The sequence below is a fragment of the Lissotriton vulgaris genome, chromosome 12 (assembly GCF_964263255.1).
Source record: "Lissotriton vulgaris chromosome 12, aLisVul1.2, whole genome shotgun sequence".
In the NCBI taxonomy this organism is placed as follows: domain Eukaryota; kingdom Metazoa; phylum Chordata; class Amphibia; order Caudata; family Salamandridae; genus Lissotriton; species Lissotriton vulgaris.
This window is the reverse complement of record NC_141700.1, coordinates 740,626,225-740,691,578: the sequence shown is the minus strand read 5'-3', so window position 1 is coordinate 740,691,578 and position 65,354 is coordinate 740,626,225. Positions and strand designations below refer to the sequence as shown.

At 42.4% G+C, this 65,354-nt stretch overlaps 1 protein-coding gene across 1 annotated transcript; it reads right to left on the bottom strand.

Annotated features, from left to right (window-relative positions):
• Positions 1-22,812: 22,812 nt before the first annotated feature.
• Positions 22,813-64,761, bottom strand: LOC147678510 (extracellular calcium-sensing receptor-like). Its single transcript, XM_086946587.1, has 6 exons — positions 64,481-64,761; positions 63,559-63,850; positions 58,145-58,975; positions 37,659-37,886; positions 23,933-24,056; positions 22,813-23,750 (listed from the first exon to the last, which is right to left on the bottom strand). Exons 1-6 carry the CDS (start codon positions 64,759-64,761, stop codon positions 22,813-22,815), a joined length of 2,694 nt encoding a protein of 897 aa, XP_086802713.1.
• Positions 64,762-65,354: the final 593 nt, after the last annotated feature.

Here is a 65,354-nt window from a genome sequence, read left to right as displayed (position 1 = left end):
AGCTGATGGAATACCAGCTCTGGCTACGAGTCCTCTACTCGCTGTGTACACCAAAAATAGCAACCCTTGCAACTTGACTGAGGCTATTCTATGTGGGAGATGGTGATTTGATCATCCACTGGTAAGATTCACGATTATCGGTCCCTCTAGGCTATAAAGTATCCTGCCGCCCAACAAACCAAGAGCCAATGCATGAACCAAGAGTCTTTTGCCATTACTGTAGGCACTGTGACAAACTTCTGAAAGTTCTCGAGCGATGTTGCTGGGGCTATGTTGCCGCTATCCGAGAGTGGTGGCGAACCAGGTACTTTTCTCCATGACTGCCCAGAAAGTGCATGGTTGATGTTGCGTGGACAACGTTGCCGCAATTTAGCAAAATATTTCACAAAGTGAAGAGAAAAAAAGAACGTAATAGTTTAGTGCAAATTAAGGTTTTTCCAATAATTTTACGAAAGTGTATCCACGGCTACGCTCATGGGAGTCCCACCAAACATGTACACAACACACCCCCGCAGACATCATGATCACTATTAACAAATGTCCTAGAAGTATGCAAACTCTGAGACCTGTTTGCTGTGGTATGGTGGCTGGTGCGCGGTGGAGAGAAAAAGAGGCCGGTCTCTCACCTTGTGATGCCTTATATGCTTTTCGGGCTCCACCCGATGATGTCACTGGTGACCCTCTCCCCTTCCTAACAAACAGACAATAGACTCCTGATTGTTGCTTCATGCAATTGGAGTGACTAAGGGCGCCCCTCTGCTATTTGCAGAGGGCGCCTGGTCAATAGCATCATTCCTCCATTCACCCTGATTTTGGTTGGTATCTCCTGCTACCCGTCCTCTTAGAACGACCATGGAGGCCGAAGATGAGTCAACAAAATTACTACCTGCAGGCCACGTTCGAAAGGACTATAAATCAACAAAATAAAAAGAGGACAACAGGCCTATAAGTAGTACTTGCACCATTCATCATGTTCTCCAGAAATGCAGGAAATCTGTTTTAAGAAAAGCCCCATGTGGACAATAGGGAGCCCCATTACTAGTTGCCCATAAACAGACGCTAGACAAACTTGGAATTTCAGGGTGAAAATCCAGTCAACAGTGAGCAGTAACCAGGGGATTTGAAGAACTCCAGAATCCAGCTCATAAAATGCTGTTTTCTCTGACTGTCAGATACACTACTCCAGTACTGGCATGTCCAGGGGCTGAAATCACCAGGCCCATTACCGAGATGCTCATTAAAGAGGCCATTATAGTGATTGCCTATAACAGAGCTTCCCAAGATTGCTGCCACCCTCTATCCTGAAGCCTGACCAGCCATCGAGCTCCGGATCTTGAAGTAAGTTAGTTCCCATTCCAGGAACTAGAGATCATTTCCAGCTCACCTCAATTGGAATTCTAGTTACAACGCAATTAAAAAAAAAAACCCTCTTTTTCAGACTGTGCGATTGTGCACTTGTAAGGAATCCCTATCTCGACTATCCAAGTGGACTCCCGTACTAATACGGTAATTGCAGCTTTCCCGCTTTTCATCCCACGGATGTGCCACAAGCCTCGTCACACTGGCTTGAGTGATAGTAATTCTGTCCTCTCTTCGCCTCTAGATCCCTATCAGCTGGCTAACAGCCCCATGTGACCCCGAGCTATCGCGCCCGCTTCTGATCCAACTTGCAGGTATCCTCTCACAAGCCTGTCTTGATACCTACTTCACGTTATAATTAGCCTTTCCGACCTTGTGTCAGCTCGATATTATTGCAGGATCCCTTTACTATGCTGTCACACCGACCACTGCGCCATAATTACTAGTGCTCCAATCACTACAGAAGACATCATCAGCTTTCTGTTTTTGACACATGCTTTATCGAATGTGTCTTACAAATCACTGCGCCGTTTTTATCCACTTTTTCATTTCATTACCACCTTCATGCTCACACAATCTAATGCATGAACCCTGTGATTGTGGTCCTGTCATTGTTTAAACACACTGACTGCTGGGCCTTACGCATAAGTGTTCACGTCACGACACTAGATTGCATCCGCATTTAAATTAATGCATGACCAACCCAGATGTGGTCTCTCAGTAGCCGTACAATACCAATCACTGCGCCGTCCTACCTTTCACTTTATCACAGTGTATTCTGTATAGATAGATCGGCAAAGAGTGGTCTCACATCTTTGACCACGCACAAAAGGGGGAAGTCACGCCAAACCTTCCTCCCCCACTTGTTGTTCCACATATCTTGCCGATTTTAAACTCACAACAGTCACATTTTTACATGCCTAACAGTATTCATGTTTACCAATTCATGTTCCTTTTTGTTTCTTTCCCAATTTTTCCCCTGTGTCATGTAATTGTACAGTAATGCGATTTAGGCATAGTGCAATTGTAAATTCATAAAGACAACAATGAAATATTATGTTGTCCTGAGGATGATGCCCAGTATCTAGTGGTACAAAAGGGGGTGGTAATGGACGGAGCACCTGAACCAATCAAACACTCAGACCCAGTCAAAAGATCTGGGTTTAATCCATCACCGTTCTTTAGCCCGCTCTGCCACCCCAGTTCAGACATGGTTATATGCAAATCAGTCTGACCCTGTGCCTCATGGGAACAGTTCAGCCCGAACTGCCAAGCCATGCCTTCCCTGGACCGGAAACAAGCTTCCGAGGACCGGTTTCTGGCATTCCAGCCGTCTTCAGTTCGGCCTGCTTGAATCCAGTGGCAAAGTGAGCAAGGGACTCACGTCTGAGCATACCCTGCCACACTTATAGCAGCCAAAAGCGGTACCAAAGGGGGTGGTAATGGACGGAGCATCTGAACCAATCAAACACTCAGACCCAGTCAAAAGATCTGGGTTTAATCCATCACCGTTCTTTAGCCCACTCTGCAACCCCAGTTCAGACATGGCTATATGCAAATCAGTCTGACCCTGTGCCTCATGGGAACAGTCCAGCCCGAACTCCCAAGCCATGCCTTCCCTGGACCGGAAACAAGCTTCCGAGGACCGGTTTCTGGCATTCCAGCCGTCTTCAGTTCGGCCTGCTTGAATCCAGTGGCAAAGTGAGCAAGGGACTCACGTCTGAGCATACCCTGCCACACTTATAGCAGCCAAAAGCGGTACCAAAGGGGGTGGTAATGGACGGAGCATCTGAACCAATCAAACACTCAGACCCAGTCAAAAGATCTGGGTTTAATCCATCACCGTTCTTTAGCCCACTCTGCCGCCCCAGTTCAGACATGGCTATAAGCAAATCAGTCTGACCCTGTGCCACATTGCATATGGCCATGTCTGAACTGGGGTGGCAGAGTGAGCTAAAGAACGGTGATGGATTAAACCCAGATCTGTTGACTGGGTGGGAGTGTTTGATTGGTTCAGATGCTCCATCCATCACCACCCCCTTTTGTACCGCTTTGTTCGCCATAAGTTGGCAGGGTATGCTCAGACATTAGTCCCTTGCTCACTTTGCCACTGGATTCGAGCAAGCCTGGCTGAAGATGGCTGTAATGCCAGAAACCGGTCCTAGGAAGCTTGTTTCCGGTCCAGGGAAGGCATGGCTTGGCAGCTCAGGCTGGACTGTTCCCATGAGGCGCAGGGTCAGACTGATTTGCATATGGCCATGTCTCAACTGGGGTGGCAAAATGGGCTAAAGAACAGTGATGGATTAAACCCAGATCTGTAGACTGGGTGTGAGTGTTTGATTGGTTCAGATGCTCCGTCCATCACCACCCCCTTTTGTACCGCTTGGTTCGCCATAAGTTGGCAGGGTATGCTCATACGTGAGTCTCTTGCTCACTTTGCCACTGGATTCAAGCAAGCCTGTCTGAAGATGGCTGTAATGCCAGAAACCGGTCCTAGGAAGCTTGAGTCCGATCCAGGGAAGGCATGGCTTGGCAGTTCGGGCTGGACTGTTCCCATGAGGCACAGGGTCAGACTGATTTGCATATAGCCATGTCTGAACTGGGGTGGCAGAGTGGGCTAAAGAACGGTGATGGATAAAACTCAGATCTGTTGACTGGGTGTGAGGGTTCAGATGCTCCGTCCATCACACCCCCTTTTGTACCACCTGGTTAGAAGAATCCCAGTGCACATAGTCAAAAATCCAACAGTATCAATCCAAGAACAAAATGGGGATAATCATGCAAAAAGAGGCATTTTCCTACTCCGAGGGAACAGATTAATGTCATCTAGGAGAAGAGATAATTACTTTTCAAGCATGCTTCTGACTCAAATGCCAGGTGAGAGGTGCAGCAGCCAGCCATTACTCCAGTACCATAAAAGTCTTTGTGTGCAAAGCCTGTGAATTCATGCAATATATGGAATAAAGAAGAAAAACAAAAAAAATAATATAGTCTGCTATTTCCTCAAAAATATACCTGTTGCTGTGCTTATACAGGCAAGATGGTCGGTGGGGAATGCTACATTGAAAGCATGGTAGGGGGAGGGAATTTTGTGCACGGGAGGAACAAGAGGGGGAGAGTCAGAAAACACAACAACACTCATGGAGTGCTGAACAGAAAAGAAAAAAGGAGTTCCCTGAATGTGATTTGAGCAATGAAAGGATACAAGTTAGCAAATCAAAAATATGGTAAAAAAAGGCTATGCTACGGGGGCTGGCCTCACATAAGAACAGGAAGGTAAGCCATCCAATAAGATGCATTTGAATAAGACTAACGATAAAGCCAAGTAATGGTAAGCTGTGGACAACGTCTATGGCCACTGTAACCTTTTGGTATGGCCCAGAAGAGGCTTTTGCGTACCAGACAACTGAAAGATATTTGCTGTGTGAGACCAAGTGTGTACATTTGAACAATCAAAGAATAAAGACTGAGTCTCAAAATGTTGACAGAATACATGAGGTGGTAGGCAATAAGCATATTCCACCACTCTACTTTTCAGTATGAGAAAAGTGCACATTTCAGCATTTTTAAGGAACACTAGAGCCAATAATAGAAAATGTTAAGTTTCAACGCTTGGCAAAATGGATTTTTAAGAAAACAGAGAAATGTACAAGTTTGCTGAAGAGGGAAAGTGGGAAAGAATAAGCATATAGGTGGAGAGCAGTATGCACATTTACATTTTCTCCCAAAAAACACACAGGTACAAGTAGAAATGCTGTGTAGCTATAGACCTAATAGCCAAAAAGCCATTCTGACACTTGTGTATCATAGTTTAAGCAATTGAACTGATTTGCGATGCTCAAATTCTAGTGAATAATTTGTAGTCAGAATTTAAAAGACGTATTGGCCTCCAGGAATGAACATTCATAGGAGACATCCTTTTTAGGGAAACTGAATATAAATGACTCTTTAAAAGATTTAGAGCCACATTTATACCCACTTCGTTTTGTGAGTTCCTAATTGCGACTTTTTGTGACTCACAATTAGGAAGTCACAGAATGCGATGTACAAATGTGTCTCAAATACATTTAGCGATTTATAATGGGGTCGCAATTGACCAACCTCATTAATATTCATGAGTTAGGTTGTAGTTTGCGACTTATTGAGAATCACTGAAAACACAGTGACGGTGGCCTCCTGTGGACAGCAGACCACCATATCTGTGTTTGCTTTTAAATAGAGTAACATTTTTTTTTTACTTGCAGTCCATTTTCATTAAACGAAAACAGGATATGTTTGAGAAAAAAAAATTATAAGTTTCAGTCCCATATTTTAAGCCTAGGCATTGATTCGTGGGATCACTGCCTGCTCTTAAAAAACATTTGCGCAACCATTCACAAAGGGGAATGGGTCCCCTGGGAAACCCTTCCCATTTCCCACTAGGTTACCACCTGCTTGAGGTAGGTAGTAAACTGCAAATGTTTTGTGACCACATTCCGGTCACAAAACACTAATAAATCTTCCTGCAACTCGCGATGAAGGAGAGACAACCTTGTAAATTTCTGACAACATGAAATAGTGTTAGTACATCTCAAACTGCTATATAGCAGTCACTAACAGCCCATTTCTCCATTTATGACCGCTTAAACCTTTTGTACATGTGGCCCTTCGTGATATCCGCTCCCCCTCTAATTTAGTTAAATAGCTCATCTAGAAAGCGGAGAAGCTCCTTTGGAAACTTATTATGTACCTCATTAGGAAAGTCTTGATTCCAGCCAGCTTTTGCATTAGCCATATTTATGAGTGTTATTGGGACTAAAGAAAACAGTTTTTTATCTAAAAAATATCTTTTTGTATCCTTGTCATTTGGGGCAGACTCAGGACCTGATTTATATCTTGGCAGATAGGTTACTCCATCACAGCCGCTGAAAAATAAATCTCATTATATCCTATGGGCTCAATATTTGGTGGATGGGATACCATTGTGACAGAGTAACCCATCTACCAAGATCTAAATCAGACCCCCAGTGTGAGCTAAAATATTATTCTGTCCCGGATGTAGGGACTAAAGCAGCTTTCTACAAAATAAAATAATACACATTTTTTATTCAAGCCATTGATTATCTTTCTAGTAATCAAAAGAAAGCTCCAATATTTATGATGGATGCCAAAAAAGGTTTTTGGTTAAATTTGGATTCCCTGACCAATTTTTTAAAATGTTTATAAACTTCTATCACAATGCTGAAGCCAGAATTACCTTTAACGCTAAGGAAGTAAGATAAGTGAAAATTAATAGAGGCAGTGAAACTGTACAATTAAGAATAATTTGTCCCACCATTGGAAAGGATGTTGAAAAATAAACTTTTTACCAATAATATTGTGCTGTATTTAAAAGCTGACAGAGATAATATCCAAGGATGTATGGGGCTATAAAGTATACCAGGTGAAAAGGTAGCATCTATTATTCAATGCGACACCCAGCTATCTACCTCAAAACGTCCATTACCAGTTTGTACCCCAGCATCTAACCCATTGTTATCATTAATATTTTTTTAGTTTTATGTAATGCAAACTCGACCCAAAGGTATCAGAGAGCTTCACATGAGCACCAGTTGCGTTACAGATGGATTTTGTTAGGCAAGGGAGATTAGGTGATTGGCCCAGAATCACAGGATTTTGAGAGTCCCTGAGGAGACTCGAGCCTGGTTACACAGCTTTGAGGTCACCCGCTTTAGCCATTAGGCCACAAATAACTATTTGCGAGTAGTTCTGTGCAATACAGTGTTATGCTCAGCAAAGTTAAAACCTTACAAGACAGATGAATAATACTTCCTTCGTCATTGATAGATAGGGTGGCTCTAGTTAAAATATCTATTCTGCCATTATTATTAATCCCATTTTCAAACTTCTCTATTAAGTTTAATAATAAATGTGGAGCGATAGATTCACTTATAACAAAATTTGTACAGAATAATAAACATTCTAGGGTAAAGCTTTCGGTCATGCAGTTGGCTGAAACTCAGGGAAAACTTGTGTAGCCTCATTTCCAGACCTATTATCAGGCAGTGCTATTGGATAATGTGTTCCAACTTATTTCAATACTGTAGTTTTATTAATTCAAATGGTGAACGAGTCAGCAGTTGATTTACCAGCATTTTAAAAAACAGCAGAGCTTCCAAAAAAGACCAAGTAATAAGGTCCTCCATGCACTGGTAAATCAAAGATTTTTTAAAGTCATAACAGGTTCCAACGTGCCATGTATTCATATCAATGCAGGACTGCAAATATGTGGGATTTACCTTGTTGAGATCCACTTTGGAATCTTGGAAGAGTTAGAGGTTTTTTAGGCCTGGTGATTTTTTCATAGTCCACAAACAGTTTTACTGGGAGGAAATAATGTTATATTTAGGGACTCAGAGCCACTCGTTAATGTACAGTTTTAATCAGATATCAGGTTTCCTAAAGTCAAATTACCAGGGGATGAGCAGTGAGGCATACTCTCTAATGCAGCTGTTCGTGAAAAGCAAATTGACAGGAGTGGAATACTGGTATAGGCTGTTGCGTATACTCCAGCCAAGGTCTGATTCCTGAATACCTTGATAAAATCGCCAGCAAGACGAATTGCAAGGTAACAATAGGGGAAATGGCAATACATTTCTCAGATGGAATTTACCTGCCTGAGGGGTGCTAGTTTTAAAAAAAATTGCTTTCTGTCAAGGTGATTGGCTTTTTACACACGGATAGTCCGCATAGGATGTTCCAGTCTATTTCGGTGCCATCTAAATGGCAAAGGGGTTTGGTTGCATTGTATCTTTAACCTGTCTGATACGAGTGGGATAGTACACCTATCAGTCATGATTGGGCTGTGCTGATGACGGAATGGTTCTGTCACGACCACACCCGCAATTGGAATGTCCAGCACAGGGCTGGAATTCCTGCCGCACGCAAGCGGTTAAGAACATAGGTTATGGGATATTAAGCTGATCTCAGACAATCTTCAAAGTCATTATATTGTTGATACACTTTGAGTTCGGAAGCCTTTTTGGAGGTCTTCCACTGGTCCTACTACTTGTAGTGGATATCCTGGTTGTAATATCCCTGCTATGCAATGGAGGACCAAAATTCCAAAGAGATGGTAAAAGCACTCTTGGAGCAACGTTGTCATGAATGCTTTCTTTATAACCAACATATTACAGCATTTGTTAGTTCTGTCATCTAGTCGGATGAGGCGTGGTTGTTATGAACCCCAATGCACCCCAATATAGGCCTAGGTAGTTGCACAACCTCATAACTATATTTATCCTACCTTGCTCTACCTACCAGTTCTAGCACTGGCCTTTCACCTAGTTAGGTGCTGAATACATGTTGTGTGGTTTTCTCCGAAAACTAGCCTCATTTATTGTGCATTAGTATTATCATCATCTGCACAATAACTCTGTATAAGTGTCACCGCTATCAACATCTTTGGCAGACAAGCCCACAGTACTATGACACATCTAGGTAGAACCCCTGAGGGTACTTTTTGGGTATATAAGCACCACATCTTCGTTGGGCAAACCAGAGGAGAAAAAACATCCATGCTGACACGCTGATGCTAGACGCTGAAGTGCCTGCACTCAGACACTCCAGCACACAGTGGTCTGACTTCCCTCGCGGGGTGTCCAACTCGAGACCAAGATGGGGTCCTTCACTCTCTCGCATCAGGTAATGGGGTTGGCTCTTTCCTTGGGGGATTCTTGGCTATACACCTACATACATGATTGGTACACTTAGATAAATCTAGTTAGGGTTGGCATCATAGGAGTGCACATTACTACTGCCATGTACTTATATGCCTGCATATATTCACTGTTTTAGCACTATGGTAGAATTATACCATTTATTTACTCCATTGGTGCTTGTAATCTTCTACATCTGTTTCTGTCTCATGTTTGTTTCAGCCCATGTATTTTATTCTAGAATAACGTTGATGCAATAAATACTTATTGAAAACATCCCCACCATTTATTCTGTGTATCTCTCTGAGACAAAGTGAGCACGAGTGACTGAGCAAAAATAATGTACTGTTTCCTTGATCTTTGAGGGGTCAGGGTTGTTGTTATAAATGGGATTTCTGGTTGGCTAAAGCTTACGCCAAAACCAGACAAAACCTCCACTCTAGTCAGTGCAACAGAGTTACATGCTGAAGATACCCCCTGCTCACCCCCTTGGTAGCTTGGCACGAGCAGTCAGGCTTATCCCAGAGGCAGTGTGTAAAGTATTTGCGCATCACTCACACAGCAACAACATACTAGGCACACCACAAAAGTAACTCCACATAAGGATATAAATAAAAAATAACCTTTGTATTATCATAAACACATTATAATAGTAACCACACAATATAGACTGTGCCAACTGGCACTAGGCAATATTTACAGGGGATTATATACACATGACAGGGCCAATTGGGCCACTGTCAGAACCATCACAAAGTGAAAATAGTAAATGTGGAACCAATAATAAACGTAGAACACAACCAGTAACTACTGGCAAACACAGTACTCAGCATTATCCTGCAACATAAATCATAGTATGCAATGAGCATCACGTCAGGCGTAAAATAAATTAGGCGCCAATCCCATAAGCCTAAACATATTAGACCATAACCTCCTAATCATAAATCACATTAGGGGCATACATCACAGTAGAGAATAACCTCAAAAGCATAAACCACAGTATGCAAATAACCTCATACATAAACCATATATTAGCATAAATCACAGTAGAGAATAACCTCTTAAACACAAACACAGTATGCAAAACCTAATAATCATACACCACATTAGAGGCTTAAATAAGCGTGCATAAATCACATTACATGAATCACATTTCCTGCGCACCACGTAAATCAGAGCCCTATCAACCTAACAGTCCCCCTAGCTAACTGGCCTTCTCAGAGGGCTCAAATGCCCTATGTCCATAATGTCAGGTCTGGCTGCCAATGCTGCAACATCAAAAGTACGCAATTGCGCTGGGGCAGAGGAGTGTATCTCACTCCTGTCTCATCCAAAATGCCCTCAAAGAAATGATCGCCTAAACGTTGCATCTGCCGTTAATTGCCATGCAGCTGTGAAGTAAATTAAGCACTGGCACAGACTGTGCCGACTGTGCCCTGAGAGCCTGACTGGGACTCCATAAAACAAATATGGCAAAACGTTGCAGCTGCCCGCGCTGGTGTGGTGAGCTGTGCATGAAGAAAAGGTAGCCATGCCCATCTCGATGCCCTCAAGAGTCACCACTGGGACTCTACAACAAGAATGCAGCCAATGTTGCAGCTGTCTGCTACGGCAGTGCAGCTGTGAATAAACAAAGAGGCCCTGCTCTGGGGCTCTCTGAACAAATCTGCCTCCATTGTTGGAGCAACCCGCTCTCTTGCGGGACCACTCAGGCACTGTGCCTCGATCGGCACAAACGATGGAGAAGCCCCTACTCACTGGGCTCTCTGCGGGACTCTGCGCTCCTGTGAATTCCACTGGGAAGGGCACCGGCAGTGTGCCCTGACCGGCACTGCTCCCAGGTGCCTCGCCTCCTTTGCCTCATCTCCTCGGCCCGGCGGCACTGAAGACTGCAGGCAGGGAGAGTCCTCAGGACTCTGGTTGGGCTCTCCTTTTTGGAACGCCAGTGCAGGGTGGGCTCCCACCGGCTTCTACTACACACAGAGCTCCCACAGCACATGGGAGTCCCACTCACTTCCTGCAGCGCGTGACAGGCCCTGCCCACAACCAGACAGCTTGCCTGGCTTCCAGGCCACGCTTGGCAGTGGCCTGACGGCTATTCCTCGCTGCGGCTTCCTTCTCCTTCGGCCACAATGTGGGGTGGGCACGCGCCTTTCAAAATAGCCACAGATGCGGGTTGGGCACCCGCAAAAATAAAAGCATAAGCGGGGTGCCACCCACAATTTAAATAAACACAATGCGGGGTGGGCACCCAAAATGTAAAGGTAATTGCGGCATAAAAGTGGGGTGGGCTCATGCCTAATTGGCAATGCAGAGGAATCGCTATGCTGGGGATTGCCTCCTCCATGGGTAGCTCAGCGAAACCCATGCATTCCTCTACTTGGGGAAATAAAGAAATAAAACACAGCACTCACAAGGCGCTAGAAGTCCTAAAAAGTCTCCAAAGTCCTGAAAAGTCAAAGGGAAAGTGCTCCTAGGGTGCAAGGGCCCCCCAGGGTCCATGGGGCATAGCTGGGCCCAGGGAGGCCAGCACACATGGCCCTCCATCAGGGAGGTAAGCCCCCATGGCGGTCCCTCATGGGCCCCATCAACAGCAGGACCCAGCAAGTCAGGAACAAGCACAAGCACATAAAATACATGGGGTCACAACCCAGACATTTATACCACACAACCCATTGTCTGCAGTACAGGGTTTGGGGGAACCAGATGCAGCTGGTTCAGGGGGAAATTGGAGCACTTTGTTTACAAGGCTCCTCTTCCCATTTGTCAGGTTGGGGACCAGTGATCAGACACACCAAAGAGAGCGGAGATAGCATTGTACAGGCTGGGCACAGATCTATTCAGGGTAAGGGGATTACTCCTCCCACTACTCCCAATGTAGATGTCCCATTCAGCCTAGTGCTGACTCATCCTGCCCCTCCTGGAGCCACACACACATCTCAGCTCCTGTCACTCAAAAGCCAGACATGCAATTCATATCAGGCAGGCAGACACATAGCACACAGAAATGGCAACTTCTAAAAGTGGCATTTCTAAAATAGTTATATTAAATCTGTGCATACCATTGCACAGAATTTATTATGACAATTTCAAATATACTAAACTTGGCCACGCTGCTCCTCCCATATCAGGAACTACTATTGACACACTAATCAGGGAATCCCCAATGCATTCCTATGGGAGGGCAGGCCAACCTAACCAAATGTAACACAGAGAGGGGACGCACTTTATACTGGACAGCAGTGCTAAAGTGCCCAGAAGTCTGAAACCACCTACACCATGTCAGAGAAAAGGACAGGAGAAAGGCAAAAAGTTTAGAACCCTGCAAAAAGGGCCAAGTTCAACAGTTGTCATATTCCATAGTTGCCAGAAACTATTCGCTTCTTGGGAAGGTTGTGGTGCTCATAGTGGCACTGTGAGCTAGCCGGTCTACAGACTAACATAGCCTCTGTGGGTGTATGGAATCAGTCTCAACACCAATCCCTAAGTTTATGTTACCTAAACATGCAGATCCTATATAAATTTGTACGAACTACACAACACCCTTAGGGTATATTATCAACACTGTGCTGCCACAAAGTAATGCCACGTGATTCAAAGTAGCATGAGTATTGATAAAGCATTTGCTTTCTGGTGCAAAACTCTTTTGCACTGGGGATTGACCTTCAGCTAGAATAAGTAGTGATTTTAGCCACGTTGTGCTACTTTAGGTCAAGGAGCTGCTCCATGGTGGTACTTGGGTGTTCCCAGGTTATCATCCATGGTTCTTCATGCAAAGCCAGATCTCCAAAAAATGCCTACCTGATTTTGCATCAAAAAATAATCCATATTTGATATTTCTACAGAAATGTCAATTTTTTGATGTGTGTTGCACTATACAGCACACACATGCAATATGTGGTGTGTTAACATTTTTTATCTAAGCATAAGATGTTGTACTGGGTGGGTAGCCTTCCAGTTAGACAGCATGCACACACGTCTGCACTATGGTCCAAAGGTGCTGCTAGGCAGCCTGTTGTGCACCATTGCATGGAAAGAGAGCTGCAGTAGATCAACTTTAGTAAAAATATCTCTGTGCTGTTCTATCCCCCTGGGATGGTGCAGTGAGCTAAAAAACGGTGATGGATCAAGCCCTGATCTGTTGACTGGGTACGAGTATTCTGCTTAATTCAGATGCTCTGTCCATCACCACCCCCTTTTTCTGAATCGTTCTATCCCCCTAGGGCAATACAGAGCAACAACTTTCTTTTGGTTGGTGTTATGCTATTATTTTTATAAATCTTCCCCAAACGTCCCGTAATAAACAAATAGAGTGTCCATAAGCCTAAAAACAGATAATTAATGTCTTCAAATATATCCAAATGCAGACACCACTTCCACACAATGCCTGACATGTAAGGCCTCTCTCCATAAGTCCAGTGGTAGGCAAACCAATCTTCTAGATCAGTGAGTACGGCGCAGGGGCTATCTGTGGCTCTCCTGACCTTCACATGTGGCCCCCATGTTAACAGCAGCACCGGACTACTGTTTTCTTAAGCTAGCACTAACAATCAAAAAGATGTTAAACAAATGAGGAAGCTTTTATTTACAAGCTAACAGAAGTAAAGGAAAATATTCAAATAAAGTATCCTGCAACATTTAACCACCCACATAGTCCCACTCCCATCCTGCTAGCATCATTGAGCCCCTCGTGTTCACCTCAGACCATACATTGTGGTGCCTCAGAAAATGTTTATTTGTATCTATGTTCTAGATGATATCCATAGGTACCCATTATCTACTCAACAACAGGTATGGCTAATATCTACATATTCAGCAGAGAGTATTGCCAGCCTTTCCATGTTCAGAAAAGAGTAATGTAACAATTACTTATAGGTGTTGAAAAGTTGGTTATTAGTAGTGGTAAACAGATATCTATAGCTGGCAATAAGGCCTCATACACACTCTAGGGCTCAAAATAGGTCTCAGAATATTATTCCCATGCTCAACCCTTAGTAGCTTGGCTGCAAGCAGGCACGTTTAACCTCAGCCACAGGTCTGTAAAGCAGTTTAAAAACACCAATTCAGAAAATATTTAAAATATAACACCCAAATAAAATCCAACACCAATTTATAACAATGAGGTTTTCCTTTAAAATGACACCAAAACTAAAAGAATCCAATGTAGGGAACCAGAGATATTAATTTTTAAAGATTTTGCACTATATGGCGCCTCTTGGGACATCTGGTTGCGCGAGACCAGGACAAAGTTAAAGTTTCAGGCTGACCGCTTTGGAGCCCTACACGGCTACCCCTCGCAGTGGGCCTCAGTCTAAGTTTTTACCTTCTGCCTTAGAAACTTTCCTGGAGCTTTTCTGCTTGAGTTCCTCGAGGCTCTACACCAGTTTGAGATTGGTGAGGGTTCACTGGCTTGCATTTCGACAAGCTCCTGGTCAAACTATGGTAGTCAGACCTCCAGAGCTTTCCAGCGGGACAAACCAGGGATCCAGGCCAGCGAGCGGTTGAAGGCCGATAGCCTGACTCTCGTGGTTAAGGCAGTCAAGACTTTCGCCTTTGGACTTAAAAACGTTTACTGAGCTTTTTCTGCAGGGGTCCCTTGCTACTCTTCACTAGACCGGGTTCGGTGAGTGTTCGCCAGATTGCCCTTGGTCGAGGTCCTGGTCAAAATCTGGAAGTCGGACCTCCAGAGCATTTCAGCAGGATGGACTTGGAGGGCAGGCCTGCTCGCAGCTGAGAATCACCGTTTTGGCTAGACAGGTCAAGTTGGTCTACTTATGGAGCTTTTTTTCTAAAGTTGCTCCAAACTTCTCCAAACTTCCAAAGTTCATCTGAAGGTCCCAAAGGGTCCAAAACATACTCCAATGGTCTGAAAGATCCAAGATGGTCCTTGGAAGTGTTGGACTTCCGTTCCGAAAATTCATTTGGACAAAACCCTTACAAATCCACTGGAGTCACTCTAGGCTGGGGATTCTTGGTGATGATGGTCCAGGTGAGCTCTGTTAACCTGTAGGTTGCAGGCAATATTTATACCTCTTGAAACAAGTTAGGTCCATAGGTTGTAGTTACAGATTGTACAACAGGTGCAGCCAGTCATAGGGCAGGGCCTTGTTGGTGCAAATCAAAACCCCAGCATGGACCTTTTTCTTCTTCTTCTTTCAAGCAGCAGATCTGAGAGGCTCTGTCACTCTCAGATACGTATTCAGTGTTCTCTGGGGTCACACAGGAGGGTACTCCTATCCAATGAGGTACAAGGCAACACCCCAGTCCAGGACCATTTCCTCTAAATTCTGGCATAATGGTCTCACAAAAAGCACTATTTGTCCACAATGCAATATGGTTGAAGTCTCAGCAAAGAGGCAAGTGCTAGCTAAACCAACCTCCTGGATCGCCATCTCCATGATCTCGATCCCCCTGGCAAAGCAAATTCCTTCCTTAATCCTGACGAATGGCTGGGTTTAGAGGGATGAATTTAGATGGACCTGGCTTCATGTGTCTGTCCCCTTCTTCCTTTGAAGCTCATGGTTTCAGACCCCTCCCCCTTGCTCTGGCATTCCTGTGCAGCTGAATCCTCTCCTCCTAGATGATTCCTCAACCTAGGGGTCACTTAATCAAAGCAGCCAGGCAGACCACCAGAAGCCTACATTTTGGCTTATAGACAAAACAAGTCTTATAACTTATTTTCTGTACATTTTGGGATACATTCAACAACAGCTTATTATTAGATGTATCAATACAATTTTCCTAAGTCCTTGAATGATATTTCCTTAATCCCTAGCGTTAGTTATTGAGTAATAACTAATTGCAATGTTAAACTATGTGGCTTGGGATCTACAATGGCAAATATGAAATGTCACATTTCTCCAGCACCAGGGCGTATAAATATGCTTTTATAAGGACCCTGCTTATAGTTACATGTCCAACCACCCCTGGGATACCTAGGGGAGACTGTAGGGTTTCTGAATATACAAAAATAATGTAGATCCTCACTCCACAGTGCTCCTAGCACAAAAGTCGATTTTGGGAAGCCCTTTACTGTGCACTTTCTATATCCCCAACTCATATAAAACCTGTTTTATAAGGGTACTCCTTATCAGTACCTGACCCCCAACCCTGGGACACCTAGAGGAGACCATGGGGGTACCTAATATTCCAAAATATTTTTGTTTATTAATTTGTATGTGACTCAAACACCAAAGTCAAGTTTGGGCATATGTTACATTTTGTAAGAAGTCCTGCAACACAGGTCTGCTTTTAAACTGACCTCGGGCTCTCAGCTATGCACACATGCAAGCACAGAAAGGGATGCTGGCCTCTAAACTGCAATGCCCTATTATATACTAGGGACTTAAAGGTAGTTTTAACCTCTTAAGTGCTCGTGACGGACCCACGCCGTCATGAGACACGGGCGGTGTGTGCTCATGAAGGCGTGGTTCTGTCATGCTGCGGCCGCTCCGCCCACGCAGCACTGATTCCCCACCTGTGCGGGTAAATTAATGAGCAGGCGTGGTCATGACGGAACCAAGCTGTCATAAGCACCTGCCGCCCATGTCTCATGACGGCGCGGTTCCGTCACAAGCACTCCCCACCCCCCGCGCCACGGCAGAATTCGTGCCGCGGTGAAGGGGTTAATCCTCCTGTCCTATTATGTACTTGGGCCTTATAGGTAAGGTCATGCCAATCATAGGGGTACCCTAACCCATAGAGTACTCTAGTGTATGTACATGTTTTCGCTGTATTCTAAGTGTGTTTTCAGCAAAGCATCAGCCCTGGGCCTGGTTAGGCAGAGCCCAGGGACAGTCAGACTCAGTTACCACCAGTAGCAGTCGGTGAAAAATAGGGGTGCCCAGGGCACAGGATGACTTTGCAACAATCGGTAATGGTCATTACATCAAGTCTAGACTTTCTTGTCCCATTACTACCAATTGAGTTAGAGTTCATACCTGAAAACAAACTGCAGGCTTACTTTATTTGTGTTATTTAAAAAAAAAATACACCAGAACACCCCTTTACATTTTGTCATAAATATTTGTCATATGCTGTAATACCAAACTGTCAGGGAGGCAAACCTGAGGAAGGGAGGTATCTGAAGACTGGTGTGAACCTTCAAATCTCAAATTACTTCCCTGCCTCATAGCTAATAACTGAACACTCACTTAATTAATATGTAAACTATTTTAATAATTTGCTGCATAGAGAAAATGTTATCTAAACACAACTCAATTGTGAACCGATTTCAGAACACCTAGCATAATTCAATTCAATAAAATCCTAATACTGACAAACTGAATAATTCAGAAAAGTGTCTGGAACAGTCCAGCCAAAGTTGTTGCACAACACATGTTAGACAAGGATACCTCATAATTCTCTGCCAGAAAGTAGCTTCTTCGCAGGTAGATCCTCCCAAAATGGGCCTTGGAAGACTGATCTCTAAAAATAAGTATGCTTTTGTAACAGCCTTACATATTCATTTCCTAAGAGTACTTTTAGAAGGGGTTACTCAAAATCTTGATTGACTAAACTTTTCAAAATGGCTTCCACTTTATGGAACCTTGAGATATGACCTAAATAAATTGAGAGACTATTATTGACATCTTAGCCATGAAGTCAAGAAGACAAGAAGAAGCACATGAAACTGGACCCTGAAAAAGAATGGACAGTACTAAAGTTTGTGAAAGATGGAATTCAGTAACTACATTAGGAGTAATTGAACAAGAAATGATTTTCTCAAACAAATTGATGCTTCTAGAATTAACTCTATTTGCTCAATGTGAAATTCTTTTTACAATACAAAACAGAAATGGAATTGAAGTGAAAGATTAGAGAAGATTTTGAGGTCTAGTTAAAGATAGAGCGCCAACCCACCAAATTCTGGGCAAATCATTCAGAACAGGAGTTGCCCACCCTTGAAAACTTTGGATAAACATATTGTCGTGGAGATGGAAGTGGAGAAAAGTTGGAAACAAGTGTCTGAGAAAGTCAGCAGGGCCATTCTCATTCCCAGGGTGTTGAACAGCCAATAGAGACTGGAGATGAGCTTTTACCAAAACGATCTCCTGAGCCACTTGATTTAAAGAAAAGGACTTTGTCCTCCAGGCATGTTCTGTAGGTTCTTAAAGCCTGAATGTCTCCTCTTCACAAGACGAGGATTTTCCATTAGATGCTGAGAACTTGTCCTTTGACTTCGGGTCACTTATTTTTCATGATAACAATGCCCCTTAAACCACTAACTACTGCTTCATCACTAATGCTTTGTATGCCCCTGAATCGGAAGAAACAGGAGAAGCCTCATTCCCTACCTTAGATTACTTTCTATGTTTTTTTGCTTGACAGAGCTTTTACTTGTGTCTTACATTGCACAGTGACTTCAGAATGCTGAGAAGAAAACTGAAACAATACGGAATTAGCAAGATGTGGTTTCCAGCATCCCTGTGACGTACGCTACAAAGACATCATGGCACCAGCTTGGCTAACGCTCCTAAGTTATATTCCAGTAATACAAATGTAAAATGCAGTAGCACTGAGTCATGGTGAACAGAGACACTGTTAAATTATTTTTGTGTTCCCATGCAATGTTAGGGCAAAAAATATATCTATTGTAAAAACAGTCTTCGGTTTAACTAGGAGGCTTACTGCCATGTTACAACCTGTATTACTTTTCCAGCTGTTAGATATGTGCACTTTGACACTGCTCACCAGTGCTAATGTGCTTGTGCTCTAACCCCTAAGCATGGTTATATTGGTCCATCCCAAACTGGCATATTTGTTGTACTTCTAAGTCTCTAGGCAAGTGGTAGGCCCTATATGCAGGGGCTGTAAATCAAATGCTACTAGTGGGTCAGCAGCACTGATTGTGCCACCCACTGAATTAGCCCTTTAACCATGTCTCAGGCCTGCCACTGCAGAGCCTGTATCAGCCATTTTACACTGCCATGTCGACCTAGAAAACAAAAACCTCTTGCAAGGCCCAAACCTTCCCTTTTTATTCGTATAAGTCTCCCCTGAGGTAATCCGTGGACAACCCAGAGGACAAGGTGCATTGCATTTAAAAGGCAAGACATGCACTTTTGCGTTTTACATGTCCTGGTAGTGAAAAACGTCTAACGCCATTTCTCACAATTGCAAGGACTAGCTTTCCCATAGGATAACATTGGCATTACCTTATTATATTTTATAAGTGTCATTTCCAATTGGGAACATATAAGACTCCCCAATTCTGGTGCCTCAGGAATCCTAATTTAAAATCCTAACTATGGTGAAGTTGGATTTTAAATTACAGTTTAGGATATGCCACATTTAGAAAGCTGGCATTTTCTTTCTTTAGCCATTTGGTGCCTGCTGCCCGTCTCTGATACACATCTGGGAAGGGTTACAGCTGGGCTTTGTGTATTCCCACAGAGACTTCCACACACATTGCGTGCTTAAGTGTGACTTGATAAGCCATCCTGGTGGGATGGCAAGGGGGAGATGGACTACGCCTCACTTGCACCTGAATAGGCGCAAGTCCTGTCCCTACACAAAGGGTTGCGTACCACCGTAGTGAGATTGGAGCCAGGGAGGAAGAGAGGACCTTTGTGCACTTGTAGACCTGTCTTTGAAGTCTCCCCTACTTCAAAGGCACATATTACTCGATCTCTGACACCACCACTGAAGTAGACTTCTGGACCTGTGAAGACGTTGTCAGGAAGAAGTACTGTTGAGCTGCTGAAGGACTGCCACTCTGCTGAACTGCTGCTTTTCTGGACTCCTGCCTTGCTGTGCTGCCCTACTGCCTGCTGTTCCTCTGCCTGAGTTAGGAGCACTATAACTGCATCCTTTAAAACCAGAGTGACTCCAAGGGCCAGCTGGTTGGCCTCCTGAAGTCTCAAGGAAATAAAAGACTTCGAACATACCTGATCCTGCATCTGGACTCTGCCTTCATTGAGTTTGCCCTGCCAGTGGCACCATCCCAGTCCTGGGCCCTTGGAAGTGAGGCCAAGGTGCTTGCTTCAGCAAACCCATGCATCCTTCATCAAACAGGCACATCAGTGCCGTTGCGTGGATCAGATCCAGCTCATCACACCTGTTGCGTGGATCATAACCGGCGCATCAGCCCTGTTGTGTGCATCAGAACTAGTGCTTCCTGTTGTGTCACCCGACCTAGGGCATAGTTGGACTCCTTGAAAACCCATACAGTTTCTTGTGGAAGGTAAAAAGTGAGGTGCATGCTCTTATGTGTAGAGGTATGTTGTTCCATGCTTTAGGAGCGATGTGGGACTTGTGCAAGAAGGAGTTGTCTGAAGGTTTGTGAAAGCAGATGTGATTGTTTAGATGTGATGAACCAAGGTTACTAACCAAACAGGAAAACCGGAATTTAGCCAGTTAGCTGACCAAGTCATAAATTGCAAACCCTTCAAGTAAATAACAACACTCCCCCATAAAACAATGTTCTTGACTTCACAATATGCATACCTATGAATAACAGGAATTAACACCACAACAATAAATAACAAGAACTATCCAAGGAGACAAATAAAGCAGTATCTGTAGTGATGACATCAATAATGTCAATGTCCAAAGTGATGGCATTTAATTTCAAATGTTTCTTCATAACATACATTTTGTCATCAGCATCTAAATTGGTTGTTTCTTTAAAAACAAGAAACATATGCAAATATATCAATACAGGTAAGTTACGATGATAGATGCAGATAATTCCTCTTGTACTATGCTAATAAATACAATCTTGGTAAGGATTATGTTAAACAATGTGAATATATTTGTCAGCAGTCTTCCACACATACACTATACCACCTTCATGACATACCAAGAAGGAGTCGGCTTTGTCTGACAATGACCACATAGCTTCAATGACACAAATAAAGCTATAATGTCCCACAAGCTTTGAAATCTATCACTTTTCTTGTCTACTAAAGCCAGTCCACAATTGTCTATGTTTTGCGTCAACCAGGGGGTTGGATTTGAATGAATACTAATGGCACCAAGCTTATTTTCAGTCACTCACCAATTCCACTCATCAGCAAAGAGACATGAAACAGTATTTGCTGTCTCAAACACTAGTATTGTCAAGTTAAAGATGGCTTTAAACTTTTGCCCAAGACCTATTTGTGTATCACATATTATACTGTTGTTTTTTTTTATTAATCATATGTTGTCTGGCACTGCCTCGTGAACATTGATTGTTATGGTTCAGTGACCATTTTTGTAGAGCATTTGCTGATATTTTATCCTTTTGTAAATTGTAATGATTTTAAGTAATCAAACAATAAACTTTGAACTTTGAACTTTGACTGTCTCATGGAGCTAGTCAAATGGATGCACAACAACTGTCTTCACCTCAATGGCAATAAAACAGAGGTCCTGATCATAGGGAAGGCTCTCTCTCTCTCTGGACTTTCGAATGGTGGCCTGACACACTGTGTCAGACTCCAGTGCTCAAACCCTCAGTGAAATTCTTGGGGTTTGGTTAGAATCTAAGTTATCCTTTAACAAACAAATCCCAAACTTTGCTGGGAACTGTTTTGCCCTGAAAACTGCTGGGAACATCTTGAATCTTCTCTTAAAGGCCATGAAGCCTGTAGTCCTGGCTCTTGTCATCTTCCAGCTGGACTACTGTAACACCCTTGAGTTAGGCATTATGAAGGGGAGATTGATAAAGCTGCAGAGAATTCAAAACACTGCTGCCCAGATGGTACTTCATCTTCCCAGGAGGGCTTCTTCCAGAATAGCCCTTGCAAGACGTCATTGGCTCCCTCCTCATAAGAGGATATCTTTAAAAGTTCTGTGCTTCTGTTTTAAAAGCTTGACAGGGACATGGGCCCACAGTACTTGACTTCTCTGGTGTTCCCCTATAGGCTTGATCTTAACCTCAGATCTTCTGGGGCTCATCTGGCAACAGTCCCCAGTATATGCAGAGCCCAAATTGGGGGATGCTCTTTTGGGTTCATCACCGCGAATGTGTGGAATTCCATGCCAGATTATCTAATAATGCGATTCGTTAGTGAGGGGCTCTCTCACTTGGTCATTGAGGTCAGGTTTATTGTTTCTCAGTCTTTCCCTCTCTGCTGAGTGTTAGCTGTTTCTTAGTTCAGCATGGGGACACACCGGTTGGTGTAACCATGGTTCTTTACAAGATGATTTTATGTTATTATTTGAACTGTTTCACACTCGGGCCTGGGAATTATACAGTCGAAAACCCGGATTTTCCAATAGTAAAAGGTCAAACCTAATTTTTATTGTGCACCATCACCATCTGCAAGTGGTTATGAAATCACATGTGGCAGTTAAATGCATGTCTTTAATACATAATGCAATGTAGAAAGACCCCACCAATTTGTAAATATCACATCACAGCATGAGAAAGTTGTGTAAATGCGTGCTAGTAGATGTGTAGGGTTCACGCCTCCATAAATGTGAACAAAATTTGGAAGACTGTTTCTACAAAAATTTTAAGCACTTTTGTAGTCATGTCATGCATAATGTTTATAAATAAGCAATTTCAGACTTGTATTACTATAATTTTAGGAAAAAGTACAACTGCAGGTTTGAAGGGGCTATTTCACTAGAAGGAGTGCGTACATAAACAATCCATTTTCCAGCAGAGAGAGAAATATTACAAGCTATGTTGATTTCAGTAACCTCTTAAAATGAGTGACTGCATCTAAATTACTCTCAAAGATACCTATTAAACATTATAGGAAGATCTTCTGTAACTAAAACTTAAGATTCATGTAAGAAAATATAGTCCCATTTTTGACAATTACAAAGCTGAAACTACAACAGTGCCCTTTTTTTGTCCCACTTCACGTCCCAACAGATATTCCTTTGTGTTCATCTGAGGTCTCAGCAGAATAATGTAAGATTTGTGGAAGAAGATGCAGAAAAGCAAAGCAGAGCTTGAAGCCAAAATGGCGAAAATCTCCATTGCCACCATGTACTTTCCCTTGGTGCTGAGATAGGCTGGAATAAATGAGATCCAAACACTGAGGAAGGAAAGCATGCTGAAGGTGATGAATTTGGCTTCATTGAAACTGTCCGGCAGATTTCTGGCCAAGAAAGCCATAATGAAACTGATGGTGGCCAGAAGCCCAAGATACCCCAGCATGCACCAGAAAGCTAAGGAAGATCCCTCATTACATTCAACTAATATCTGTCCAGGCAGAGCATTAATATTGTATTGTGGGAAAGGAGGGGTGATGAATAACCAGGAGACACACAGCAGAACCTGAAGGAGTGTACAAACAAAGATGACTGTGTATGACAAATGAGGACCTGTCCATCTTCTTAAGCGACTGCCGGGTTTGGTAGCATTGAAAGCAATGACCACCATGATGGTTTTGGCCAAAATGCAAGAGATACAAAGAGCAAAAATGATCCCAAAGGCTGCCTGGCGAAGTAGGCATTTTTCTGGAGTGGGATAACCAATGAAAGCCAAAGAGCAGAGGAAACATGTGGTGAGAGACAAGAGCAGTAGGTAGCTGAGGGAACGGTTGTTTGCTTTTACAATGGGAGTGGTTTTGTAATGGATGAACAGTCTCAAGATAGCAAGTGGAATTAAGGATAAACAGAGGCATATTCCTGCTAGGCCTCCACCCAATGCATCTTCATAGGTGAGATATTCCTTAATCTTCATGATGCATTGGTCCTGTCTCTCAGTTGGCCACTGATCCCATGGACATCTCAAGCAGGTCACTGAGTCTAAAGAAGATGAATATAAAATGATGAATTAATATCCAAATTTAGCTACAATGACTGTTGCCTTGATAACATTCCTATTACTTAATGTATGTATATAATGCATAACACTTGCTAGGTTCTTGTTCTTAGTTTAAAATTTGTTTCAGGTTTTGTGGTGGGGTTCTTTGGTTTTTAACACTTACCAGTTTCATTTGAAATCTCCCCTTGAGGGCATGGAACACACAAGAAACAGCAGGCAGGCTCTCCTTCTTTGACAGCTTTCCAAAAGCCAGGGTGGCAACTTTGAGTGCACATAGAAACAGGAATCTGGAATATAAAATATCATTAGTACATTTGACATTCTTTTGTGATTGCTGTACTGCATATGGCCTTAAGTGTTAATTCGAAAAATGTAATGTTAAGATACACAAGGTGGTTTGCTTTATTCGTTAATGACTATTTTGCTTTACTTATCCAATTTTAATTTCATAGGTGGATCTCAGTGAGGCATAGGATGACCTCATTATAACAAATGGTACAACCAGCACTCAAAAACAGGAAAGTAAACCTGATGGGCTTAAGCAAAATTGACATGATTGGGGTGAAAGGAATGGACAATTTCACATCACTATAGGGTTATGAGTCCCAAATGAAGCATCAAGACAAGAGGGAGAAGCTTGAGTATGAGATGCAGGTAGTCTTGTGATAGATTAGTTGTATTTTGCTGACACAACGCTCAGCAGTTGAGTAGCTTCAAGTTATTAAGATGCAAACCATTCTGTAGGAGTAGTTGAGAATTTTGCAGCTTTGTGAAGATAAAATGCTTACTATGCCATACATTGTATTTTTCTCCAATATTTGTCACACATCCAAAAGAATTTAAGACCCATACAGAAGCAAAGAGTCTACAATCTCTATAATCTTAACTCGTACACTAAGAACCTCAATCCAAGTGCCCCAGAGTTTTACCTAGTAACTCTGCCCCAAATTAGTCTCACCAATACCACGGTATTGATAACTCCAGGCAGGAAGTGATGGAAGGGGGCTTTAGGTAATATGGAATTTCACCAGAATCAGTCATTTAAATCCAAAATGTTTACTTCTCAATCCGATTTCCCTATGTTTTAGGTGACGCTCCTGGTGAAAGACACCAGATCCATGATTTCATAATTATGTCAGGGCTGGTAACTCCTGTCACTGTCTCCATCAAAATTAAGAAGCCACTCACTATGAGGATGTAAGTTAATTTGTCTTATTCAGTTATATTGTCAGCTGTCAGTCACTAACATGCACCCAACCCATTACATCAAACTTAAAAATCAGTTATGTAGGAAATAAGATGGGCCTAGCCCAGAGGGGAGAGAACCATACTCTACATGGGGGGTCTTTAAGAAAGTCAGCAGCTGGTTGTGATAGCAGGATAATCTTATTGGCTTTCGGCCTCCACATCCTCATAAATTTGCACAGGTAGGATGTATTTAATCCCATGTGCAATGAGGAAAAAGGTGACAGAGTACAGTGCTTCGTACACCCAGAAGGTAAATGTAACAATGAAGGTGATGTAGGTAGTAGGGAAGTGACCGTCTGAATAAGAAAGGATCACAATGGCTTCAGGGAGAACAGGTAGGTCCAGGTGGGCTGCATATATGTTGGTGTATCAACAGTTGTGCTGCCATGTAAATGCAGTGCTTTTATATAGCGCACAAATCACCCCCGAAGGGGTCTCAAGGCGCTGTGCACATACCGCCACAGAACCCTTCTTGGCCTTTCCCTGTGAAGTGCCCACTCCTGGGCACCCCCAAGGTGAAGCAAGGCATCCTAGCGCTGTTGGGGCAGTTGTGGAGATTAAGCAAGCTATTGCCCAGAGTTGCAGAGTGGGTCCCATGATTAGAATAGGCACTGAGGCGAGAAATATCAGGTCCGGGGAAATTGAATCCAAGACCCACCGAGGCGGGAATTAAACCCTGGTCTGGGCCAGACCTCTGCATCAGGGTCTGCCGCTCTAACCATTGAGCCACACTTGGGAGCAACATCATTTTAAAAAAGGTGACCTTCAAGACTAAAATTAAAGCAGTCAGGCCTCCCAATTGAAGGGGTTACCACCACTGCCTTGAAGACTGCAGGGTCAATGAAGGAGACCAATGACTAAATAGAATGGAACATGCCAGCCCAACAGGACAAAGGGCCACAGGAGGTGGGTCCAACAGTGAATAAGGAGGTTTGTTTTCAACAACATGGGAGGGTCACAGGCACTGATCCCAGGCAGTCATATAAGAGCAAGGAGAGGGTTTCAATGTAAGCACAACGCAGAGGCCAAAATGACAGACTAGGACTGTGATGTGAGGATAGACTGTGATAATGAGACTTTGCCACTGCATAACTGGCAGGTAAGGAGTCACAGTCTGAGATGAATGCCAAAGCAGGAAAGGCAGACAACATTTGGGTAGGGAAGGCATTTGCCATGAGGTACACACTGAGGAAGGAGAGTGAACCTTGTTTCAATGCATACCTCAGCAATCATCAGGTTTGACATGGAGATTTCTTGCAATTCATCAGTGATTGAGGGGCAATAATGAACACAATGAGGAATGGACTCATTCAGTTAATCTCAGCTACTGGTGATCTCTCTGGATCACATTCCAGTCCATTGTTTTTCGTCCAACGTGTCATTAAACTGAGTCCACTTGTATGCATTAGTGTTGTCCTGCTTTAATAGAAACAGTCCAGCCTGTCTACAGTGGAATGGGAGAAGAGACAGCTTTTGTAAGGAATGGTGATGGGGTGTCAGGGAGGATGAAGGGAGACCAACGCGAACAGGACAAGATGGGAACTTAAGCATTGAATCAATGCCCAGAGCATGCCTATGGAGGTGGGTGATGGGATGTGCAGAGAAACAACAGGACACAGAAAGTGTTAGAACAGAAGGCTGTTAGGGATGTGGTGGGGCTTTCAGTTTAGAAACATTTCAAGAGTTTTGGTGGGACTCCTGAAAGAAATTCTTTGAAAGGAAGAGCTTAAAAGAGACGAGGGGTGTGGAGCAGACATGTGCGGTTAAACAGAGATCTGAACATAAAATGGAAAGGAGGATGTTAGCAACTCAGGAGAGCCCGATAAGGGGAGTGTGAGGGAGGAAGCTACTGTTTGAGAGCAAAAACAGCAGAATAACCTTAAAAAAAGAAAAAGACAAAGGATTAGATGACAGTAGACACCTGAAGATGGTAGCTCCTATGGAGGCAATACTGTACTATGATGCAAAGGTACCTGCATTGGCACTAGGCAGCACTGAGTTTGACAGTGCCAGGAAGCAACATAAATGCTCCATATCCTAATTTTTGTTGCATTTCTGCTGCCTCCCATTAAAGCAACTCAGTGGAGGAACTTTGCTTGGTGTCCTGCATTGCACGAAAAATGTGTAACTCTTCTCCCAAATATATAAAATTTACTAATTAATAAAAACAAGGAAGCTGTGCAGCATTTTCCTTAACTAGCTTGCCCATATTCCTTTGAAAGAACACCCCTGTGCATGACATCAACAGTTTTCACAATGCACCTCATTTATGTCTTTCAGCATTCACCATAATCCCAGTAAGGAAAGTTGTGCAGAGCTTTCATAGTCTACATCTATTTTGAGAAACTGCTTTTACACTGCTTGCATCCATAGAGATCTCTCTGTGCACAAGTGTCACTAATAAACATTGAAAATCATGGGCCCTGTAGTGCATCAACACCTTTCATCAGTGGGATTTTCCCTCCAAAGAAAGGTTTGAACAATGGATTCTACAGCACAGTTTTCAGATAAATTTTTTGAGGAAAGTGGAGTATTATGTATTGATGCTGGTTAGGCCTGGTTAGGCCTCACTATGTAATACTCTCACAATACCCCAAAGGTGGTCCTTGGATTCACAGTGATAAATCTCAGAGTACGAACATGGACTATAAGTAATTGACATGACTTGAAGAAAATCTTATACCAATTTATAAAATAAAGCTGATTTTTATAATAATCTAAACACCTAAACGAATACAGTCAGATGCATAATATAATCAGAGTTATGGATTTTAAAAGAAAGAATAAATCAGTGCAATTCACTATAGTAAAACGTTACCAATGTAGTCAATGGGATAAAGCACTAGTGACAATCGGTCACTTGCAGGTCAAGTTATGTGGATCCGATAGGAGGGTTAAAGTGATGCTGGTCCAGGACCAATCCTCAACAGCTAGTTCAGTTTTACCTGGCCAGTGAGGCATGGGTGCAAACTTGTTCTGGCTGTCCTTGGTGCTGATGCAAGAGCCATTGAAGAGCTCGATTTACCACTTAAATGGTGCTGAAGAGGAAATGGATGCAAAAGATCAACAAATGGGCCACTGCTGTGGTTGGCTGAATGTACTGCATGGTTCCCTCCTGTTGCAGCATTGAGGTAACATGGTGGTAACAAAACTGGTTAACAACAAGCCTTGGTAGCTGTAAGGTCAGCAAGATTATACTTTGAAGGCCGGAGGCCCAGGCAAAATAGTAGCTACCTGAAACTTGCTGAAGATCAAGACTAAGTTTACCCCAATGTACTGGACCTTGTACTTTAGGGAGATCCCTTGGAGGTCCAGGTGGTCAGTGATTATTTGGTTCCAGGAGTCTGTTCTTACCTACAGGATGCAGGGAACTACTGCAACTAGTCCAAGGGATTCCGGAGTTGCCTTTGGTGCTCAAAGGGAGACCTCTGTCTGGGGGAGTCAATCAATCAATCAGGTGTTTTTTAAGCACAACTACTCACCCGTAAGGGTCTCAAGGCGCTGGGAGAGAGGGAGGGTTGCAGGTTCCTCTCCATCAAGGAGGGGGTCTGTTGAAGAGCCAGGTTTTTAGGTTTCTTGCGAAGATGGGGTGCGATGTTGTCTGTCTAAGGTGGAGCGGTAGGTCGTTCCAGGCTCTGGCCATTCGGAAGGAGAAGGAGTGTCCTCCGGATCTGGTCTTTATGGAGTGGGGGACCATGGCATAGGAGAGCTGGACTGATCGTAGGGTCCTTTGGGGTAGGTGGAATTTGAGTCAGCTGTTCAGGTATGCTGGTCCAGTGTCTTGTAAGGCCTTGTGAGCATAGGTTAGCATCTTGAAGGTGACTGCAGCTTCGATATGGAGCCAGTGGAGTGTGTGCAAGTGCTGGGAGATGTGTCAGTTTCTTGGCAGATTGAGGACCAGTCTGCAGGGGGCATTTTGGATGTTCTGTAGCTTACGATTGAGGTTTTTGTTTATCCTGGCATAGAGTGCGTTGCCGTAGTCGAGCCTGCTGGTGACCAGGACGTGAGTGACGATCTTATTGTGTTCGAGAGGAATCCATTTGAAGGTCTTACATAGGAGGCATAGGGTGTGGAAGCAGGAGGACGAGACGGAGCTGACCTGGCGGTCCATTGTGATCTGTGAGTCCAGGATGATTTCCAGGTTGCTTGCGTGGTCCAAGGGGGTCGTATGGGCTTTGGAGGGCGGTGGTCATCAGGTGTCATTCCAGGCATTGGGGTTTGGGCCCATCATGAGTACTTCCGTTTTGTTGGTGTTTAGTTGTAAGCAGTTGTTTTGTATCCATTTGGCGACGGCTTCAATGCCTTCTCGAAAGTTGTGTCTGGCGATGTTGGATTCCTTGAATAGGGAGATGATAAGTTGTGTGTCGTCTGCGTATGACACAATCTTGAGTACATATGTTCTGAGGATGAGGGCGAGTGGAGCCATGTAGACGTTGAAGATTGTAGGGCTGAGGGAGGACCCCTCGGGGACTCCGCAGGTGGTAGGTGTAGGGTCCGAGAGGAACGGGGGGAGTCTGACCCTCTGCGTTCTGCCAGAGAGGAAGGAGTCGGTCTTTGGTCCATGACGAGTCACAGCTGTGCAGTTGTAGGGTGGTTGCCATAGGTGCAGGTTAACACTCCTTTGCTTTGTTCAGGTCCTGTAGTCACAGACCTAGGTCTCTTCTTTGACCTTGGTTGCAAGTCTTAACAGATCTGAGGTTCTGGTGTCTGTGGTGCCCCTCAAATTTTAAATTTAAGGATATTAGGGGTGTGGGAGCAAGTGTCAAATGGGATACTACTTTCAACTGCTAATTTGTCCCTGAAGTGACAACATCCAGAGGTGTGTGTCACCTTTTCTACCCAGAATCCTGTATTCTGCATCTTCTAAAAATTGCAGAAACCTTCCTTGGCTGTACAAACCAGGTAGCACATCCTAGGGATGTGGCTAGCCTTCTGGGGGTGTATGCCTCAAAATGAATTCTCCGACCTGCCTGTGTGCAAATGTACCTGGGGCAGGTGGAGGGCAGCTTCCTCCTTTGGCAGTCAGCGTGTATGCATATTAGAGGCGGTGCATGCTTTGAAGCTCGCCGCCTTGATGTGGCATTTCACTAGTCATCCTGTCAGTGAGGGATGTATTACCTCCTTCCCAGGTAGTGCTTTGTTTCTGATTCCCAAGAGTGTTCACACTGCCTCGCAGGAGGTTATACACATGTGTTGGTGGTAGCGGCTACAGGCTGATTACCAGGGCACAGGAAATGTTGTGGCAACCAGATGGGCAACCTCTAAGTTAGCCACATGGGTGCATGCCAAATCGAACTCGATATTGGAATCATATCAGGGGTGATGAGGCACGTTGTTTGATGCACAACATGACCATATACTGGCCCTGGCAATCTTGGGGTGCTCGGGTACCAGCGCAAGTCAGGGGTCTCCAACCTTTTCTGTACTGAGAGATACTTATGTTCAATGAAACACATTGAGAGCTACTAACATTATTCGTGTTGCATAATGTCAATTTTGTTATATGAATAATAATTCAAATATACAAAAGCTTTCTGATTTAATAAGCTGGCCTGCATACAGGTTACTCTTCAGAGGTACCTGGAGAGCTACAGTTGCTCACAAGCTACTGGTTAGAGACCCCTGGCCATGTTATTCTATTAACAGCAGACCACTTAGTACTCTTTAAAGGAAAGATGCTACTATAGGGAAATATAAGCTTGATATTATATGTCAACACCTTTAAAATAATGCACCCTGTCTTCTGGGCTTAGGAGGCCTACCTTAGGGATGACTGACATATATTAGATCAAGTGCTTTGACCCTGCCTCTCATGTTGAGGGCAAAATCAAGTTGAATCAGTTTGCCCCATTCCTGCAGTCTCCAATGGTAGGCCTACTGTCCTCTGTTTACTTTGGTCACTCAGGTTGGCAGAAATAGTTGTTCAGGCCCTGGTAACCTCTTTTAATACCCATGACCTGTATACCCTTGGTACCATCTACTAGAGAATTATAAGTGGGTTAAAATCCTTGCCAACTGGATTACCGATTTGTTTAAGGAGTGAGTACTGGCGTCCTGGTTAGCAGGCTCCAGTGCACTTTCATTCATAAACCAACAGCTAGTAGTCCAAATGAGGGCAAAAAGTGGGGTGAAACGTATAAAGCCTGCTTTCTTACACATTTGTTAAAAGCTTGTAGGATATTAAGGGTCATTCACTCACTCACTAGCCTGTTCCTCACTGAGTTCAAATTCCCCAATAATGGCAATGAGGAGGGTGCCAAGGAATTCCGGGCAGTTTACAAAAGTCAGGGTATGGAATTTCACATGGCCTTGTTATAGTAGCTAGGGTGAATTAAATGGGGTTGTGTTGTACAATGTTATGGAGAAAAGATGCACCAAAGTCTTTCTGCCCATTAAAGAAGAGACTCCACAGGTCTTGCTTTACTAAATGCAATGGGCAGAGCGATGTTTGTTCTTTGTTACCCACGTCGTTTGATCGAGGTATTCAAATGTGTGTTTTCTTTGCAATGTAACATCAGCAATTTCAGAGGTAATATAAGTGACGTGTGGGCAGTGCAGTGTGAGTGTAATGTAAATAGTCGGTGTGACTACAGCGTGAACATTTTCAATGAGTTAAGGTGTGCTGGCCAACTCCAAATACCAGCTGCCCATTGAAAGGTTCAAAGTAGTTCAAAGTGTCATTACGATTAATTGACTACATTTCAAGTATGCGCCTATTGGCAGATTCTGAGTGCTCACTTCAACACATACAAAGCTTTCCATGTCATAAAGTGTTGTTGCAGTCCTGTTTATTATTCACCTTATGCTTTCTTTATGTAAATCTACACTCCTCATCTTGTCGTGATGAAAAATACCACACATGAAAAAATTGCCCTGAACTTGGGGTGCATGACACCTTTGCCAGCCCCAGTCATGACACCTGTGCGACCCCCAGTCATGACAGGGTCAACGGGAAAAATTTAACTATAAAGTTTGACCTTACCTATGGGGTCTATTAATTACTATGTATAACACGCTGGTCCTAGTCTATTGTGAAATGTGCCACAAATGCAACGAGTGCCGGTGGTTTTGCCCGTTCACCTCAAGTTGTGACACCTCTCTTCTTTTCCCTATCTGCAATACTTATCTCTAGCGCTTTCATTCCGCTCTTCTCTTAAACATTTGGCATCATTTGTCATTTTCTGCCCTCATCTCTGATATTTTAAAACTTAGCTGTCCTCTCTATTGTCTTACTTATTACTTTTTTCTTTCTGCTTCTCTCTTTGAATAGTATGCTTTCTCTTTTTCTCACAATTTTTAGGTCTCATGCCTAGCGGTGCAGTGCACAGCACTGTGCGCACAGCAAGAGCCGTTTTGTAGGGGAGTTTGAAAATGGGTCTAGGAATTGCACAAGCTTGTGCGTGTGCTTTTTCTTTTGGGACAGGCTATTGGCCTTTGAGTGTGTCTTTTTGTAAAAGACAGCACGCAATTGGTCAAAGCCAGGCGCATTGCTCCGCCCCTGGCCTATTGGTGTCTATTACTCGCACAGGCTATCATGTGGTTTCAATTATCGTGCCCAGACACGGACAACATAATTGAAACCACATGGCTCGCTGTGGCGAACGCGCTCGCGTTTTATATAGGTATTAACTGTAGAAATGCCATATACATTTAGCGCTTCGCTGCCTTTCGCTCTATACATAGTTTTGCGATGTTTATAAAACAAAGTCTACCTATTTTTATGTGGTTGGCAGACGGTGAAATGGTTAAGCTTCTCAGCAGACAACATTCGTAGCATATACATTGTCACCCATGGAGTTTGCTTTGGTCAGCGCCTGACTTCCTTCCAGAATAACCTGTAGCAGATACCCAGACTGTGTCCGATTCCTCGGAAGGCAGATCTGCTCTTTAAGTAAAGTCAACAGCAAGGGCTTTTCAAAATCTGCAGGAAGACAACAGCAACCACAACAGGCACCACATTTAATTGTTTTCAAGACCTGTTCTAAGTAAATGGGAGTAACCTTGATGATACCAATGGGACTAGTGCTCCTGACAACAATGAGAATAACACTGATTATAACAATGGGACTAGTGCCGATGCCAACAATGAGAATAGCAATGATGATAACAATGGGGATAGTGCTGATGTGAACATTGAGAATAGCACTGATAACCACGGGACTAGTGCCGATGCCAACAATGAGAATAGCACTGATAAAATTAATGGGACTATTGCTCTTGACAGCAATGAGAATAGCACTTATAACCATGGGACTCGTGCCCATGACAACAATGAGAATAGCGCTGATGATAACAATGGGACTAGTGCCAATGCCAATAAGGAGAATAGCACTGATGATACCAATGGGACTAGTGCCGATGCCAACAATGAGAATAGCACTGATAACCATGGGACTAGTGCCCATGGCAACAATGAGAATAGCACTGATGATAACAATGGGACTGGTGCTGTTGCCAACAATGAGAATAGCACTGATGATAACAATGGACTAGTGCCAATGCCAACAGTGAGAATAGCACTGATGATAACAATGGACTAGTGCCAATGCCAACAATGAGAATAGCACTGATAACCATGGGACTAGTGCCCATGGCAACAATGAGAATAGCACTGATGATAACAATGGGACTAGTGCCAATGCCAACAGTGAGAATAGCACTGATGATAACAATGGACTAGTGCCAATGCCAACAATGAGAATAGCAGGCTCACTAACCCCATACTAGAAATTCATTTAGGAGCATGTGACCTCTACCAACTTACTAAATAACCTAGGTAGGTTCATCCCCTGGTAGTGATGGTACAAGGAACAGGTAATCACCTTAAAATGTGTGGTATGTTCTACCAGAACCAACAATTAAAGTAGAGTACACCATACATTAAATGTCCAATCCATATTTTTAGAAAAAAGAGAACAATTTAGTGAGCAAAAAGACATCAACATCATTAAAATTAGATAAGTGGCACCTAGGTATGAATTTTATTGCAAAAAGTGCTTAGAAAAAGTAAAGAGCCCTTGAAAACCGATAGTTCATGCTTGACCGGAACCTTGGCACAAATTCAAGCAGACAACAACAGAGTTGAGGTCAGATACATCAAGCAGGTATTTCTGGTCAAAGATTGTACCAAAGGACTAAGCTTCTGAATAGAAATTCAATATTTTTGAAGTTGGCAAGTTCCCCTGCTTAAGCCATTAAGGTTCCCAAACACCCTATAGACGTATATGTCCTTTTTGATCTCTCACTGAATCCATCGGTTATTATGCCAAAAGTTTAGAGTGGAACAAAGCTGAATGTTGTAGCTGGCAATGTTGTTTTATGGGTTTGATAGGTTTGCCTCTTCACCCTAGTTCATTGTTTTAATTTCAGATATCGTAATTTTTTGATCTCCAAAATCATCCAGCAGTGCAGGGCTGGAAGTTGTAGCTGCACCAGAAGCCATGAGGTCAGATACTTTTATCAGGAGGACCTGCTGCACCCATTTTCAGCTTACAAATACATTTCAAATTGGACAGCTTGGATTTATTGCCAGCATTGGGTAAGATCTCCCTGGGCAAGCCTCAGTACCTTAGTACCTTATGACCATATTCCACTTCAATTCTAGTCAAGGGAAAGTTCATTCAGTGCACTCCTGCAGTCCAAGCTTCTCGGAGGAGGAGTTGAAGCACTAGGTCTGTCTCCAGATACATCTCCTGAAGGATGCAGCCCTCACTAGTCAGATGGCCACTTACAAGTCTGGAATCCTTCTGTTTTAGGGGTCCCTGAAATAAGCAAACAAAAAGCCTACCTCTTGACACTTGAGGAGCAGTTCTTGTTACTAAGTGATTTGCAGGTCATTGTGCCCTTGAGTACCCCTCCTCTACGAGTCACAAGTTAGATATTTTCTTTCTTCTAGGAGGGCCTTCTTCTTCAGGTCCAGGAATGTTTTGAGGACGTGATGGTGAGGTGCCAGTCCTATCCTGTACACTAGCCAGTAATTGGAGAATTTTCGTGAATAATTTCATACCCTATGCCCACTTCCTTTTGCAGCACTGCCCCTTCACATTAATGGAAAACCTCTTCTGCCACCATGCAGAACTCTCTTGAGCTACCAAGCTACCCGCCTATTTAGATGAGCTCTCCTCCAACCTGATGATGTCCAAACTGTTCCTCTCCTCTACTGTGTCTGGAGCTTGCTGGTCTAGGAGGGCCCTGGGGATGATTGGGAGAAGGCCTCTTTGGCAACTCTGACTCTACAAAATCATGTAACCTTGGTGATTTCTTTTTTGTAATAAAAATTGATTCCTACTGAACACATGACCTTACGATCAGTTCATGTTGTTTTAGATATTTGATCAATTTGCAGTTCAGTTGGGGATCAGACGGGTCAAAAGCTTGTAGGATTGCTGCTCTGCATGTCCTTGTCCCTCTTGCGATGAAAGCTGTTCCTAGTGAAGTGACATGTGCTGTGTGTAAGCACTTGCAAGTACAAATTAGATGACTAAAATCCCCTTTTTTGCTACCATAAAATCTACATGATGTGGGCCCATTTAACTTCCAAAATGGTCTCGTCGGTGGTTGATGGTACCTAGCCAAAGTGGAGTGCCATCCGTTATTTTATTCGTACTGAGAATGCTTTTAATTGAAGAAATGTTATTGTTCGATTAATTGAAATCTTTATAATAAAAAACACTCTGATAATAAATTATTAAAGAGATTCAGTAGTACAAAGTAAAAATGTTTGATGGAGCAAATTAATTAGATCCGAGAGGGTACCAGAATTAATTTTTCATATTTTTCCTGACGACATGGGATTTTTGTAAAAGAAAACGTGCCATGATGAGCCGAATAACTTTTTGCTAAAAAGGAGCCATACCATTAAAACACAGAAAAAGAGACGTACAAAGCATAAGTCCAGAAAAGTCCAACTGTTCGATCCGCTCACATTAAGGTTCTATCTAAAAAGGAGGATGTTCCCTACAGGGGGAAGAGAAGAGACTCTGGTTTCTCGGCTAAAAATCTCGGGGCCATGAAGTGAGGTGGGCAGCCGGTGACCCACTCATGGCCATTAACATGTTGAGCCAGAGAAAAAAAGGTGGCATGTGACTGCAGTTATAGGATGGAGGTGACCCAGTGCAATAAGATGGATATTTGGTAACTGGCACTCCCACTGCGTTAACCTTTTTACCGAGAATGTAAAACCTAAATAAAGGTTCTAAAATGTATTAATTTCTGATCACCATCCAACTGTAGGATCTGAGACTGAAGTTAATTTTGTCTTGTACTAATGAATGGAGTTTTGCAACTTTATTTATTGTGAGTTAGAAAGTTACCAAGGGAGGACTCTTTTCCCAAAGCTCAACTGTATTGGTGATTGATAATTCTTTGAAGAAAAATTTACTATAGGTCCTTGTATTATCTTTTTCAACTTCAGGCCAAACAGCTTTGTTGATTGGACTGTGGGTCAAGTTATGTTTTATTTTGAACCAGCATTTCATTGTGGAATATAATCTCCCTACTGTTTCATTTGTCAGGCCGAATTCTAGGCGCACTTGTGATGTGAAGCACACTTTGGTAATTGAAAGACCGGCTTGTAGGTTGTGACCAGGTTGTGACAAGCAACTTGTTTAGCAGCGCACAATCTCTTCAGTAACACTTAACTTGAGGTACTGGAATGCTATCTTGCTGACCCTCAATGTTCTAAAGTAGTTTTACATAATAGAATGTCTCATCCAAACGCTGTTGTTTCTTTTACACAAAATGCTGAACCAACATGAGTTTAGGATCATAGAATCACAATCTTCACACCTATATTCCTAACAGATAGAAATGATGCAGGGGCAGAACTTTTTATGATCAAGGTTCCACACAGTGGAAAAAGTTACCTATAAACTTTAGATCTGAAAAATATTTACTAAATTTAGAACAGGATTGAAGACCTATATTTCCATTCAGCCTTTGATTAGATGTCTACTGATACAGTACACCTTTTGAGGCTACAGTCAGCACTCTAGTCTGGTCAGATGCCCCAGATCAGAATCTTAAGTAATCACCCAAAGGTGATGCTCATCTGCTTTGTTTCTTAGCTAGGTGTTGTTACCAGCTATCATCTTATGTGGGTATGCTTACACCATTGAGTTTAACATCTGCCTGTCCATACCTTCAAGGTGCACTCAAGCGGCTACAGCTGGGTCATGCATTAGAAGTATAACTCCTGATAATGGTCTTCCTCTTGATAGTTTGTTTTTGTGGCTAGTTTGTCGATTTTGCAAACTGGAGACATAAGTGTTAATGTGAATTTGCCACTCAAGCGCAAAATAAGTCCTGCCTGAAATTGTATACGCAGGTTTTACATATATGTAAAAAGTGCTCACAAAACCGGTCACATTGTATGTCCTAAACAACTATACTCATACCCCTGATTTCTGTGAATCCCACAAACTACACTTTTATTTAACCCACTTTTTGTTCAGGGTCCACTGGCTGTTCTAATTTATATACCCTGCTGATCCTTTGAGCTGGGTCAGTGATGAGTAAAATACTTCAATAAATGGAACATGGGCACCTACCTGTTCCTGTGGGTGCCTTCAGCGTTCTTTGCCTGAAATTCTTCTATGAGGGTCCCCCTCAAAACAGAACTTATCTTCTGTCTGTTCTTTTACCTGATTGGTCTGTGAGGGCCATAGGACAGCAGTGGTGTTGATGATGACCTTCTTTCCCTCTGGGGCACTGTCATCATATCTCCCAACCGTTACTGGCCTGATTCCACCTTCTGCGCTCCGTTGCCAGTTCACAATGTCATACTGGGCAGGGACTTCACCATTCTGATTAAAAAAGACACCTTCTCCAACCTTGTTTTTGAAATGGACTTTCTTAATGTATTGTGTAATCTACATGTGAAAGAGTAATACAATTACATTAGTGCAGTTACCTAAATGAGTTCACTGACCAAAATAGTTAGTTTCCATACAAATGCACAACCCCATGCCCTAACAACAAAAATATATGGGACTATGTTCTAATATATCAAAAAATCTTGGTTCTGCTTTTACCAGGTATTGTTCATCCAGCACTTGAACATGCTCATTCATTATTCCTAGTCAGTCGTAAATCCAGATTTGAGTGCAAACTACCTTTTGCACCCAAATCGAATCACAACTCAAAACACTAGTGGCATGCCCAGAGTGTTTTTTTTTCAACCATATTTTGACTAGGTCAAACCTGCCAAAAATTGTCTGGGTAAATAGAACAAACTTTTGGGTTATGTCACTCATTATGGGAATAGCACAGCAATTAGCGTATTCACCCTTGTTTCAACGTAGGAAAATAGAAACAATATTATGAAGAGGTGGGGATTGGTATTAATGAGCTTGGCAGCACAAATGTGAAGCTCCTGTGAATGGATGGGGTAGTGTGCCACTTCCGGAGTGTGCAGGATATTGGGTCTAACTGACAAGGGGCAGTGAGTGCAGCTTTACCTCTAGACCAGTAGCTGTCCATACACATGGATATGGTTGTCGGATAGACATTAAAATAGAACACTACCAATGATACTATCTACAGCAACCTCTGGCCTTCTGCAGAGCCGCACTCTCACAGAACAGCTGCCCCAGTTGTACTGGGTATTGAAGGAGGGTGATCCACCCGATGATCCAACAGCTGCTTGGACAATTGTGATCCCCTCATGGCGTTGATGGTGGAAATCAGTGCATTCAACAAGAGGGCACCCTTGTGATGCTTCCCACAGTAAATGTAGATTGGCGCAGCTGTTTCTCCAGCTTCTTTTTCTACTGTTGGATGCCCACCATTCTCACACAATAAGGGGCCTAGCCTTTGCTGGTAATCACTTTTGCATGCTTACACTATAAAACAGTGCTGTAATATTTTACTAATGGTGGCCATTTTGCAAAGGGTTACAGGCTCAGCTCATCACTAATGTACAACCTAAACTACTGACATCTCTCGCCGGTCGCAAACTTGATTTGGCCTACTTAGCAGGGAATCTTCCAATGCCCCTTCCTCCTGCCTACTTTCAGCATGTATAACTTTGTATATACTACTTGTGGGGTGACAATCTTCTTTGAAAGCTACATAAAGCTGGGGTCGGTATAAATACCCAACCCTCATTGGTGCATGATGCTGTGGTGTCCCTATTTTCCAAAATATTTTTGACCAAAGGATACCAAAATGGAAAACAACAACTGGCATGCAACACAAGTTGATTTACAATACCATCATCCATACCAAATAACGCTACCCAAAGCTGAAATACCTTTACTTATGAATTGACACAGCCACATGTGGAGGAGCAAACCTACTAGACAATTTTTGCTCTTGGAGACTGTAGCCAGCAGAGCTTCTGTGAAACAATCGGCGCTCAACATATTGTCAAATACAGAAATGCTTGAATAAGCCTATCAGTCCTCCTTAAGGAACTGGCTGAAATCAAACACTCAATATGAATGATGTCCTTGGCAATGACTACAACAAACTCAGAAATGCAATCTCCATGAGGAGACATCACTTCATTTGTAAAGAGGCATACATCTACTGGAGTTCGCCTTACTGATTGCAAGGATAACAATCCTGACTGGGGACAAGAAATGTGGCAGATACACTAAAAGACAATAGATTTAGAGGATAGTAACCAGAGTGACAATATTCGGCTTTTAGGAGTACCAGAAAAGCAGAGTAAGTGGACATGTTCACCTTTTTGAGCAATCTACTTCCCTCTTATTTAAACATCATTTTTGATCTACCGTTGGAATCCCAGAGGCACACAGTGTACACTCCCACACATCCCACACAGCTCCCTTGGGTGAGACCCAAGAGACTGTTACATCCAAAGATCCAGCTCAAGAGGACTTCACGTACCAGGAGGAATGAAAACACTGGGACACTGTGATACACGAATGGGCTCAAGGAAATAAACATAGAACCTGGATACCCACAATGTACCCACAGTGCCAAGAGAAAAGTCTAGTACCCCAATAAGACCTGAACTCCTCTCTCCTTGTCGGACACTGTTCTTTTCAAGTTATTCACGGATTGCATTGCTCTTGTCCCTTGCCCTTTGTTCCTAATGCCTCTTTTATGCTTCCTGGTTGAGAGGACAGTAGTAGCCTAGATGTGTATAGGAACCAATGGTAAGTGGCGTAAACTGTTACTCGCTGTTACTATCCTTAAAAAAAACATGTTTGGCCAGGCAGAAGGCTTTTCACACATTAGAGCACATTCCCCCTATGCTCGGGACTGGAAACATTCTAATCCCAGATAACCAAGAATCTTATACTACTTATCATATGGATCTCGAGTACCCGTCCATGTTGGTTGACACGACACCCATACCCCCTAGGAAAAAGAAGCCATATGAGGACGCTAGCACCATTGTGCTGGACTCTAAGATTGTCCCTTATAATTCTGTGCTACATATACATTCCTAAATTTGACCTACTGATTTCCTACTTCTGCTTCCTTTGCTGCCATGTTTACTTTAGGAGACCCTCCCAGGAATATTTGGCCACTCTTTGCATATTCCCTATTTTCCCACTCTTTGGATATTTTCTATAATGGACTACACATACATGACCCACTACACTCCCTGGTCCACATTAATGCTTCAACTATTAACCCACCGGCGGTTCCTCCCATCCTCTGATGTTATCAGCCAATACCCTGTCTCTATCCTATCTCCCTACATAGTTACCCTCATAAGCTCTCACTTGCAGAAGCTATTGATTATAACATTACTTAATGTTAATGGGCTGACACACTTTATTAAACATAAGGAAATCCTGACCTTTCCACACCATAACACAACATGCATTACACCTGAACTGGAAACCCAATTAACTTTGGAAGAAATCGACAAGCTTTGTAGAGACTGGGTAGGTAGGGCAATTCATGCTAGCTCCACTTCACCCATAAAGACCGCCCACGAGGGATTGCAAAAGTCTAGGAAGAGAGTGGTAGCTATCTTAATACAGAAATACCTGTCCTTCAGGTTGTTGCACACTTTGACGGACGTAGAGGGTAGATAGGTTTTTGATAAATTTTGCATACATAATACTTGCATTGTGGGAGGATCTATAAATGCTTCAGTCAGAAAAACATGCGGATTTCTCTCCCAGATCAGCAGACTACTTACTTCATTTGGCAATGTGAAAGTCATACTAGAGGGATACTGGAATGTAACAAAAGGTCCCATCCTATACAGATCAGACAAACCTGATGTGAGTCAAGACAGGTAGAGGTCCAGCACGCAAGAGCATGTATTACACCCCCATGGTTGGGGTTAAACCTTCACCTCTTGTCCCGCAACATCAGAACCAGAATCGATTTCTTTCTCTTAACACCTGGTCAACACTTTCATAGTACCATTTGAAATATTGGCTCACAATTTGATCTAAATTCATGTTGATTTGAAGCTGCATCCGCCCACGAAAAGCTCTTGGCAAATTACCCTCTTACACTATAAAGGTCAATAGAAAAATGATGTTTATGCACTCACGTGGAACACATCCTCAAAGACAATAAAGACTCCCTGAACTCATCACAGATACTCTGGGGAGCAGGGGTACTATGATAAGAGTTCTTCTAATTAAGGATTCAGCACTACTCGAAACATAGTCCAGCCGTTCAAGAACACACTTGAAATGCAAGTTCAAACTCTGACTAAAGCATATTCCGGTTTCTTGTTTGATGTCATTCTGCATAAACTGTTAACTGCCAAACCAAGGACTTTGAGACATAGTATAGGATAATGACATAGTCATATCCAATAAAATGAGACAAGATTTCAAGAAAAGGGCACACCTCAATCTCTCCTATTTGGGGGAAGATCCTAATTGTTGCAATGAACATAATCCCTAAATTCAAATGCGTCTTTGGTAAGCTTTCACTACCTGTTCCTCAGAGTATCTTCCGAGTCACAGAACGGAATATTACACAATTCATTTAGGGGTGGAGGGTGACAGGCCAAGATTAAAGGACCCTAAACTTTACTCATCATCAGAGAAAGGAGGGCTCTATCTTCCACACTTTGACACCCTTTAGCATCCCAAGTACAGGTTTGTGTGACATGTGGCACACATACATGCCCTAAGGGCATGTCTGTGTGGCACATGGCACAGGTGTACATGCACAGATGTGCATGCACACCTGAATTCGGTATTTTACCACACAATAGGATTGTGTGGTAAAATACTGACTCTTAAGGGCCTGTGGCACTCTTAGGAGTGTCAGATACATATGGATTTACCGATTCGGTACATATACCAATTCAGTATTTTACCGAATCGGCATATTTACCAAATCGGTAAAATTACAGATTCGGAAAAATTACCGGATCGGTAGGCCCCCTACATCTGATAAGCCAAATACCGGTCGGAAACGGCCGAAATCGGCCATTTCCGACCGGTATTAGGGCTCCTACATCTGGCCCTTAGTTAATCACACCTAAAATACAGCTTTTTCAAAATCCTCCACCGATGGAATTGGTCTCTAACAAAACTGTATAAAGCTATGCTTAGTAACTGCTTCTGCTACTGGATGTTTAGGGAGCTACGCAGCAAAATAGTGCAAATATTATGGGAATGCATGCATCTTGACAGACACTAGGTCCAAATCTGCAACGGTCTGCAGACTGAACTACACCACCAACATCATAGAATGCCCCTATAGTACTACTACGTGAGCAGCCTGACCTGCACACCCTCACACCCCATTTGAGATCATTGCTACTGCAATAGGAGATGCTGAGGTGGGGAATTTATGCCACTGGAAATCCACACTGATCTCAATGTTTAAAGACCGGCTAGACACAGGCTTCACAACCCAGTAGCTTGTGAGCTGTAAGTAGCTGACCTTTGTGCGAACCAGTATAAACAATTATTGAATTAAAATATGTGGACCAACATTGAGAATGTGTATTTGAGACAAAATAGTGTGTATTTTCAAAACTCATTAACTGATGTTTGGAGAAAAATGGTTGAATTGACAAAATATATTTAATGCTCAGTTTTGAGTGAAAAATCATGTGGCATATGGGAGACTTATTACTAACATAATTACGTTGGTACTTGGGTCATTGAGTGTTTCTTTGAACATAGTTTACATAATTAAATATTGTAGGTGTTAAATATTAAAATAAATAGTCACAACTTGTTTTTTAGTTTATGCAAACTAAAACCAACATGTCCCTGAATCTTTCTTTTCACATTTTTCAACCCAGAAAACTCAATCATAAACAAATCCACAAGACAACCTTGCACTCCAGCTGAAGAACGTAGAGCTCCAGCTAGGAGAACTTTCAAATAATATGGGAAGTTCTACTAGGGCCATGGATTATTGACCCAGTAGACCTAATGTTTTTTTTAATGTTGCTGGGGGGCTGCTATACTCTTTTCAGCCCTGCAACATTAAAAAAGGCTTGCTGCTGGCCCTCCCTATTCTAGAAGCCCCATCAAGCTCAAGCACCAAAAATCCCTCTAAGGGGATTATGGGGCGCTCCTCCAAGGAGCAGTGAATAATAAGTGTTCAACCTGCAACTCATATAGTTTACATTTTGATGCTCTGTTGCCCACCCAAGACACACTTTTTAGGGGAGGAGGGCATGGAGATCTCCAAGCCTTTATGGCCCCAGGACCCCATCCCCTGGGGCCTTTCTATTTTTAAGGGGAAGCGAGTGAGAGAACCTCCCTCCCTGAGTCTTGCATATCCCCGTGGTCTGTCATTTTTATTCAGGGGCACCCAGCCTCCCTCCTGTCACAACAGAGGTTAACACTAACCTGATCAGCAGGATACAGCGGGAGCGATGAGGATGCTAGATTTCCTTTTCCCCTATATGGAACAACCGGAGAGTAATGAAAACACTCACCAGATATCACCACAATCGGGGAAGGGGAAAACAAGGGACAAACGAAACAATAAGGTTGCAGCAGTCAAATAAATGTAGACAAGCACTGAAGTGAAGTAGTGCTGATATGTCTCCCTCTGGTAACTCAGTGTTTTCCTGTATAAAGAGAGAACCATACACGTAAATATGCACACAATGTCATCAAACTTTATCAATGTCATATATGTTGAAATACACTTACAATTATAAGCTGCTGCACATACTTCATAACAAAAGGCACAAAAGGGTAAAAATAAAGCAAAAAGGAAATCAAATAGTTTTCTATCACTTCTTTTTCCCAGTGATAGTTTAGTTTCATAAATCCAAGGCAAATGAACAAGTTTATACCCAGATAACAAATGTACTTATCTGTTACCGGGCCGACCTCTTGTAAAGTTGGTATCCTATTTGTAGGATCTTCACAAGAACAAATTAACTAATCTGAGCCCTCAACAGCTTATGGGGGCTAGTAGGTCAGTGCAATAAAGTTGTTGAAGCCAAGCTTGAAAACAAACAGTGCCAAAAATAATGAATGCGCTCCTGCACTAAACAATAAGGTTCTAAGTGCTGTCAAGCACTTTTTATTACTAAATAGGAACTCTATCCTGCTGGATATAAACTGTTGTGGCCTCTCATCATGGCTCCAGACAAAGATCAGGCCTCCGAAGCACCAAGCGCCCCAAGCTCAATGAATACGGGTGCTTCCAAACGCTTCGCACGTTTCGTATTTCAAATACATAAAAAAAATAATTAAAGCGCCCAATCGCGATGGAACAAAGACTCATCAGCGCGGCTCAGCGAACAACGAGTCGGAAATAGCAGCAGAGTGTCTCGTGGGCGTCTCCTCCTGCCTCACGCTGCGGGCGCTAGTGATACAACAAACAAAATGCTCGTGTCTGCTTCCAAATGCCCCCAGGAGTTCCTGAACAGGATTATCGGCAAAGCGTGGTCCTCTCAGGCCGGTTCACGGTTGTCTAGTCTCCGCACACAGGTGACAAGCACCCTTTCCTGGGCTGAAGGAGATTAAGAAGGAAGAAAGATAGAGAGAAAAATAGGACTACATCCTCCCTAAGAATTCTGGGAGATGTAGTACACTCACACCATACCTCAATCTCACTCTATCTAGCCTTTGCTCCATATTGCATCGTGACAGAACCCCCTCTCCAGGACCAACATCTCGGCGGTCCACTAGGTTTAGAAGGAAACTAGGAGTGGAATCGTATCAGAAGACCTGGGCAATGGAAATTGACCCTTGGTTCCCAGGATTGGTCCTCAGGGCTGTATCCTTTCCACGCAATCGGATAGTGTAGCCGCCCCCTAATGAGTTTGGAGTCGAGAATGTCCTGTACCTCATACTCCTCCTCCCCTTCTACTTCCACTGGCAATGGTTTCTTGGGCAACCTAGCACTGGGGAGACAGGGTTTTAACAGAGACACATGCAACACAGGGTGGATGTGCCAGGAGGTAGGTACAACAAGCTTCATGGCCACGGGGTTGATTATGCTGCGGATGGTATAGGGGCCTACAAAGTTGGGTTGTAACCAAGTGTTTCCCTTAAATTTCAGATGTTTTGTGTTTAAGCACACCTTGTCCCCCACTTTATATGTAGGTTCTGGAGTTCTTTTCTTGTCTGCATAATGTTTATCTCTGGCTCTAGATGTTTCTAGATGTATTTTAGCATTCAGAAGTACTGATTTGAGAAGTGCATTGTGTTCTTGTATTGTGGGATGTGTAGATGTAACAGGCTGTTCGAATGGCATCATATTAGGATGATAACCGTGGAGGCAATAGAAGGGAGAGTAACCCAAAGAGGAATGTTCGGCGTTATTATACGCAAACTCTGCGGTCCATAAGAGTGTTTTCCTTTCTTCTTCATATTGCAAGGTAAAGCATCTTAAATATTGTAAAGGGTATTATTCAACCGTTCAGTTTTGCCATCTGTTTGGGGATGATAGCTTGTAGATAACCGGGCATCAGTTTTCATAACATCACACAGTGCTTTCCAGAATTTGGATGTGAATTGGGTGCCTCTGTCGGTAATGATGACTGAAAGAAGTCCGCGCAGTCTTACTATGTTTTGTAGGAAGGTAATGGCCAATTCGCCCGATGTAGGTAATTTTGCTAACGCTATGAAGTGCCCCATGTTGGTTAAGTGATCTATAATTACAAGAATCGTATTGTAACCCAAGCTAGGAGGCCTCACCACAATAAAATCCATGGATACAGTGTGCCATGGTGCTGGGGGCAATGGTATAGGTCGGAGTAATCCGCTAGGTCGCTTATGTGGAACCTTAGCCTGAACACATATAGGACAGTTTATGATGTATTTTTCAGTATCCAGTTTTAAGGACTCCCACCAGAAATATCTACTCATGTTTTGCAGGGTTTTCTGTTTTCCCAAGTGTCTAGCCATGGACGAATCATTAGTCCATTGCAGGGCTTCTTGTTGAAGAGGACCCTCAGGAACATACAATCTTTTATCATAAAACAGCAGATCTTTTCTTGTGAAACGATGTTGCGGATCTTTATGGACCCACTCCTGTACATCTAGATTCTCGATTTGTTTCCGCACGTCTTCTAAGAAGGAGGCTGATGTTGTCAAAGATATTACTTCTGTTGGAAACAAGGCTTTCTGCAGTAAAATGGGAGGATCTTCTTCTTGATCCAACCCTTCTTCATGCACGAGCATAGATCTTGATAGTGCATCTGCTTTCCCATTCTGTGGTCCAGGTCTAGAGTTGATGAGAAAATCATAATCAGCAAAAAACAAGAACCAACGGAGTTGCCGAGGAGTTAGGGCTCTGGCACTTTTCAGAAAGAGCAAATTCCTATGGTCAGTGTATATTTCAACCGTATGACGGGCTCCCATCAGATGGTGTCTCCACTCTTCACACGCTCTTTTTAGGCCAACAGCTCCTTGTCGGTGATGCTATAATTCACCTCGCATGAAGACAGTTTCTTGGAAAAGAAGGCAACAGGATGGAGTTGTCTTGTTTCTGGATGTCTTTGGGAAAGGATCCCACCTACGGCATAGTAGGAGGCATCTGTCTCCACCACAAAAGGTTGACTGGGATCAGGATGTCTTAGGATCGGAGCACTGGTAAAGCAGGTTTTTTACGCTTGAAATGCCTTTTCCGCCGCCTCATTCCAAAGAAAGACGGCTCCTTTTCTTAGAAGGTGTGTCATGGGTTGAATGATTTTGGAGAAGTCCCTGATGAACCTCCTATAAAAATTAGCAAAGCCAAGGAAACTTTGTAGGTTTTTTACACTAGGGGGTTATTCCCATCGAGTGATGGCGTCAGTCTTCTTCTTGTCCATACAAATCCCACTGGGTCCGATGACATAGCCCAAGTATTCCACTTCTGTAGTATGAAAAAGGCATTTCTCAAGTTTAGTATGAAGAGAATACTTTTGCAGACGTTCCAGCACTGCCACAACATTATGAACATGATCCTCAAGGGAAGTGAAGTGGATTAAAATATCATCGATGTATACAATGCAAGAAACATCCAACAATCCTCTCAACACTTCATCCATGAAGCATTGAAATGCGGGGGGGGCGTTATATAGACCAAATGGCATTACTTGATATTCATACAGCCCGAACATGGTGCGAAAGTCTGTTTTCCATTCATCCCCCCACCGCATGCGTACCAGATGGTAGGCTCCCCTAAGATCCAATTTAGTAAATACTGTGGATCCTTTTAGCTGATCCAACAAAACAGGTATCAGGAGCAGAGGATATCTGTTTTTCTTTGTTACTCACCCTGTAATCTATGCACGCCCTCAACCCTCCTTCGTGTTTTGGTATGAAAAACAGGGGCGATGATGCAGGGGAAGAAGAGGGACAAATGAAGCCAGAGGATAACAATTTCTCAAGATATTGCTGTAGGTAGAGGGTTTCTGCCTCTGTTAGTGCGTAAATGCAACTGCAGGGAATGCTGGCGCCTGGTTCCAGGTCTATCACGCAATCATAGCCCCTATGGGGAGGCAATTTGTTCGCTTCTTGTTCGTCAAACACTGTTTTGTAGAGAGAATATTCCTGTGGTAACATGGAAACACTACACACACACTGAGAACTACAAGCACAATATAGCAATTTGGCAACACTTTCTGTGTGGGTAAGTACTGATTTCCTGTCCTGGATACAATGCTCAGCACAAAAAGAGGAATTCATGGTCACAGTACGGGCTGCCCATTTTACTAGCGGGTCATGTAGCATAAGCCAAGGCATTCCTAGGATTAGCTTGAATTTCAGGGCATCCCTACGGTCTAACTGTATAGTCTCGAAATGGTTCATACCGAATTGCATGGGCAACTGCTCTGTGTGGAATCGTACTGGTCCTGACGTTAAGGCAGTCCTGTCCACTGCTCTGACTGTTTCCGGCCTCTCTTTCCGTATACATGGGATACCCAAATCATGTACGTATTGTTGATCGATGAAATTGCCTGTAGCCTCTGAATCCAGCAGGGCATGTACCAAACTATGCCTCCCTCCTGGCAGTTCTAACGTAACACACACATTCATATGGGCCACAGACGTTTGAACGGTATTAGCCACCGCCGAAAAGACCTCTTCTACTTCTTGCTTCAAACAAGGGGTCTCTGTCTTGCTTGAGCATTCTAGTTTTCTGAATTTCCTGACAGGAAGTCCACCATCGGTACTTTCCTAGGCCCTTTGTTGTCTCTAGAAACTGTTTTCAGTTTTGATTTACAATCCTTAATGTAATGACCAGGCTTTCCGCAATATATACATAACTTCTGGTTACGTCTTCTGTTTCTTTCTTCTTGACTCAAGGGTCCTCTTATACCACTGATTTGCATGGGTTCAGTTCCATCTGAGACTGATGGATGTTCTTCTGGTAGAGAGTTTGGACAAGAGTACAAGAAACGGGATTTGGAACGCTGTTTATCACCCTTCCGTTTCTGAAGACGATTGTCTAGTTGTACCGTTAGGTTGATCAGTTCTTCACAGGCAGTTGCCATATGAACTACTTGAGCCAATACATCTTTAAACTCGGGCTCGTAGTCCTTGGTAGAATAAGGAAGCCCTTTTTTCTGCAGGCCACTCAGTCTCCACAACAAGCCTATTAAATGTGGTTATGTATGATAACAGGTCCTGTGTGCCCTGCCTCAACATAATGAGTTCTCTATCTAGGTTAAGTTGGTGTGCCTTTCTATCGAACAATTTGCGCATTTCATCACAAAAAAGGGGGAAGCTAAGTAACATAGGATCATTCCTTTCAATCAGTGGGAAGGACCAACTAGCTGCATTTTCTCCTAAATAGGACAGAACAAAGGCTGTTTTGACCCTGTCATCAGGAAACACAGCAGGTTTGCACATAAAGTGTAACTTACACTGACCTAAATAAATGACAAACTTTTTGGGATCCCCAAAATACCTCTCTGGTGGAGCTAAAGGTAACTAAAGGGATTGAATAACCTGTATTGTAGCGGGTGCTACTCCTCCCGTCTGCTCTTGTGCTGTGTCATGTGAAGAAGGGGGTGGTAGAGTCCAGTTCTTAACACCATCACTGCTGCAGCAATTCCCCCTCTGTGCTGAGAGGCTTTGAAACCCATTGTTCATGACTAGCTCAGCTCGTCATAAGCACAGCTCCACTGTGCCTCATGACGAGCTCAGCTCGTGATGAGCATCGAAGGGGTTAATGATTGCGGCACCCCTAGTGCTGGTGGGGATGCCACGAGACAACCCTGCTACCTCCCTTCTTAGAGTGCCCATCTCATTCCTCAATTCTGAGATTTCCCCCCGAAAGGCATCCACTTCCATCCGTAAAGCAATTAAGGTTTCTAGCATGGATGTGACAACAGTGTTGGTGTCCATTGCTCAGGCTATAAGTATCCGTGGGCTTGTCACTCTAACAGAGGTTAACACTAACCTGTTCAGCCGGAAACAGCGGGAGCAATGAGGATGCTAGAGTTCCTCTTCCCCTATATGGAACTACCTGTGAGTAATGGAAACACTCATCAGACATCACCACAATCGGGGAAGGGGTAAAAAGGGACAAACAAAACAATAAAGTTGCAGCAGTCAAATAAATGCAGAGAAGCACTGAAGTGAAGTAGTGCTGATATGTCTCCCTCTGGTAACTCAGTGTTTTCCTGTCTAAAGAGAGAACCAAACACACGTAAATATGCACACAATGTCATCAGACTCTATCAATGTCATATGTTTTGAAATACATTTCCAATTATAAGCTGCTGCACATACTTCATAACAAAAGGCACAAAAAGGTAAAAATAAAGCAAAAGAAAATCAAATAGTTTTCTATCACGTCAAGCACTTTTTTATTACTAAATAGGAACTCTCTCCTGCTGGATATAAACTGCTGTGGCCTCTCATCCAGGCTCCAGATAAAGATCAAGCCTCTGATGCACCAAGCTCCCCAAGCTCAATGAATACGCGTGCTTCCAGACGCTTCGCGCGTTTCATATTTCAAATACACAAAAAAAATTATTAAAGCGCCCAGACTGTGTCCTGGGAACCCCACTCCTGGGACACAGTCATTTAGAAGGTCAGCGGGCATGGAAGGCATGTCTGCTTCCACTGGGCAGGAGCTTTTATAAAGCTCCTGTTGGGTGGGAGCAGACTTTTGTTTCCCTACCCATGGTCCTGCAGGGAGGACAACTCAGAAACCTCCCACATTTTGTGATTGGCCAATGGCCATGCGCAGTGCGGGCTGTCAGCCCATTGGGCTGACTTTCCATATAGTAATAAAATATTACTTTATGTTAAAAGAAAAATTCAACTAAAGAACCAACTGCTAAAGTGACATTGAAGGTAGGTGAACATTTCAGTGAAAACTTAACATTTTAAACTAAAAGACGTGCTGAAATTCTCTAACTGTAACTCAGGACCTAAGGTAACTATAACTCACATCCTCGCCATGCCCAGATCATTACTATCTGCAGTGCAGTAACACCTTTGACACAATAGAAAACATTGCCTTACAATGTTCCTGTGAGCTCCCAGGTTTCTGGCAAAACTATGAAAGCCAAGTAAAAACAATCTCACTCTGCCTGAGAATGAGCAACAAGATGGCACCAGGTGTGGTTCGGCACTGGCAAATGGCGAGTAGAGGTCGAGCCATGTTTGCATTGATCACCGGGTGGATACTCAGTGGCTGGCAACAGGCCACAGAATCTTACTGATTCTGGCTGGAGCAAGACCTAATGCAGTCTGACAGAAGTAGAGAGGGAGCAGACAAAGTGTAGTATTTGTACAAAGCGGGGAACATCCTTTTCAACGCAACTTTTACGACGCATGTCATTACAACGCATTGCGCTGGGGGGCGCTCTAGGATAGGGAATAGATTTAATTTACTATCCAGCACCTTCCCTACTATCCACAGGGACTGGAGTTGGAATAGTAAATTAAACTATTCACTATCCAGCACCCCTCAACACTATGCGTTGTAACAGCATGCGTTGTAAAACTTGCGATGTAAAGGCATGCGTAGTAAAAGCATGTGTTGTAATGTCATACAACCGTACAAAGCAGCCATCTAGCCCTGAATAGTCCTGACAGTGTGTTACTTTTTGATGGACCTGAAAGATGTTCCTGCTAAACCATCCAACTAAGATAAGGGGTTTCAGACACTCACTGTATATTAATATTAGGAGGAATAAACGGCAAAGAAACTTTTCCAGGATAAGAGGTTCCTTATGTAGGTGTCAGATAGGGGATTAGCAAATCGGTGTGCTAAGACTAAGGAAACACACATGTGCTAACAACTACTCTTATACGTTCACTTTGTGAGGTCACTTCCAAGCAGTGTTTAATATGTCAGAAAAAAACGTGCCAGGGCCCTCGTCAGGAGGCCACTGCTGCTTGCAGTACCAATTGTCCCTGCCAGGGCTGCCATTGATGGTACCAACACAACTAATAACCACCCAGCTCCTATGTGACAGTTTAAGCTATTGGAGGTCACCTAAAGCTATGATTATGGCTTTGGCGGTAGATATTACTGTTTTAATGTATATTGAATAATTAAACAACTGGTGTGCTTATCTCAAAATTAGGTCAACAGTGCCACCACGTGGAAGACAGTCATGAGTGCAGATGTTGATAAATAAGCGTTGGTTCCCAGCAATAGAAAACATAGTCTCAAATTAAGCACTGCTTCTGGGGCACCTTGAGTAGTATCAAGAGGTCAGATTTCCTTTGGTCAGTGCCTGGCAGCTTTCACTTTGTGAGACCCCTTACGGGTCATCTTTGGCAGTAGAAATATAGGATTTCAAATCCCTTTGGCCAGTGCCTGGCAACTTTCTATGGTTGCACTGGCTTCCTGCTTGCAATAATAGTTCAAGCCTTTGTGTTCCACTTACTTTGATGTTTTCTTCCCACAAAACTGCTAAACTGTGCGGACATGGACTGTGGGACTTTAGTCTGCTGCTACATTTGATGCACTTGTGTATTGGAGGTGGTAATCTATTTACATTATGTAGCTGGGTCTAGTGGCTTAGTAAACTAATGTGTCCACTGTAGGGGCCTACGTTTGATCTCACGGTCACAGGCTCAAATCCCGGTGGGTCCACTTTGCCTTTCATCCTTCTGCTGAGGTCAATAAAATAAGTACCATTGAGTTGGATAGCAATAACCATCTGTTATTCAGTGCTAAGATACCCTTCTGGATGACTGTGTGCTATAAAAATATACATGTTATATTGAGATGCTGACATATCAAGACCAGCAAAAGTAATGATACCTGAAGAGGATGCACCAACAATGACCTGCTACTGTATATACAAAAATACCACCTTCCAACTACATGATGAGTCCTACTGACGATGACAGCTACAACACATTTCAAATAAAAATCTGCACACTTATTTCCATGCCTTTACATGAGGAATTGTATCCAGAATATGTTTTTGGTTTGAATGGAATTTGATCTGCATGCTGTGAAAATAATTGGCTTACATGCTCATGAGCCTGGCTTTGATTCCAATGAGAAGAGGTAGAGTTGAAATGCTCCATTGTGGGCAGATTTCCATTGAGCATGCACAATGAGGCACAAATACAATGCATTCATGTACGGATGGAAAGGAATTGCCTCCAGACCTAGTGAGAAAGTATTCTTTTGTGGCTTTGAATGATGCCCAATGAAGGTATTTTCACTGACTTGAGATACGATGTTTATGAGCAAAAGCTCCTTTTCCGTGAGAAATGATCTTGATTTCTGGGACAACTACTGATCATTGGGTATAAAGGGGCCGGCATTCCCTTCATTTCAGCACAGTACATAGGTTCCTCTATCCAGGATGATTTGAAGACCTATTAAGTAAATATTTGGAAAAGGAAGACCAGAGTTTGATGTAACATGGATAATGCAACATTTGTGTGCCATTCTTTATTCTCTGCTAATAAAATGTTTTTTGATACTGATTTTGGGGACAATAGTGCAACATAATTTGATCCTTATTTTTTCCAAGAGGGGGTATTGAAATGCTTAAAAAACAGGCCTTTCATTTAATCTAGTGTTATAAAATAATCTTTTCCTTGGTAGTGATGGCGCAGATTTCATTTGGAGCCAGGTATTGTTTATATTTGTGCTTCAGACAGACTGCATTTAAATTGCCACGCACATTTTGGTGCAAGTAAAAACACATGGCGCATGAAAAATATGAAAGTAAGGCCTAGTCAGTCTGAAATGCTTGTGCTGAATTAACATGTGGTTTTGCAGTGTAGATAAAAGTGGCCTTTTTAGCTTTGAAGATTAATAGAATGTGTTTCTCTCTTCCCAGCTCATCCCTTGTAATCTAAATTCACGATTTCTGTCCTAAGAGACTTTGACTTAGTGAATATTTTGATAAACAAGTTTAGTTTAAAACACCTCTTTTTATAATGTGTGTGAATTAACAATTCACCAAACAATACACATGGGGCTAAATGCTTTTTGCATGAAAAGCTATCTAAAACATTAAAGCATGTTGCTGTGTACGCTGTATTAACTGTGTGCGCTGTATTAACTGTGTGCGCTTTTACATTTTACACTAATGCATAATAATGCTATGTTGTACATTGCACATTTTTGCATGTTGTACACAAATTATAGAAAAAGCTGCTTTAAACTAATAGCTTGGCTAGGTAAACATTTATAAGGGTTATTAGTATGAGGGAGGGAAATATAATGGGCTGATTTACATGAAATTAGTATTCTCTTTTGTGTCTGTTTTGTTTTTGGGCCTACCATTAAATGGCTGCCCGTGAATTGAGCAAGGCTATGACTTGCATTAAAGAGAAGAGAGCATGCGCAGACACCAGCTTGACTCAAACCGAGGAAGGAGTCAAGGTCACTTTGAACTTTGAACATTCTTTTGATTGTGCCAATGTACCAGTTAACTAAAGTATCCTTCTAGCCTGCGCGGTGGAAGAAAGGAAGAAGAAAAGATAAAAACATTTTTCCTAGTAAATGTTGCTAAACATATAAAATGTATTCATCATTTGCGCTTCTTTTGTTAAAACTGGTATGCTCTAGAATTCTAGAATGAGTCAGGATAGTGAGACCTCATGCCATCATGGCTGACCAATCACGTACATGTTTTCCTGAAGATGCAACATTTTTGTGTAGTCTGGCAAGAATCAGAGTATAAATAATGACCTCTTTAGAGGCGTGGTTGGCTTTTTTGCTCATTTTGGATTTTGGCTTAGGCTCTGCTGCATTCATATGGGTTAGGTACGAGAAACGTCGCTGGAGATAGCTGAAGGGTGGAGATTGCTTCCGAGGAGAGGGGAGGTTTTTTTTTCAGAGTCCTAGCACATCATATTTTGGCACCAGGCCACATTCCTTTAAGGTCTGGTGAAGGAGGGGTACTTTCATGGAGCAGCTATCAGAGACACAGAGATGCAGAGAGTGCAGCTGATTAGGACAGAATTGGATGCTAAACTTTAAGTTTATGCTTTGACTAATTAATTAGGTCTGAAAAGATTTATTTGACTTATGCATTTATTTCTCTTAATGGGAGATTTTTGCAAACTATTTAATTATTGATTAGCCTTGCAAGACTATTTTTCTTAGAAACTCTTTAAGAGTTTTGACTGATATTTTGCGCCACATTTTCCTTTCTACATGTGATGCTTATATTCAGAATGTAATATGTTCTGTATTAATGCTATTTTTCCTGTTTTCCAAATTCTGTAACTTGATTTATATTTTACTAATGAATAAAGGGTTAGAGAAAAACTTAACTTTGACTAGAAAATAAAACCCTTTAAAATACTCAACAACTCTCTTCATTGGCTTAAATAATAATTGCATTTTTGGCCGTTCATATTTAATTAAAATCTTCTGAAGGTAATACATGGTGTGAAGGGCCCAACACCTCCCCAGCGGTAAAATAGAGGTAGCATGAGGGTTTTGCATTAAGAAATTACCAGATGAAATTACCGCTTTATCAGAAGATAATTCAATGACAAACTAGAGAAAGGTGAAGTTAGGGTTTCATCATTCTATTTTTTGCACAATGTGGAGAGGCAACGTGTATCCAAATTTGTTATTGGTTTCAAAATACCATACAATTAAACATGAATAGATAACAGGATTGATGAGTCTTCCAACAGATGACGTAGATTTTCAAAATGCTTATATTGTGATTCATAAAATCCACAGCTACAGCCTACGCGTTTCGCCCAACACGGGCTTCTTCAGGGCTTATCTTTATATCTTTGCACTAAAATACTGTTTCTCCAAGATGGGTAGTCTTCATTGACCTTCCACACCAAACATCGGCGAATATATCCCAAAATTCCAAAAGCGCCCATTCATTGATCGGTAGATAGTGTTAATGAATTTCCCTCCTCTGTCAGGGGAGTCCTTGGTTCTTAAAATAAAATTGGTAGCTGTAATGATAGCCGTGTCGCTATCATATGCCTATTTAGGCACAAAGTCCTGTCTCCTATGTTGGAGTCCTCCTCGTCGGATCCTGGTTCCGGAAAGCATGTGTACAAAAAATCATTCTCCTGACTTACTTTTCAATAATTATCTTCTAATTCTTTTCTTCTTCTTCCTGAGATTGGAGAATATCCCAGTGACGGAATTTCCTTTTCAGGGTTTACTATTAGCTCTAATTGCTGATTAAATAATTGTTTTTAATTTGAATAATTGGCATTTTTAATTAAATTGTCCTTTGTAATTGCCAGTTTTAATCACGTGCCAATTTAATTGTCATTTTAATAATTATTTAAAAATCAGGTTATTATTTTATTTCCAACACCTATTTTTATATTTAATCATTGTTTTATTTAATATGTATTTGAAAATGATCTAATAATATATTATTGTCGCGCCGGGATGCCCCCGGGTAAGCTGAGCGCGTTACAAGTTTCATATAATAATAATAATAATAATAATAATAATAATAATTTACCCTAAATTTGCCTAGTAGGCGGTTCTTAAACTGAAAATATTATTCTACATTACTTTTCTTTTGTCACTTAAGAATGAAATTTGGTTTTGTAATTGATGCTGAGATATTTTTACTGATATCTCTACAATCTTTGCCAATTAAATCAATAAGTATCATTCTGTGACTCAAAAATATGTCCTACATTTCCCCATCATTAGCAAATATGGTACAATTCAAATGGATTACAGTCTCTGAACTTAATACTTCACCAAACCCGACTAGTTCTGACCTAATCTTGTCTTCTGTGTGAATTCTAAAGTGTTTGGTAAATGCTCTGTTAGAAAACTCAACATTACCAGTAATGCAGAATTTGGTTTGACGGAGTGCAGCATAAAGTTCCTCTTCAGTTTCTAACGAGAACGCCACCAGAGACAAGTGCTGGCTACTTATTTTATTTAGCATGTTTTATCTTCATTGCAGGCATTTTTAAATTGATATTTTTCAACAATTATTAACAACCAAATTATTTGTCCAAGTACAAATCTGAAGGTGAGGGGTTGTCGTAACACAACTTTTAATCCAGTTTCATCCCGTAACTCCCTTTACTGGTCGAATTTGGATTCGCTCACCAGATGTAGCACTGACTTTCCTAATTTCTACAGTCTCTACTTTCAAAGGGAGGACAAAATTCATAATTAACATCTTAGGTTTAGTTATGGTTGGTCCTTTATCTCTTTCTACCATGTGCATGTGGCACTTGCTAATTACATACAACAGTTAAGGGAAACAGAAATAGTTTAAAAGAGTACAGCTATCCTTAATATTGGATTTCAGTCTGAGAAAAAAGACAAAATGGTATAAGCAGTGCAAATAATTTTTTCGCAAAGTATGGAAATCTAAGATATTCTAGTATTGTTACTTTTTCAGGTTTGAGAAATGCTGCATTTTTATTAACACAAGCTTAGTGGGAGCACCTTTTCATCTTGTATTCAAGACAAATAAGAGGTATTACAAAGTATTTCTAAGAAAGTTAAATTGGAGATGGGAACAGTGGAACAATGGAGTAGTGAATAGCATGTTCTGTTTATGAATAAGTCCAGAATCGCAAACACGTCACAGTGCTTCCATAATCATTAGGTTAAAAGTAAAATATTTCAATGCTATAATTGCTCAATTTGACCAAGAGTATACACCGGCAATTTGTTGGGTGAAGATTTTCTCAGTTTGCTTTTGTGTCAAGTAGAGGAAAAATAGGGTTGATGTACACACACTTGAGCAAAATAAGTGTGTAACAATTTTTGTACCCAACTGATAATTGCAAACAAATTTGCACTGATGCATTTGAGTGTCTGTAGAAATATATTTTTCTACAAGTCATTTATTTCTAATCATTTGTGTGCCAATGCTTTACAAAATTGCCCTTATAGTGTTACCTGACATTAATGCTAATACATCCTGCTTTGTTGACATAATGCAGTCTACATGCTTACTATCAACTTTACATTTTTAATTTGTCAATATGTGAAATTGGTCCACAAATAATCACATGATTGTTACTTAACTTTGTTGTTCAAATATTGATCTAGTGTTATTATGAGGTGTGTCTGTCCTGCAGTGAGGTGAGTGTTATCTTAATAAACATGGATCTTACTGTGTTATCCTTTGTGTTGCATTCCCCTAGCTCATATTGTATCACTTTACCTATACATCTGTTTGGTTACCAAGAAAATAGTGCACATCCATGCTATATCAAATGTATATTCAGTGAATTCTGCTCTTATGTAGAGCACTCAGATATCATTATGTCATGTTCGCATTAAATAGACATGCAACAATAATATAATTTGATAAAATGTACACACTTTCATGTACAAAAGTTAAGAGTACCTGCCATGGTTTTACTTCTTGGATATTTACTGATGTCCAATTGATATAGGGTCCTTCCTCCAGCCTGTGAGAATTTAGATCATGTAACGCCCAGGCCATGGCCATGACAGCGGTGTAGACATTGTATGCAATTCGGGTATCATAAACATTGTTGTAGTCAATGTGTACATTCTCCAATTTTTCATCCCCTGTGCACCATTCTGTGTTATTAGCCATTATGCTAGTTATGTTGTTTGGAAGCCTCCACTTACATCCAAATGCTTCTTCCCAGAAAACCGGGAGAAAGGCATTTTCTGCAGATCTAGAATGATGGACACTATTGAGATGTGCCTCGAATCCAGGAACAGGTCCATTGTACATTGTGAGTCCAATGGTGCCAATAAGAACATTTGAGTACATATCCATTGCTAAAGTGGAAGATATGGACCAACCTTCAGTGGCAATGAACACTTTGCCGCTCACTCTGTGTCTTACCATCTCATCTACTAAAGGAAGCAGTCCAGCATCAGTGGCAAAGATGACAATGGATGTAGCAGTTGATGTTTTCATCACCTGAATTATGTGAAAGGCATTCCTGTCAGCTTGACTCATGATGATATTCTCAAAGAAGGCTATGCATGCCCCCAATCTTTCAAGCTCTTGTTTTAATATTTGGCCACCCTGTTGGCCATAGTCATTATCCTCAACCAGCAGACCTACCCATGTCCAGCCAAAATGTATCAATAGCTGAGCTAGGCCTCTGGACTGGAAATCATCATTAGGAATGGTGCGGAAGAAGGAAGGGAACTGTTTTCTGTCACTCAGGAGTGGGCTGGTTGAAACAAAACTGATCTGTGAAAATGCAGAATTAAAAATGACAACATTAACACAGCTTTTTATGTCCATGGTGTATTAACAGGTGCAAAAGTACTAAAAGACGGGATCTTTAGTAAATCTCATGGTTCGAACTGCATGCTTGTAATGTACAACTGAATATCAACACCCAAAAAATCATGGCATACTAATATTGAGCAAAAGACACACAATTGATGGACGGAATGCAGAACAAATCTAAACATTCACCCCCAGTCAAGTGATCTGGATTAATTCTATTATTCTTTTTCTCACTATGCTAACCCAGTTTAGATATGGCCATATGCAAATCAGTCTTCACCCGGTGCCTCATGGGAACAGTCCAGCCCGAACTGCCAAGCCAGGTCCTCCTGGACCGGAAACAAGGATCCTTGGACCAGTTTCGGGTTTTCACCCTTCATCAGCCAGGATACCTTGAATCCCGTGGCACAGTGGGCCAATGACCGACATCTGGGCATACCCGGCGCACTTAGGGTGAGAAAGCAATAGACACACACTTGATTGACAGAAGGCAGAACAATTCAAAACATTCACACCAAGTCAAGAGATCTGGGTTAAATTCATCATTCTTTTGCTCAGCATGTCACCCCAGGTTACACCTGGACGTTTGCAAATCAGTCATGACCATGTGCCTCTTGGGAACAGTCCAGCCCGGACTGTCAAGCCAGGTCCTTTCTGGACCGGAAACAAGGATCCTAGGACCGGTTTTGGGGTTTCACCCCTCATCAGCCAGGATACCTTGAATCCAGTGGCAGAGTGAGCCAGGAACCTATGTCTGGGCATACCCTGCACACTTAGGGCGAGAAAGCAAAAGACACACAATTGATGGACGCAATGCAAACAAATCATAACATTCATGCCAAGTCAAGAGATCTGGGTTAAATCCACCATTATTTTGCTCACCATGCCAGCCCAGTTTAGGCCAGTCCATGAGGCAGAAATGAGAAAGGGAGGTATAGACGTCTAAACCCGGTATACGGACAGCAACAGACTGTGTGCCGCAGGGGATCTTATGAGTGAAAGACACCCCTTCAATATGGTGGGGAGCCGCTATGAATTTTAATGGCCACCACCTGTCAGCCGTGGGTAAAAATTTGAGATCCAGTGAGGTGAAGTCTGGTCCGAGCCCTGAAGAAATTGCTGTTAAGAAGAATGGCAAGGAAACATGTTGGCCCATCTTAAAGTAGTCTGGTTTTAAATGTGAGTGTGATGTGTGAGTCATAACTATTTTATTTGGAGAAAAGTGATTACTATTTCTCACAGTGCAGGGTCCTTTTTTAACACTAGATGCTTTTGTGCATACTTTACTTATCTCTCTGTTCAGCTTTTATACTTTACACTGGACACTTTTTCTTTTCTTTTCACAGATAAGAAAGTTACTGATGATGAGAAACGTGGGCAAACTTGTGAGTACCTACCAGCAGCTCCCTTGGTGATAATTACGTGAGGTGCTTTCTTTCCTTCATACCTTTTTTTTTTCTTCACACAGCTGTGAACAGAAAGGGGGTGTTTGTACTTGGGGTAGACTGATAACTGTGTGTCTGGAAAAGAAAAAACTTTTTATGTGGGACATTTTTAACTGGATACAACTGTCAATTGATTAAAGCCAGCGGTTGGGTGCAGATATTAGAAAAATCCCCGCTTGGTTCCTAAGAGATTGTAATGTGTCCTAAACAGCCAGGTCTTTGTTTTGGATAGGACGGAATACAGAATAAATATTGAGGGCAGAATATCGAGGGACAAAATATTGAAAGTAAGTGCATATAAAATAGTACCAATTTACTGTTCCTAACCAAAGATTATAGTTATCAAAACAGGGGTTGACCCAGTATAGTCAAAGGACCTGGGTATTCAGTAGTATAGAAAACAGTTGGTCCTCGACATATATTTAAAACATAGAACAAGTTATTGCATTCGGTTGAGTTAATTTTCTTCAAAACCAAAATTGAATCTGTATTGTTAGTTCAATAGGTAATACTAGCCCTCATTGACAAGATATCATACAGTAGACACCAACAAACCATTAAAACTGGGAAAAGTCCAATCAGATTGGCATGTTTAATGTACAGTAAAACAAAGTTTTAAATTCCACGGATCTTCATACATATATTTACACTAATACTAGACCAAAGTATATTTCTACAATAAAAGAACGTGCACAGAGAAAGATTAAAGAGTGTGCTCAAGTGAATGATCAAGAGGATCAGAGAGACATAGTGTAGGTCATTTATATACAAGAAAAACGATGAGCCTGCCCTAGAAAATGCTTGTAAAAAATGTACTTCTTTTTTACTAGCTTGTATACTATATACAGTTCCGTAGTCCTTAATTCGCACAATTGGCAAAAGGGGATTTGGAATTGGGGCAGGGGGCAGGGGTCAGCAGGTGCAGGCTCTCACAGGGAAATGTCGTCGACGTTTCGACCCAACCATAAAACGGGTGGCTCAATTCCTCAACAACGGGTCTTCATCAGGACGGAATTTGGGAAAAGGGGGGGTATAGGGGGACACACAATTCTTTCAGAGTGCACGTAGGTTAAAAACCATTGTCATTGGGCACCCTTTTGTGGTGCATCAACCTCAGTGCGACGTTTGGTCCGCACTCGAAAATAAGTAGTTCACAGGTTATTACCACCGTGTTCGTTCGGGGATGTTTGGAAGTCAGAAGTCAAAGAGCCAAAATCGCTGTATACAGCACCGAGAAATGAATCCTCTACACGAGCGTACCGCGCGGCTTGCAAACTCCCCTCCGCGTTAAGGTTTGGTTTTGAAGGAAATTAACTCAACCGAATGCAATAACTTGTCCTAACCAAAGATTGACATACCTTGAGGTATATGTACTGCATAGGTACGTTTATGTGGAGTTAGGTATAGAAAGTCTAGACTTACTTACCTGACAATATTATATTTTCGAAATTCTCTCCTGAATATTTTGGCACATCGATATTGTTCATTCGATCATTAGGGAGAACAACACCTATTTTGAGTCTATTTTCATAGTATGCATTGGTATTCTGTGCTTATCTGGTAGTGATAGTGGTAGTGATACTACTTCAGCAGGAGAGAGAAGAGCTAGTAGGTCTCTAATGCATGGACAATGCAATGTTCTTGGTCATAGCTTCAAATTATTCAGATGGATTTATTCCTATATCATACTACTAGGTAAGAAATTGCTTCTATTATGAGCAAGTAATTCTGCGATTTCCATCTGACATGTTTTGGTACAGCAAGTAGCGTAATAGAGCTTTTTCAAGGCGATGCACTAACATTTGGTATTGTTAGCCTAAGCATCCCATCCTAACGTGTGGTCATGGCAAAGTCACTGAGAAGAGACCCGGTCTCTGTTGTTTATTGTGACTATCTGCACTGCGTCATCGTGTGGCATAAACCCATCAGAACCTTCCTCTATATGTATGCTAGATTCATACTAGACATTCCCTTATGCAAATGGTGCTAAATAATTTGTTCTTGTTATCAGATGAATCTGCACCTGATTATGTCCTCAGAGACATGAAGTGGGGAGTATCAATAGCAAACCATTTATTTTAGTGGTATTACTCATGCACTCTCTTTTATCCAGGTAATTGATACTACCTATAGCTGAGAGTACTTGCCTGTGCAAAAACGGGAGAAAGAGAAGTATACACTCATCTTCTAGTTGGCTGAAACTATGAAGCAGGAGGAAATGCCAATTACATTTATTTAAGCACAACCTACCAAGTCTAACTTACCCTGCCAATAGCTTCCCATTTTCTGGTTACATATAACATGCTAATAGGTCATGTGGTATATGAAAAGAAATTCTTAGTGCCTGATTACGAGTTTGGTGGTCATTTAGTGGGCTGCCATGCCAGTGGCCTGCTCCAGGGCCACCAATATTGTAGTTTGGAGGGCTGTCCTTTGGCGTTCCCACGCAGTGCCTATTGAAAAGGCACCACAATGGGAATGCCAAAGCCTGTTTCTGCTCAGCATGAACTGTAAAGTCCATGGCTTGCGGGAAAGGGGGTGACTGTACACAGGAGGCTGCAGACACACTATGGCCCTGAGGCAACTGTGGCCCTGTAGGGCACCCTTTGTTTCATCACTGCCACCGTTTTCATGGCAGCCTCATTGCCATGAAAACTGTGGCAGTGAGGAAACTCCTGATATGCTGGGCGGTGCCACAGTAGCACCACCAGCATATTAGAGCCTCCACCGTGGTATCCATGATCCCTGGTGGTGACAGAGGGTCTGTGGCATTCCGACCACCGTATTCATAACACAGTAGCTGGTCGCCAGTCAGGCAGTCCAGGGACCCCCACCAGGGGTTCCGCAGTCCGATGGACTGCCAAACACGTAATCAGGCCCTTGGGCTCAAAATAGAGAAGATATGTGCAGGAAAATATTTGCCCCATTTTTAAGTTTTGACCTCTTTAATGCTTTAGCCACAGTTCCAAATGGTTCTACATACAAACAAATGGTTTTATATGCCCCTTTCTAATCAGGTGTGTACAATCACCTGCAATAATCAGACCTTCTACTTATGAACAATCTGTAACAATTGAGGTGTTGGCATGTTCTTACCTGGGGTAGTCTGTAAAGGCCCAGCACCCGCGCCATGACAGTGGAGCATGATGAGCTAGCATCACCGACGATGCCCATGATTGGAAGAGTCCACTGGCATCTAAAGTTTGGGGGAGGCTCTGTTTGTCCTGCCAGTATCCAGAGAGTCCCCTCTAGGGATCGCTGCAGGATCCTACAGGAGTCATAGATTCGAAATCCCAGTGTGATGTTCGGAAGAAGATCTGCACTCCTGCTGATCTCCTCAATGGCAAACACCATGGCCTGCAGAGACTGGTAATTCTGGAGCTGGAACCTGCAAGGTCAATGGAGAGCTCATATGTCTCTAGCTCTGATACCCTCCCCCTGGAAAATTGACTTATTTTATGGCAAATGTTCAAATAAGAGGACATTCTGTGTTTCAACCTTTGTTTAAATACAAAGGTGGGAAAATAATAACACAGAGAGGAAGGGATATGAATCTTTCACCTTGAAGTTGTGAGGAACAATGTTATAGGGGTTGGCCACATCCAGAGAGCGTGAAACTACCTTCTTACATGAACAACGATAAGACATACAATATGGTTGTATTTATGGTCAAACAAAAGCCAAGAAATCTCTTGCATTCAAAGTGCTAGTCCAACCCTGTTGGGTGAGTGTGATAGCTCAGTAGACTAATGTGTTCACTGTAGGGCTCCATGTTTGACCCCTTGGTCAAAGGTTCACATCCAGATAGCTTCTCAGCCTTTCATCCTCCAGAGGTAACTACAATGATTACCAGTACGTAGGTTACCATAAACATCTGTTAGCATGAAATTAAACACAGATACCTACAGTGCATGCAATATTCCTTATAGCCTTCATAACTGCGGACATTTTGAAAACATCAAATGGATGCACAGAGGTTGACTCCAATATCAACATCAAACATTGTCTCTGACTGTACCTTTGGCAGGTAAGGCGCGCAGGCTGCATGGTGAAGCTGGGCTCCTGAAATTCAACATCGTCGTGGAGAGGGAAGATGCCACCCAGGAGGATATCCCCTTCTTTGGAAAGCCCACTGACCTCTGGAATGGGAAGGTGGCATCCTGGAGCCACATTCTGTCCTGCAGCTGACGTCATTAGCCAGTGCATCAGGAGACTGAGTGAGATATTCTGAGAAAGGAACAGTAGGCAGTGTCTTTGTAGTGCAATGACACCTGTGGTCCAGGAAGAGAGATGGTACATACTGCTGACCTGAGACTGGCTCCTATCGAATCTGTTCAGGTGGCTAGGAAAATCATAATGAGAGCTCAGTCAGAGACCTGACTTGGCTATAGGAGACAAAGTATGAGCCATCAAAACAAGCAGCAGGCAAATGCCACAGCAAACATCCTCTAAAGATAAGAGACTCCCATCATTAAAAATAGGTTATTTTGTGAATATTATGGGTACATCAAGATATGTCTGTTTCTCATGTGCACTGCATATATGGCAGTATATTTGTTTGTAGAGTAACATTATTGTCTATTAAACAAAGCACAAGTGCTGTTTTTATGTAGCACACATCTTCGACTGAATTTTAGCACTATGGTCTCAGAACCGTCGCAAACTTAAAATCAGACAATGTGAAGGATAGTGATTTGAGTAGGATCACACAATTCCGAAATCTGAGATTTGAACTCATTTGTTCTGGTCATACATTGTGATTCGCCTTCATTTTCTGAGCTGCAGTTTCCCTGTCCCCAAGATTTCAGTCAGCCAACGACCATGAGGTGGTGAGAAGGCAGTCTAGTTCTGTCTCTTTCCTGAAATTTAAAAAGCGATTTTCCCTACTGTGA

Coding starts and splice junctions, on each gene's coding strand:
- LOC147678510 (XM_086946587.1), bottom strand. CDS start 64,761: ATGTACCATCTCTCTTCCTGGACCACAGGTGTCATTGCACTACAAAGA. Junction 58,976..63,558: donor GCCTTTACAGACTACCCCAG/GTAAGAACATGC, acceptor GCATTTTCACAG/ATCAGTTTTGTTTCAACCAG. Junction 37,887..58,144: donor AAGAAGTAAAACCATGGCAG/GTACTCTTAACT, acceptor TTTCACATGTAG/ATTACACAATACATTAAGAA.